This window comes from Sphaerodactylus townsendi, linkage group LG04 (assembly GCF_021028975.2).
Source record: "Sphaerodactylus townsendi isolate TG3544 linkage group LG04, MPM_Stown_v2.3, whole genome shotgun sequence".
Taxonomy (NCBI): domain Eukaryota; kingdom Metazoa; phylum Chordata; class Lepidosauria; order Squamata; family Sphaerodactylidae; genus Sphaerodactylus; species Sphaerodactylus townsendi.
Genome location: NC_059428.1, coordinates 1377633 through 1446046, shown reverse-complemented (window position 1 = coordinate 1446046; position 68414 = coordinate 1377633). Strand labels below are relative to the sequence as shown.

Below are 68414 nucleotides of genomic sequence, written 5' to 3'. Positions count from 1 at the left end.
TTTTGCTCCTAAAGGGTGTTGCGGGTTTTCCAACCACAGATGCAGGTGAAACATCGGGAGAAAATGCTACTGGAACACGGCCAAACAACCCAGAAAACCCACAACAGCCGGCTGATTCTGGCCGGGAAAGCCTTTGACAATTTCTCTGCATTTTATCCATTCATTTAATTTATACCCCGCTCTTGCTCCCCGCAAGGGACCTCGGGGTGGCTGACAATATTTTATTTATTTATTTATTTATTTTATAATTTAGGTTTTTATACCGCCCTATCCCCAAGGGGCTCTGGGCGGTGTACAACATAAAACCTCAGTACAGTTTTCAATATAATTGCTAAAACCTTTAAAAAAAAAACAGCAGTAACAACAGTGAGAGGCGTCCAACAAAACCCCATATTTAAAATCCTCTTGGGGGGGGTGGTGGGGGGGGGGGGGGGGGGGGGGGGGGGTGTGGGGGGTGGGGGGGTTGGGGGGTGGGGGGGGTGGGGGGGGGGGGGGGGGGGGGGGGGGGGTTGTGGGGGGGGGGGGGGGTGGGGGGGGGGGGGGGTGGGGGGGGGGGGGGGTGGGGGGGGGGGGGGGTGGGGGGGGGGGGGGGTGGGGGGGGGGGGGGGTGGGGGGGGGGGGGGGTGGGGGGGGGGGGGGGTGGGGGGGGGGGGGGGTGGGGGGGGGGGGGGGTGGGGGGGGGGGGGGGTGGGGGGGGGGGGGGGTGGGGGGGGGGGGGGGTGGGGGGGGGGGGGGGTGGGGGGGGGGGGGGGTGGGGGGGGGGGGGGGTGGGGGGGGGGGGGGGTGGGGGGGGGGGGGGGTGGGGGGGGGGGGGGGTGGGGGGGGGGGGGGGTGGGGGGGGGGGGGGGTGGGGGGGGGGGGGGGTGGGGGGGGGGGGGGGTGGGGGGGGGGGGGGGTGGGGGGGGGGGGGGGTGGGGGGGGGGGGGGGTGGGGGGGGGGGGGGGTGGGGGGGGGGGGGGGTGGGGGGGGGGGGGGGTGGGGGGGGGGGGGGGTGGGGGGGGGGGGGGGTGGGGGGGGGGGGGGGTGGGGGGGGGGGGGGGTGGGGGGGGGGGGGGGTGGGGGGGGGGGGGGGTGGGGGGGGGGGGGGGTGGGGGGGGGGGGGGGTGGGGGGGGGGGGGGGTGGGGGGGGGGGGGGGTGGGGGGGGGGGGGGGTGGGGGGGGGGGGGGGTGGGGGGGGGGGGGGGTGGGGGGGGGGGGGGGTGGGGGGGGGGGGGGGTGGGGGGGGGGGGGGGTGGGGGGGGGGGGGGGTGGGGGGGGGGGGGGGTGGGGGGGGGGGGGGGTGGGGGGGGGGGGGGGTGGGGGGGGGGGGGGGTGGGGGGGGGGGGGGGTGGGGGGGGGGGGGGGTGGGGGGGGGGGGGGGTGGGGGGGGGGGGGGGTGGGGGGGGGGGGGGGTGGGGGGGGGGGGGGGTGGGGGGGGGGGGGGGTGGGGGGGGGGGGGGGTGGGGGGGGGGGGGGGTGGGGGGGGGGGGGGGTGGGGGGGGGGGGGGGTGGGGGGGGGGGGGGGTGGGGGGGGGGGGGGGTGGGGGGGGGGGGGGGTGGGGGGGGGGGGGGGTGGGGGGGGGGGGGGGTGGGGGGGGGGGGGGGTGGGGGGGGGGGGGGGTGGGGGGGGGGGGGGGTGGGGGGGGGGGGGGGTGGGGGGGGGGGGGGGTGGGGGGGGGGGGGGGTGGGGGGGGGGGGGGGTGGGGGGGGGGGGGGGTGGGGGGGGGGGGGGGTGGGGGGGGGGGGGGGTGGGGGGGGGGGGGGGTGGGGGGGGGGGGGGGTGGGGGGGGGGGGGGGTGGGGGGGGGGGGGGGTGGGGGGGGGGGGGGGTGGGGGGGGGGGGGGGTGGGGGGGGGGGGGGGTGGGGGGGGGGGGGGGTGGGGGGGGGGGGGGGTGGGGGGGGGGGGGGGTGGGGGGGGGGGGGGGTGGGGGGGGGGGGGGGTGGGGGGGGGGGGGGGTGGGGGGGGGGGGGGGTGGGGGGGGGGGGGGGTGGGGGGGGGGGGGGGTGGGGGGGGGGGGGGGTGGGGGGGGGGGGGGGTGGGGGGGGGGGGGGGTGGGGGGGGGGGGGGGTGGGGGGGGGGGGGGGTGGGGGGGGGGGGGGGTGGGGGGGGGGGGGGGTGGGGGGGGGGGGGGGTGGGGGGGGGGGGGGGTGGGGGGGGGGGGGGGTGGGGGGGGGGGGGGGTGGGGGGGGGGGGGGGTGGGGGGGGGGGGGGGTGGGGGGGGGGGGGGGTGGGGGGGGGGGGGGGTGGGGGGGGGGGGGGGTGGGGGGGGGGGGGGGTGGGGGGGGGGGGGGGTGGGGGGGGGGGGGGGTGGGGGGGGGGGGGGGTGGGGGGGGGGGGGGGTGGGGGGGGGGGGGGGTGGGGGGGGGGGGGGGTGGGGGGGGGGGGGGGTGGGGGGGGGGGGGGGTGGGGGGGGGGGGGGGTGGGGGGGGGGGGGGGTGGGGGGGGGGGGGGGTGGGGGGGGGGGGGGGTGGGGGGGGGGGGGGGTGGGGGGGGGGGGGGGTGGGGGGGGGGGGGGGTGGGGGGGGGGGGGGGTGGGGGGGGGGGGGGGTGGGGGGGGGGGGGGGTGGGGGGGGGGGGGGGTGGGGGGGGGGGGGGGTGGGGGGGGGGGGGGGTGGGGGGGGGGGGGGGTGGGGGGGGGGGGGGGTGGGGGGGGGGGGGGGTGGGGGGGGGGGGGGGTGGGGGGGGGGGGGGGTGGGGGGGGGGGGGGGTGGGGGGGGGGGGGGGTGGGGGGGGGGGGGGGTGGGGGGGGGGGGGGGTGGGGGGGGGGGGGGGTGGGGGGGGGGGGGGGTGGGGGGGGGGGGGGGTGGGGGGGGGGGGGGGTGGGGGGGGGGGGGGGTGGGGGGGGGGGGGGGTGGGGGGGGGGGGGGGTGGGGGGGGGGGGGGGTGGGGGGGGGGGGGGGTGGGGGGGGGGGGGGGTGGGGGGGGGGGGGGGTGGGGGGGGGGGGGGGTGGGGGGGGGGGGGGGTGGGGGGGGGGGGGGGTGGGGGGGGGGGGGGGTGGGGGGGGGGGGGGGTGGGGGGGGGGGGGGGTGGGGGGGGGGGGGGGTGGGGGGGGGGGGGGGTGGGGGGGGGGGGGGGTGGGGGGGGGGGGGGGTGGGGGGGGGGGGGGGTGGGGGGGGGGGGGGGTGGGGGGGGGGGGGGGTGGGGGGGGGGGGGGGTGGGGGGGGGGGGGGGTGGGGGGGGGGGGGGGTGGGGGGGGGGGGGGGTGGGGGGGGGGGGGGGTGGGGGGGGGGGGGGGTGGGGGGGGGGGGGGGTGGGGGGGGGGGGGGGTGGGGGGGGGGGGGGGTGGGGGGGGGGGGGGGTGGGGGGGGGGGGGGGTGGGGGGGGGGGGGGGTGGGGGGGGGGGGGGGTGGGGGGGGGGGGGGGTGGGGGGGGGGGGGGGTGGGGGGGGGGGGGGGTGGGGGGGGGGGGGGGTGGGGGGGGGGGGGGGTGGGGGGGGGGGGGGGTGGGGGGGGGGGGGGGTGGGGGGGGGGGGGGGTGGGGGGGGGGGGGGGTGGGGGGGGGGGGGGGTGGGGGGGGGGGGGGGTGGGGGGGGGGGGGGGTGGGGGGGGGGGGGGGTGGGGGGGGGGGGGGGTGGGGGGGGGGGGGGGTGGGGGGGGGGGGGGGTGGGGGGGGGGGGGGGTGGGGGGGGGGGGGGGTGGGGGGGGGGGGGGGTGGGGGGGGGGGGGGGTGGGGGGGGGGGGGGGTGGGGGGGGGGGGGGGTGGGGGGGGGGGGGGGTGGGGGGGGGGGGGGGTGGGGGGGGGGGGGGGTGGGGGGGGGGGGGGGTGGGGGGGGGGGGGGGTGGGGGGGGGGGGGGGTGGGGGGGGGGGGGGGTGGGGGGGGGGGGGGGTGGGGGGGGGGGGGGGTGGGGGGGGGGGGGGGTGGGGGGGGGGGGGGGTGGGGGGGGGGGGGGGTGGGGGGGGGGGGGGGTGGGGGGGGGGGGGGGTGGGGGGGGGGGGGGGTGGGGGGGGGGGGGGGTGGGGGGGGGGGGGGGTGGGGGGGGGGGGGGGTGGGGGGGGGGGGGGGTGGGGGGGGGGGGGGGTGGGGGGGGGGGGGGGTGGGGGGGGGGGGGGGTGGGGGGGGGGGGGGGTGGGGGGGGGGGGGGGTGGGGGGGGGGGGGGGTGGGGGGGGGGGGGGGTGGGGGGGGGGGGGGGTGGGGGGGGGGGGGGGTGGGGGGGGGGGGGGGTGGGGGGGGGGGGGGGTGGGGGGGGGGGGGGGTGGGGGGGGGGGGGGGTGGGGGGGGGGGGGGGTGGGGGGGGGGGGGGGTGGGGGGGGGGGGGGGTGGGGGGGGGGGGGGGTGGGGGGGGGGGGGGGTGGGGGGGGGGGGGGGTGGGGGGGGGGGGGGGTGGGGGGGGGGGGGGGTGGGGGGGGGGGGGGGTGGGGGGGGGGGGGGGTGGGGGGGGGGGGGGGTGGGGGGGGGGGGGGGTGGGGGGGGGGGGGGGTGGGGGGGGGGGGGGGTGGGGGGGGGGGGGGGTGGGGGGGGGGGGGGGTGGGGGGGGGGGGGGGTGGGGGGGGGGGGGGGTGGGGGGGGGGGGGGGTGGGGGGGGGGGGGGGTGGGGGGGGGGGGGGGTGGGGGGGGGGGGGGGTGGGGGGGGGGGGGGGTGGGGGGGGGGGGGGGTGGGGGGGGGGGGGGGTGGGGGGGGGGGGGGGTGGGGGGGGGGGGGGGTGGGGGGGGGGGGGGGTGGGGGGGGGGGGGGGTGGGGGGGGGGGGGGGTGGGGGGGGGGGGGGGTGGGGGGGGGGGGGGGTGGGGGGGGGGGGGGGTGGGGGGGGGGGGGGGTGGGGGGGGGGGGGGGTGGGGGGGGGGGGGGGTGGGGGGGGGGGGGGGTGGGGGGGGGGGGGGGTGGGGGGGGGGGGGGGTGGGGGGGGGGGGGGGTGGGGGGGGGGGGGGGTGGGGGGGGGGGGGGGTGGGGGGGGGGGGGGGTGGGGGGGGGGGGGGGTGGGGGGGGGGGGGGGTGGGGGGGGGGGGGGGTGGGGGGGGGGGGGGGTGGGGGGGGGGGGGGGTGGGGGGGGGGGGGGGTGGGGGGGGGGGGGGGTGGGGGGGGGGGGGGGTGGGGGGGGGGGGGGGTGGGGGGGGGGGGGGGTGGGGGGGGGGGGGGGTGGGGGGGGGGGGGGGTGGGGGGGGGGGGGGGTGGGGGGGGGGGGGGGTGGGGGGGGGGGGGGGTGGGGGGGGGGGGGGGTGGGGGGGGGGGGGGGTGGGGGGGGGGGGGGGTGGGGGGGGGGGGGGGTGGGGGGGGGGGGGGGTGGGGGGGGGGGGGGGTGGGGGGGGGGGGGGGTGGGGGGGGGGGGGGGTGGGGGGGGGGGGGGGTGGGGGGGGGGGGGGGTGGGGGGGGGGGGGGGTGGGGGGGGGGGGGGGTGGGGGGGGGGGGGGGTGGGGGGGGGGGGGGGTGGGGGGGGGGGGGGGTGGGGGGGGGGGGGGGTGGGGGGGGGGGGGGGTGGGGGGGGGGGGGGGTGGGGGGGGGGGGGGGTGGGGGGGGGGGGGGGTGGGGGGGGGGGGGGGTGGGGGGGGGGGGGGGTGGGGGGGGGGGGGGGTGGGGGGGGGGGGGGGTGGGGGGGGGGGGGGGTGGGGGGGGGGGGGGGTGGGGGGGGGGGGGGGTGGGGGGGGGGGGGGGTGGGGGGGGGGGGGGGTGGGGGGGGGGGGGGGTGGGGGGGGGGGGGGGTGGGGGGGGGGGGGGGTGGGGGGGGGGGGGGGTGGGGGGGGGGGGGGGTGGGGGGGGGGGGGGGTGGGGGGGGGGGGGGGTGGGGGGGGGGGGGGGTGGGGGGGGGGGGGGGTGGGGGGGGGGGGGGGTGGGGGGGGGGGGGGGTGGGGGGGGGGGGGGGTGGGGGGGGGGGGGGGTGGGGGGGGGGGGGGGTGGGGGGGGGGGGGGGTGGGGGGGGGGGGGGGTGGGGGGGGGGGGGGGTGGGGGGGGGGGGGGGTGGGGGGGGGGGGGGGTGGGGGGGGGGGGGGGTGGGGGGGGGGGGGGGTGGGGGGGGGGGGGGGTGGGGGGGGGGGGGGGTGGGGGGGGGGGGGGGTGGGGGGGGGGGGGGGTGGGGGGGGGGGGGGGTGGGGGGGGGGGGGGGTGGGGGGGGGGGGGGGTGGGGGGGGGGGGGGGTGGGGGGGGGGGGGGGTGGGGGGGGGGGGGGGTGGGGGGGGGGGGGGGTGGGGGGGGGGGGGGGTGGGGGGGGGGGGGGGTGGGGGGGGGGGGGGGTGGGGGGGGGGGGGGGTGGGGGGGGGGGGGGGTGGGGGGGGGGGGGGGTGGGGGGGGGGGGGGGTGGGGGGGGGGGGGGGTGGGGGGGGGGGGGGGTGGGGGGGGGGGGGGGTGGGGGGGGGGGGGGGTGGGGGGGGGGGGGGGTGGGGGGGGGGGGGGGTGGGGGGGGGGGGGGGTGGGGGGGGGGGGGGGTGGGGGGGGGGGGGGGTGGGGGGGGGGGGGGGTGGGGGGGGGGGGGGGTGGGGGGGGGGGGGGGTGGGGGGGGGGGGGGGTGGGGGGGGGGGGGGGTGGGGGGGGGGGGGGGTGGGGGGGGGGGGGGGTGGGGGGGGGGGGGGGTGGGGGGGGGGGGGGGTGGGGGGGGGGGGGGGTGGGGGGGGGGGGGGGTGGGGGGGGGGGGGGGTGGGGGGGGGGGGGGGTGGGGGGGGGGGGGGGTGGGGGGGGGGGGGGGTGGGGGGGGGGGGGGGTGGGGGGGGGGGGGGGTGGGGGGGGGGGGGGGTGGGGGGGGGGGGGGGTGGGGGGGGGGGGGGGTGGGGGGGGGGGGGGGTGGGGGGGGGGGGGGGTGGGGGGGGGGGGGGGTGGGGGGGGGGGGGGGTGGGGGGGGGGGGGGGTGGGGGGGGGGGGGGGTGGGGGGGGGGGGGGGTGGGGGGGGGGGGGGGTGGGGGGGGGGGGGGGTGGGGGGGGGGGGGGGTGGGGGGGGGGGGGGGTGGGGGGGGGGGGGGGTGGGGGGGGGGGGGGGTGGGGGGGGGGGGGGGTGGGGGGGGGGGGGGGTGGGGGGGGGGGGGGGTGGGGGGGGGGGGGGGTGGGGGGGGGGGGGGGTGGGGGGGGGGGGGGGTGGGGGGGGGGGGGGGTGGGGGGGGGGGGGGGTGGGGGGGGGGGGGGGTGGGGGGGGGGGGGGGTGGGGGGGGGGGGGGGTGGGGGGGGGGGGGGGTGGGGGGGGGGGGGGGTGGGGGGGGGGGGGGGTGGGGGGGGGGGGGGGTGGGGGGGGGGGGGGGTGGGGGGGGGGGGGGGTGGGGGGGGGGGGGGGTGGGGGGGGGGGGGGGTGGGGGGGGGGGGGGGTGGGGGGGGGGGGGGGTGGGGGGGGGGGGGGGTGGGGGGGGGGGGGGGTGGGGGGGGGGGGGGGTGGGGGGGGGGGGGGGTGGGGGGGGGGGGGGGTGGGGGGGGGGGGGGGTGGGGGGGGGGGGGGGTGGGGGGGGGGGGGGGTGGGGGGGGGGGGGGGTGGGGGGGGGGGGGGGTGGGGGGGGGGGGGGGTGGGGGGGGGGGGGGGTGGGGGGGGGGGGGGGTGGGGGGGGGGGGGGGTGGGGGGGGGGGGGGGTGGGGGGGGGGGGGGGTGGGGGGGGGGGGGGGTGGGGGGGGGGGGGGGTGGGGGGGGGGGGGGGTGGGGGGGGGGGGGGGTGGGGGGGGGGGGGGGTGGGGGGGGGGGGGGGTGGGGGGGGGGGGGGGTGGGGGGGGGGGGGGGTGGGGGGGGGGGGGGGTGGGGGGGGGGGGGGGTGGGGGGGGGGGGGGGTGGGGGGGGGGGGGGGTGGGGGGGGGGGGGGGTGGGGGGGGGGGGGGGTGGGGGGGGGGGGGGGTGGGGGGGGGGGGGGGTGGGGGGGGGGGGGGGTGGGGGGGGGGGGGGGTGGGGGGGGGGGGGGGTGGGGGGGGGGGGGGGTGGGGGGGGGGGGGGGTGGGGGGGGGGGGGGGTGGGGGGGGGGGGGGGTGGGGGGGGGGGGGGGTGGGGGGGGGGGGGGGTGGGGGGGGGGGGGGGTGGGGGGGGGGGGGGGTGGGGGGGGGGGGGGGTGGGGGGGGGGGGGGGTGGGGGGGGGGGGGGGTGGGGGGGGGGGGGGGTGGGGGGGGGGGGGGGTGGGGGGGGGGGGGGGTGGGGGGGGGGGGGGGTGGGGGGGGGGGGGGGTGGGGGGGGGGGGGGGTGGGGGGGGGGGGGGGTGGGGGGGGGGGGGGGTGGGGGGGGGGGGGGGTGGGGGGGGGGGGGGGTGGGGGGGGGGGGGGGTGGGGGGGGGGGGGGGTGGGGGGGGGGGGGGGTGGGGGGGGGGGGGGGTGGGGGGGGGGGGGGGTGGGGGGGGGGGGGGGTGGGGGGGGGGGGGGGTGGGGGGGGGGGGGGGTGGGGGGGGGGGGGGGTGGGGGGGGGGGGGGGTGGGGGGGGGGGGGGGTGGGGGGGGGGGGGGGTGGGGGGGGGGGGGGGTGGGGGGGGGGGGGGGTGGGGGGGGGGGGGGGTGGGGGGGGGGGGGGGTGGGGGGGGGGGGGGGTGGGGGGGGGGGGGGGTGGGGGGGGGGGGGGGTGGGGGGGGGGGGGGGTGGGGGGGGGGGGGGGTGGGGGGGGGGGGGGGTGGGGGGGGGGGGGGGTGGGGGGGGGGGGGGGTGGGGGGGGGGGGGGGTGGGGGGGGGGGGGGGTGGGGGGGGGGGGGGGTGGGGGGGGGGGGGGGTGGGGGGGGGGGGGGGTGGGGGGGGGGGGGGGTGGGGGGGGGGGGGGGTGGGGGGGGGGGGGGGTGGGGGGGGGGGGGGGTGGGGGGGGGGGGGGGTGGGGGGGGGGGGGGGTGGGGGGGGGGGGGGGTGGGGGGGGGGGGGGGTGGGGGGGGGGGGGGGTGGGGGGGGGGGGGGGTGGGGGGGGGGGGGGGTGGGGGGGGGGGGGGGTGGGGGGGGGGGGGGGTGGGGGGGGGGGGGGGTGGGGGGGGGGGGGGGTGGGGGGGGGGGGGGGTGGGGGGGGGGGGGGGTGGGGGGGGGGGGGGGTGGGGGGGGGGGGGGGTGGGGGGGGGGGGGGGTGGGGGGGGGGGGGGGTGGGGGGGGGGGGGGGTGGGGGGGGGGGGGGGTGGGGGGGGGGGGGGGTGGGGGGGGGGGGGGGTGGGGGGGGGGGGGGGTGGGGGGGGGGGGGGGTGGGGGGGGGGGGGGGTGGGGGGGGGGGGGGGTGGGGGGGGGGGGGGGTGGGGGGGGGGGGGGGTGGGGGGGGGGGGGGGTGGGGGGGGGGGGGGGTGGGGGGGGGGGGGGGTGGGGGGGGGGGGGGGTGGGGGGGGGGGGGGGTGGGGGGGGGGGGGGGTGGGGGGGGGGGGGGGTGGGGGGGGGGGGGGGTGGGGGGGGGGGGGGGTGGGGGGGGGGGGGGGTGGGGGGGGGGGGGGGTGGGGGGGGGGGGGGGTGGGGGGGGGGGGGGGTGGGGGGGGGGGGGGGTGGGGGGGGGGGGGGGTGGGGGGGGGGGGGGGTGGGGGGGGGGGGGGGTGGGGGGGGGGGGGGGTGGGGGGGGGGGGGGGTGGGGGGGGGGGGGGGTGGGGGGGGGGGGGGGTGGGGGGGGGGGGGGGTGGGGGGGGGGGGGGGTGGGGGGGGGGGGGGGTGGGGGGGGGGGGGGGTGGGGGGGGGGGGGGGTGGGGGGGGGGGGGGGTGGGGGGGGGGGGGGGTGGGGGGGGGGGGGGGTGGGGGGGGGGGGGGGTGGGGGGGGGGGGGGGTGGGGGGGGGGGGGGGTGGGGGGGGGGGGGGGTGGGGGGGGGGGGGGGTGGGGGGGGGGGGGGGTGGGGGGGGGGGGGGGTGGGGGGGGGGGGGGGTGGGGGGGGGGGGGGGTGGGGGGGGGGGGGGGTGGGGGGGGGGGGGGGTGGGGGGGGGGGGGGGTGGGGGGGGGGGGGGGTGGGGGGGGGGGGGGGTGGGGGGGGGGGGGGGTGGGGGGGGGGGGGGGTGGGGGGGGGGGGGGGTGGGGGGGGGGGGGGGTGGGGGGGGGGGGGGGTGGGGGGGGGGGGGGGTGGGGGGGGGGGGGGGTGGGGGGGGGGGGGGGTGGGGGGGGGGGGGGGTGGGGGGGGGGGGGGGTGGGGGGGGGGGGGGGTGGGGGGGGGGGGGGGTGGGGGGGGGGGGGGGTGGGGGGGGGGGGGGGTGGGGGGGGGGGGGGGTGGGGGGGGGGGGGGGTGGGGGGGGGGGGGGGTGGGGGGGGGGGGGGGTGGGGGGGGGGGGGGGTGGGGGGGGGGGGGGGTGGGGGGGGGGGGGGGTGGGGGGGGGGGGGGGTGGGGGGGGGGGGGGGTGGGGGGGGGGGGGGGTGGGGGGGGGGGGGGGTGGGGGGGGGGGGGGGTGGGGGGGGGGGGGGGTGGGGGGGGGGGGGGGTGGGGGGGGGGGGGGGTGGGGGGGGGGGGGGGTGGGGGGGGGGGGGGGTGGGGGGGGGGGGGGGTGGGGGGGGGGGGGGGTGGGGGGGGGGGGGGGTGGGGGGGGGGGGGGGTGGGGGGGGGGGGGGGTGGGGGGGGGGGGGGGTGGGGGGGGGGGGGGGTGGGGGGGGGGGGGGGTGGGGGGGGGGGGGGGTGGGGGGGGACCTTTGGCACTCCAGATGCTATGGACTACAATTCCCATCAGCCCCTCCCAACATGGCCAATTGGCCATGTTCATATGACTACAATTCCCATCAGCCCCTCCCAGTATGGCCAATTGGCAATGCTGGCAGGGGCTGATGGGAATTGTAGTCCATAGCATCTGGAGTGCCAAAGGTTCGCCACCACTGCGGGCCTGGACCATTGGAGCAGCAGTGGCGTAGGAGGTTAAGAGCTCGTGTATCTAATCTGGAGGAACCGGGTTTGATTCCCGGCTCTGCCACCTGAGCTGTGGAGGCTTATCTTAAAATTCAGATTAGCCTCAGCACTCCCAACACACCTCAGCTGGGGTGACCTTGGGCTAGTCACAGCTTCTCGGAGCTCTCTCAGCCCCCCCACCTACCTCCCGTGGTAATGGTTGTGAGGGGGGGGGAAGGGCAAGGAGATTGTCAGCCCCTCGGAGTCTCCTTAGGAGTGAAAGGGGCGACATAGATCCAAACCATCACTCTTCTTCTTCTTCTTCTTCTTCTTCTTCTTCTTCTTCTTCTCTTCTCTTCGCCTTCTCTTCTCTCTTCTCTTCTTCTTCTTCTTCTTCTTCTTCTTCTTCTTCTTCTTCTTCTTCTTCTTCTTCTTCTTCTTCTTCTTCTTCTTCTTCTTCTTCTTCTTCTTCTTCTTCTTCTTCTGGGTTTTTTTTGCTAACACAGACTAACACGGCTACCCTTTCCCTCTCTGGGGCTCCTGGCTGCCAGACTCCGTGGCTTCGGCACAGAGTCCCAAAACAGGAGCCTGCCAGAACCAGGGGGCCGGAGAGGGTCATTTGTCACCTTTGGCGCATCACTTCCTCACAGTGACTCAACGCGCTAACAAATGAGAGGAAAAGGGCTGGGGAATAACTTTTGCCGCGCGTAATGTGGAGCCAGCGTCTTTTGGGGAAGGGAAACCACAGCTGGCTTCCTCCCCACCTTCCCAGGAAGAGCGTGTGCAGACGGTCCCCTCTTCTGGGGAGGGGAGGTGAACATACACGGCCAGGCGTCAAAACCGCACGAAACCTTAAGCAGCGAAGCCAAGAGCTGCGTTGGTCTGCAGTACAGCAATTAGATTTGACGCTTGTCGCACCTTAGAGAGCAAACAGATTTTTTTGTGTGTGGGGGGGGAGGTTTGACTCTTTGGTGTTGACAAAGTGAGCTTTGGCTCTCGAAAGCTCATACCCCCCCCCCCCCAACCGCCCAGTGGTGGGATCCAAAAGTTTTAGTAACAGGTTCCCACGGTGGTGGGATTCAAACAGTGGCGTAGCGCCAATGGGGCTGGGCGGGGCACGACGGGGGCGTGGCCGGGCATTCCGGGGGCGGGGCATTAATAATTTCCCTGGCACTGTAAAAAACTCTTACTGTAAAAAAAAAGTTCCTAATTTCGAGCTGGCATCTTTCTGTCCATAATTTAAACTCATTATAGCAAGTCCTATCGTCTGCTGCCAACAGAAACAACTACTTCTCCTCTAATTGACTGCCTGTCAAATACTTAATGCTTTCAAATACTTAATTTTGTTTCTAGAAATCAAAAGAAGGAGACTTTCCTTCAACCAGGAACTTCACCATATTTCTAACACATGTTTTTAAAACAGCCCAACAGGGAGAATTATCCTGTTTTCTACCTTCGCCAACCAGCCACATAGGAAACAACAGGACTTGATGATTTTTGGACCTAATGGAATTTCTAACGGAAAAGCAGACCCAGTTAGTAACCCCCTCTCGGCACACGCAAATAATTAGTAACCCACTCTCGGGAACTGGTGAGAACCTGCTGGATCCTACCTCTGGAAGGGTCGATAAATCTCCTTCCTCTTCAAAGTCAGTTTTGAACAAAAAAGTTGCTTGAAAAATAGAGAGCTGCAAACTCATTCCAAGTTCTGCCCCACAGAACCCACAGATAGAGGTTACAGAAACACATCTGGTTCACCAGATAAGCCTCTGCCAGAGAACAAGGTAAGCCACGTTGGGTCCTCAGTAGGGATAAAGGCAGGTTAGTAAGTAAGTAAATAAATAAATCCACTCCGCCACTGGCAGCATCAGCTGATCCTCTCCGACTGCTTGCAAACACAAGCTTAAAAATGGAACGGACTCCCACGAACTGTAGCGCCTTTCGGCAACTTGCTTTTGCTAGAATTTAGCCATGAAGAATATTTTTGAATTTAAGGGGAAGCCAGATCTTTTTTTTTTGAAAAAAAAATCAAAATCTTGACTCTTGTATTGGGATACTTAACGGCTGCCTGCAAATTCTCTGGCAAGAGTGAAGGTTTGTGTTTTCATAAGAACATAAGAACTAGCCTGCTGGATCAGACCAGAGTCCATCTAGTCCAGCTCTCTGCTACTCGCAGTGGCCCACCAGGTGCCTTTGGGAGCTCACGTGCAGGAGGTGAAAGCAATGGCCTGCTACTGCTGCTGCTGCTCCTGAGCACCTGGTCTGCTAAGGCATTTGCAACCTCAGATCAAGGAGTATCAAGATTGGTAGCCAGAGATCGACTTCTCCTCCATAAATCTGTCCAAGGCCCTTTTAAAGCTATCCAGGTGAGTGGCCAGCACCACCTCCAGTGGCAGCATATTCCAAACACCAGTCACACGTTGCATGAAGAAGTGTTTCCCTTTGTTAGTCCTAATCCCCCCCCCCCAGCATTTTCAATGAATGCCCCCTGGTTCTAGTATTGTGAGAAAGAGAGAAAAATGTCTCTCTGTCCTCATTTTCTATCCCATGCATAATTTTATAGACTTCACTCCTATCCCCCCTCAGACGTCTCCTCTCCAAACTAAAGAGCCCCAAACGCTGCAGCCTCTCCTCATAGGGAAGGTGCTCCAATCCTTCAATCATCCTCATTGCCCTTCTCTGCACTTTTTCTTCCAGGTCATTTATGAATAAGTTAAAGAGCACTGGTCCCAAAGCGGATCCTTGGGGGACACCACTCCCTACATCTTTCCATTGTGAGAAGTTCCCATTTATACCCACTCCCATTTATACCCACCCTTTTTCATTTTTTAGAAACAAAGCAGGAACTGTAGGCCAGGCAGGGCTGCGGTTCTCCAAGTTGGGTTCGAGTTTAAAACGTTGAGAAATAGTTCAACCGGACTTCAGCATTAGCTGCAGGGCTATTAGGGAAAGGGAACGGAAAATAGGGTTCTCAGCTCTGACCTAGGGAATGTGGAGATTTGGAGGTGGCACCTGTGGAAGACCAAATTTGGGAAGGGGATTCACCCAGAAATCTATGGTATACTATAGAGTACGTGCTCTAATGCTGCCACTCTCTCCAAGGAGAACTTAGTGGTCTTGGGATCAGCTGAAATTCCTAGCAGGAAGTTTCCAACCCCAGTCGAAAATGTTGTCCGCTTAAGTTTCACGAGTCCCAAAAATATCCTTATACAACATTTCCTAAGGGATGGAATATCCAACAACAACCCCCCCCCAGCCAATGGGTATGCAGGACTCACAACATTCCATTCTGTCCCCGCCCACATTTCCCTAACCCAGGAGCCTCCCCGCCCCCCAACAGTACAGGCTGCTCTCCTGGGGGAAAGGAGGAGGAAGAGGGGGCGTCCCCTCCCTCACTTCTTGAACCCATTTTATTTTGATTTAAAATGGGCTTTAGTGCTAGTCTGTTAATAAAAGAGCAGAAATTTATGTCAACAGAAAGAGGGGTCTTTCTTTCGAATGTGGCGGATGTGTAAAGAAGCTAAGATCTTTTGGGATACGATACTTAAGGGATTACAAAAGATTCTGGCAATATTTTTTTTAAAAATGAGGCTTTTTCGTTGGGAATTTTGAAGGAGGACTTTCCCAAGCTATAGAGAGCCTGACAGTTGCAGGAAGAACTTTGCATGCACAAGAATGGAAAGACAATAAGATACCAACAAATGAGGACTGGATTCTGAAAGTTGCAGAATATTCAGAAATGGCAAAGTTGATGACGCTATTAAGAGACAATAGTTTGAACTCTTTTTTTTAAAGAAAACTGGAATATCTTTTGCAAACTTATTCAAATAGAGAAGTAGTGGCGAGTTTCGAAATCTAAAGAATACAGTAGGTTGCAACCATTAGCATACGTTTAAGAAATAACTATTGAATTGATATCTTAATTATATACGCAATAACCTAGAGATCACTGTTAATCAAAGAAGAGATAACTGGCAGCTAATATATGATGTGCAGTGGTTGTGTGTTCTTTATTTTTATTATTATTATTATCATCATCATCATCATCATCATCATCATCAACAACAACAACAATAATAATTTCAATTTAATAGACTGCCCTACCCCCGAAGGGCTCAGGGCGGTTCACAAAACAATCAAACACTTAAATACATCAAATAGCTTCAAATAAAACAATAAATAAATTAAACATTAAAACACTAGCAGCAGTAATTTTCCACAATTAAAATAAGTAGGTGATGTCCGGCATTAACCCCCCGGGAGGGGACTGGGCGATATTCAATCAGCAGATTTTTATTTATTTCTTTAAATTCATAACCCTCTCTCCTCTGCACAGATCAGGGCGGTGAACGACAAAGAAGATAAAAACAGTAAAATCAACTATAAAATGCAACAAATAAGGAAACAATAATAATTTGCATGTTTTGTTTGTTTTATGTGGGAGAAAATAATTTTTTTTTTTTAAGAGCAGGAATTTAGTTTGATCTTTCCATTCAGTAATCCGGAATTATGGAGTTTGGGTTGAGGCAGGTAGGTGCATGAAGATATGGATAATATACGTGGACGGGACGAAAGAAGCTCGAGTCGACGAAGAAATATGGGCGAAGAGGCTACAGAGAACGAACGTACTGATACAATAAAAAAATTAAATAATTTTTTTAAAAAAAGAGGCAGGTAAGGGCACAGGCTCAGATAGGCCCAGGAAACCTTCTCCACAGCCCCGTCGCTCTGCGGAACCAGGGATTTGATTTAGGATCCCTGCCTCCTCTTCCTCCCCCGCCCGGCGTCCTCCAATCTGCCGCTGTCACTCTGGCAGTTCTCCGGCGCCTGTTCACAATCTGCGCCATGTTGGCAGGACGGCTAATTACCGAGGCAGGCGGCAACTGACGACGATAATTAGATCTGCTAAAGGAAGCAGGCAGGTTTGTAAGAACCAGGGAAGGAAGGGGGGGGGGCAGCCCAGGCCGCCTCTGACGTTATTAGTCATTCCACAGAAAGATGTTCGAAGGGGGTGCTGCTAGGAAGAACCGGCGGGCCTGTTCCGGCATTCGTGCCGAGCTCTGTGGACTAGCCCGGTGGTGGCGAACCTATGGCACGGGTGCCAGAGGTGGCACTCAGAGCCCTCTCTGTGGGCACATGCAAACAGAGTGCCCCCCGCCCCACATCTAGGCTAGCCTGGGCAGCTGGGCTCGATTATTAGCATTAAACCTAAGACCTAGTTTTGGGGAAACAATGTAGGTAACCCTGTTAAGTGCTGTCAAACCCAACCGATTTTCATGCAAAGAACTCAAGCGCGATCCTTTACCTGGCAGTAAGCTCGGTTGCTGCCAATTTATTTATTTATTTATTTATATATACTTTAAATTTCTATCCCGCCCCGTCCCCAAAGGGCAATGGGGCTTGCTTCTGAGTAAACCCTCCTAGGGTCGTGATTCACCCGTTGGAAGAGTTGCATGGTTGCTTCAAAGCAAAGCCAACGACTACCACCAAGCTTACCCCCGAGTAACGCACGCCTCGGAGCCAACCGTTTTTTCTAAATGAAAACCTCTGTATTCAGGTTAAATTGCCGTGTTGGCACTTTGCGATAAATAAGTGGGTTTTGGGTTGCAGTTTGGGCACTCGGTCTCGAAAAGGTTTGCCATCACTGGACTAGCCCCATTGCTTTCACATCCTGCCTGTGAGCTCCCAAAGGCACCTGGTGGGCCACTGCGAGTAGCAGAGAGCTGGACTAGATGGACTCTGGTCTGATCCAGCTGGCTTGTTCTTATGTTCTTATGCGTGCTGCATTTCATTTCGAGTCTGGGGCGGATGCTTTTCAGGGCGTTTGATCAACGCACTCTGCACAGCTGCTCGGCAGAGCATATGGCAGGACCAAAGAGACTGCACAGCGAACGCAAAAACAGGTAAAACCCAGATATGGAAAACGGTGCAAAAACGGAGACATCTGACTCGTCTTGTTTTGAAGAACCTGGTTTTGAAGTATCGGACTATTTTCAGCGCATTTGATCAACATACTCCACCTGGCCAACCAGCAGAGCCGAAGAGATCGCACAGCGAACGCAAAAACAGGTAAAACCGAGATCATGGAATCATAGAATCCTACAGTTGCAAGAGACCCCAACGGTCATCCAGTCCAACCCCCTGCCATGTAGGAACACTCAATCAAAACACTCCTGACAGATGGTCATCCAGCCCCTTTTTAAAAAAACCTCCAAGGAAGGAGACTTCGCCACACTCTGAGGAAGTGAATTCCGCTTCAAACAGCCCTGACAGTCAGGAAGTTCTTCCTAATGTTTAAGTGGCATCACCTTGAACCCACGACTCCGTGTTGCAGTCTCTGGAGCAGCAGAAAACAAAACTTGCTCCCTCACCAACATGACATCCCATGGCGTAGGTAGGAGGTTAAGAGCTCGTGTATCTAATCTGGAGGAACCGGGTTTGATTCCCAGCTCTGCCGCCTGAGCTGTGGAGGCTGATCTGGGGGATTCAGATTAGCCTGTGCACTCCCACACACGCCAGCTGGGTGACCTTGGGCGAGTCACAGTCTCGGAGCTCTCTCAGCCCCACCTACCTCACAGGGTGTTTGTTGTGAGGGGGGAAGGGCAAGGAGATTGTAAGCTCCTTTGAGTCTCCTGCAGAAGAGAAAGGGGAAATATAAATCCAAACTCTTCCTCTTCTTCTTTCCACACTCCTGCATTCCTGCTGGGGCCAGTCACAGTTCTCTCAGAACTCTCTCAGCCCCACCTACTTCACAAGGGGTCTGTTGTGTGGAGAGGAAGAGAAAGGAGCTTGTAAGCCACCTGGAGTCTCCTTACAGGAGAGAAAGGTGGGGTATAAATGCAAAATCCTCCTCCTCCTCCTCCTCCTCCTCCCCCCCACTGCCGCCTCCTTCTTCTTCTTCTTCTTCTTCTTCTTCTTCTTCTTCTTCTTCTTCTTCTTCTTCTTCTTCTTCTTCTTCTTCTTCTTCTTCTTCTTCTTCTTCTTCTTCTTCTTCTTCTTCTTCTTCTTCATGTCACCTCTTCTCCTTCTCTTTACCAAAAGTAAACATCCACAGCTAAATTTCCCCTCTCTGCTTGGCCAAATTATCCATCTTCATCTCATCCACTTTTGTGTGGCACCTTCTTGGCCAGGACCGCGAACGCAACAGATTTTTAAAAAACAGATTTTTAAAAAACAGGTTGACCGTACGTGCACTTGGGCGTGGTAGGGAAGATGCTCTGGGTGGGACGTTTCCCCTGGACCTTTGGACACAGGAAACCTGGGACAGCGAACCCAGCCTGAGTGATTTGTATTCCTGCTGGGTGACGGTCGAGTTGGGCGGTGTGGTTTGGCTCACCTCTGGCAGAGGAAGGGCCGCCCGCCTCTCCTCTTGCCCTTCCTGCCTCCCGAGACTCCCTGGCGAAAGCAGATCAGCTCCCATTGAGCCGGGCTGCTAACACGTATCAATTAGGCGGTGATTTATAGGAGGGCCTGCGCATAATTGCATTGAGCTGCCAGCGGAGAAATCCGGCCGACAGCTGAGCCGCCCTGCGTGCCGACTCACAGGCGACACCGAAAGAGGCAGAAGAATCCCTGTGGGTGGGACGGCCCAGGAGCTGGGAGTTAGAACTCCTTTCGGACCAGAATCGGAGAATCCTAGAGCCGGAAGAGACCCCCAAGGGCCATCCAGTCCCACCCCCTGCAATACAGAAAAAAACCCACACAACAAATCACTTTCTGGGGGGGGGGGTGGGGAGAATCGCAACAAGGAGCCAACAACAGGTTAAGAACATAAGAACATAAGAACAAGCCAGCTGGATCAGACCAAAGTCCATCTAGTCCAGGTCTCTGCTACTCACAGTGGCCCACCAGGTGCCTTTGGGAGCTCACATGTAGGAGGTGAACGCAATGGCCTTCTGCGGCTGCTGCTCCCGATCACCAGGTTGCGGAAAACAACAACATCTGGACTCTCTATCAAACCCCAGGCAGAATAATAGAATCATGGAGTTGGAAGGGACCCCAAGGGCCTTCCAGTCCAACCCCCTGCAATGCAGGAACACAGAATCAAAGCACTCCCGACAGATGGCCATCCAGCCCCTCTTTAAAAACCTCCAAAGAAGGAGACTCCACCACACTCCGGGGTAGTGAATTCCACTGTCCAACAGCCCTGACAGTCGGGAAGTTCTTCCTGATGTTCAGGTGGAATCTCTTTTCCTTCCCCTTGAACCCATGACTCCTGGTCCTAGTCCCTGGAGCCGCAGGAAACAAGCTTGCTCCCTCACCAACATGACATCCCTTCAGATATGTAAACATGGCTCTCATGTCACCTCTCAAACTTCTCTTCACCAAACTAAACATCCCCAGCTCCCTAAGTCTCTCCTCGTAGGGCAGGGGTCTGTAACCTGTGGCTCTCCAGATGTTCATGAATGACAATTCCCATCAGCCCCTGCCAGCATGGCCAATTGAATCAGGGCAGGGGCTGATGGGAACTGTAGTCCATGAACATCTGGAGAGCCGCAGGTTGCAGCCCCCTGACATAGGGCATGGAGTCCAGACCTTTGACCATTTTGGCCACCCTCCTCTGGACCCGTTCCAGCTTGTCCAAATCCTTCTTGAATTGCGCTGCCCAGAACTGTACACAATAGTCCAGGTGAGGTCTAACCAGTGCAGAACGGAGAGGTACAATTACATCCCTCAATCTTGACCCCAGACTCCTATTGATACAGCCCAGAATCGCATTGGCTTTCTTGGCCGCCTTATCACACTGCTGGCTCACACTGCTGACCGACTATTCAGCCTTCAGGTTGATCCTAACACAGGAAGCAAGTCAAGGGTACGTCCAATGGACGTTATGGGTTGGCTCTTCCTTCCCTACACCATCCGCAGGAACAAGGCTGGAAGGGACAGCCGGAAGGGAGAGCTGGCATCTGAGCCTAATTCAGAAAGCTCCCCGATCGAATCTCTCCTATATTGGGAAGGAATCCTTGCTCTCAGAGAAGGGCATAATAATTCTGGCTTACCTTACCTGGTTCACCAGATAAGCCACAAAAACTCAAGTGGCAGAACGGGGGATCCAACCTGGTTCCCCAGATTAGAGTGCACCTGCTCTTAACCACTGCTCTGAACCACTATGACTGTGGCCCATGGACACTTGAGAATATCACAACCAGGTGAATTTGGGTTCCCCCCCATCCCCATCCCCATCCCCACCCCCCACGCCTCGCCCCAGGCTAACAATCTAGATCAGAGGCTTGGCACGCAGAATGTTCTGGGTTCAAAACCTCTGCCTGAGACCTGGAGAGGCATGGAGACGGGCTGTGGCTCAGTGGCAGAGCATGATGGGAATTGTAGTCCATGAACACCTGGAGAGCCGCAGGTTGCAGGTTGCTTAGTGTGCAGAATACCTCCAGTTAAAAACGCCAGGCAGTAAAGACTTTCGCCTGGAACTCTGGACAGCGGCTGCCGGTTGAAACAGGCAACACCAACTCGGGTGGTCTCAGGGTCTGACTCAATATAAGACAGCTTCCTGTCAGTCAATCTCCCTTGACCTGCTCGCGGAGACGCCAACTTCCTGCGAAGAAGGGTTTTCATTTGCGATTCCTTCCACGCAACCACGTGAGCCCCCCCACTTGTCATCTGAAGGGGTACAAGATACTGGGGCCCCTCTTCATTGGGAAGGACCCGGGTCCAAATTCCTGGGGCTGGAGAGACGCAAGCTCCCCCCGCCCCCGACACACACAGTTTTGTGTAACTGTTTGTGAAACCTCTTCGTCGGAGAGGACCTGTGTTCAAATCCTCTCACAGCTCACCGGGAGACTTCACAGTAGTCATGCATGCTCCACTTAATCAGCCCCACAAGGTCGTCATGCGGCTGAAACGAAGGAAGGAGTAAACACACCGGAAGACTGACGGGATAAGAGCGTGGTGGCGAACCTGTGGCACTCCAGATGTTATGGGCTACAATTCCCATCAGCCAGATGTTATGGGCTACAAATCCCATCAGCCAATTGGCCATGCTGGCAGGGGCTGATGGGAATTGTAGTCCATGGCCCCTTCCGCACCCGCAAAATAATGCGTTTTCAAACCACTGTCACAACTGTTTGCCAGTGGATTTTGCCATTCCACACGGCTTCAAAGAGCACTGAAAGCAGTTTGAAAGGGCATTATTCTGCATGTGCGGAATGAGCCCATAACATCTGGAGTGCCAAAGGTTCGCCACTACTGGGATAAGACAGGGATACACAGATCTTGTATTCAGTAAGGAAAATGTGAATGATTGTCGAAAGGGTTTCTCCCAAAGTAGAGCAGAGCAGAGAATGGCTATTCAGAATGCCCCCCTCGCCAACCCGTTGGCGAGTTTGTGGGGCTGAGCGTCCGCCCCCTCACCCGTCCCCCACCGGCTTTTTGCAAATGCCACCATCTCTGGACAGCCTCGTAGGAGGCCAGAGTGTCTTTGGGGGGCACAACGGGTCCTTTGTGAGCCGACAAGTAAACGCCACGTTACATGCAAAACGCATGAAAATTAAGCTCCAATGACCTTTTCCCTTCAAATTAAAAGCAGTTTTGCTGCGGAGGCAATTCCGAGTGGAGCGGTGCGTGAGCGTGTGGGTGTGTATACACGGAGGGGGGCTGGGGGCGGGGGGCTGAAGCCCTTTCTCCAAGCATCCTTCCTCCCAAGACCATCTGTTTGGCAGGCAGGCAGTAAGACTCTGATGGATGGATGGACCAACTTGGAAGAAGACACCTTTATGGGCATTCCTGTGTTGAAGAAGAAGAAGAAGAAGAAGAAGAAGAAGAAGAAGAAGAAGAAGAAGAAGAAGAAGAAGAAGAAGAAGAAGAAGAAGAAGAAGAAGAAGAAGAGGAGGAGGAGTTTGGATTTATATCCCCCCTTTCTCTCCTGCAGGAGACTCAAAGGGGCTGACAATCTCCTTGCCCTTCCCCCCTCACAACAAACACCCTGGAGGGTTAGGGTGGGGCTGAGAGAGTCTCGGAGAAGCTGTGACTAGCCCAAGGTCACCCAGCTGGCATGTGTGGGAGTGCACAGGCTAATCTGAATTCCCCAGATAAGCCTCCACAGCTCAGGCGGCAGAGCTGGGAATCAAACCCGGTTCCTCCAGATTAGATACATGAGCTGTTAACCTCCTACGCCACTGCTGTTCACTGTATCTCCACTATCTCATGTCAAGCGATCACCCACACAGGTCTGCACTCGTTGTGCAAAGAAGAACAGCTAAACACCTTGCTTTCAGAGACTACGTTGAAGTCTGGAAGGTACCTTGGCAGGGAAATGGGGAACGGATGGAGAAGGCGAGCCTCCACCGCCCGCCGTCCAAGCTTCACACACATCGAGGTTATAATGGAGAGAGCAGAAGTTCTCCTGGAACATTTAGGTTCTCACGGACCGATCGCTCTAGCCAGCCAGCCAAGCTACACCAAAAGTCCTTCCTACACCATCCCAGCCGACAGTTGATCGACCGAGAAGCCAACATTTTGTTATAACCCTCAGCAACGCAGCGGCTCGGATTTCCAGCACCAAACAGAAGCACCATACCGAAGTCAAAAGTTTCCGTACCAGAAGCACCCCAGCGCCTTCCTAGAATCACAACCAGAAAGCTGAGCTGAGCGTATCTATTTCGGTAATTGCCGTACAGCTCTCGCAAGCTCCAAGTCGCTATCTGGGATTTCTACACACACAACATATCTTGGGCTAAAGGAAGGTTAAACGAAGCTAGAATAGCTAGTAAAGGAATAAAGACACACCTTCATTTTGTACAATTCTATCAGATAAGGGAAGAATCAGGGGGAAGCCCAAACCAAGCACAAAAGGGGTAGGTGAAATATTCAGAGAAAATCAATAATAGTACAAGTATAAACAAAAGGTAAGTTAGAATAAGGGAGGAACTAAAATAGCTGCTGTCATTGACAATAGAGGATGGAGAACATATATTCAATGAATGGAGATGTATATTTGATAGATGTGTCCAGTTATAGATATCCATTATTTGGGATCCAGTTTTTTTTCAATTGTTCTCTTTCAATTCCATATTGAAAGGACTTCCCAAACGACTCAATGGGAAGTACTTTCTATATGGAATTGAAATTGAATTTGAAAAAAACTGGATGTACAAATATTGGATTCAATAACTGGACAATTATAAAATATACATGTATACATTCATTGAATATATGTTCTCCGTCCTCAGTGTGTGAGGCGCTGTTTTGTTCCTCTGTTATTTACATTACACACAATTTGGCTTGTTTTCATAAGTTAGAATAAGAACATAAGAGTGAAATAAAGGGAATTATACTAGGGGTAAAGGACTAGGGGGAAATAAAGGAGGAGATTAGTGATAAGAGATTAAATGTTATAAGAAATAGGCCAAAGAGTTGGTAAGGGTGGAGAGAAGGTATAGATGATAAGGGGGACAAGGTATGTTTGAAGAGGGGGTATATTTTTGGGGTAATTTCGAATGTCCACAGTGATTTATTGTCGAATTAGTAGGAGGCAATGTATAACGTGCAATGCGATGTGTGATTTGTGTGTGTTTGAATGTTTATTGTTAGAATGTCTAATATGTAATGTTCAATGCAATAATGTAATAATAAAACTTTTTGTTTTTTAAAACAAGAAGGTTAAAAAAGAAATATACACCATATCTGGGGAATCCAGAGGCCCAGAGACCTTCCCACTGAGAACTGAGAGTCAAGGTAAGAATAGGGGGAAGAAACAATTATGGGAGGGTGGGGTGGGGCGGAAGTCAATAGGGCCCCATCCCACGAGCCAGAACCCCAATAACTGCACACACAGCATGTGAGGAAAAAGATCTACAGCCAAGTCCCCCCCACCACAGAATAAAACCCGCGGTTCCACAATTCAGTGACTGTCACACAAGCAAACAGGGGGAAGTGGGGGGGGGGAATAAAGTGGGAGGGGAGGGAGGGGAGGGATATAAAGGATTAAGGATTGATAGTAAACTGAGCAGCAAAGTTAAGATAGATGCGGAATTTCATTTGGGAAATCCCTCTTTCTTTATGTATAGACAATTGCTCTCATCTGTAAATGTATGTAACACCCATACCTTCTTAGTCCCTTTTGGAAAATGGCAATAAAAACAATATTTAAAAAACAACACACACATGCCAACAGATCTCCCTCAAAAACCAGCATTTGAATTCACCCCCCCGCCTCGCGCCACCGTTCTGTGGCCGGCCACACGTGCAAACACAACCCCCCCCCCCCAAAAGCAACCTTAGAATGAAACCATCAGCAAGATTAAACAAAAAGGATGGATGGGATGGAAAAGGGGGGAGAGGGAAAGAGGAAAGATGTTTTCAGAGGTCCAGTGGAATAAATCCCAAAGCAGGGAGAGTTGGAGTTAAAGGGACGCCAGAGGACACTATGAAAAAAAATAACCAGACTGCTTACACTTGTGGGACAGCCGTCCATCTCCAGAGCCCATTCCCAGCGACCCGGCCTGCCTAGTGGAATCCTGGAAAGGGCTCCGTCCGCCCAGAGCCACGCTGAGCTCTCCAGCGCAGGAGGTGCCTCCTCCTCCCCATTTCCTCCAACCTCCAGCCGGATTCTCTGCCGTCTGCGAGGCAGTTTCCACCCAGAGAGCAGCTGCCTCCGCTCTGAGGCGCGCTTGGCAGACGGGCAAGGACAGGGCGCGTCCAAGGAAGGCACCCTCCTCTCCGCCTCCCTGGATGGGCATGCCTACACTGCCCCCCTCCCTCTGGGAGCCTGGTGCCCTCCACAGCTGGGAAAGGGGGCACATCTCCGCGTCTGCTGGGTTCGAGGTGCTGGCTCTCCAGCTCCGGCCTGGCTGGTACCCAGGGAACCCCCTTCAGGGTTCAAGGCATGAGTTGAAGAAGAAGAAGAAGAAGAAGAAGAAGAAGAAGAAGAAGAAGAAGAAGAAGAAGAAGAAGAAGAAGAAGAAGAAGAAGAAGAAGAAGAAGAAGAAGAAGAGGAGGAGGAGGAGGAGAGGAGAAGAAGAAGAGGAGGAAGAGGAGAAGAAGAGGAGGAGGAGGAGGAGAGGAGAAGAAGAAGAAGAGGAGGAGGAGGAGAAGAGGAGGAGGAGAGGAGGAGAAGAAGAGGAGGAGGAAGAGGAGAAGAAGAAGAAGAGGAGGAGGAGGAGAGGAGAAGAAGAGGAGGAGGAGAAGAAGAGGAGGAGGAGGAGGAGGAGGAGGAGGAGGAGAGGAGAAGAAGAAGAGGAGGAGAAGAGGAGGAGGAGGAGAGGAGAAAGAGGAGAAGAAGAAGAGGAGGAGGAGAAGAAGAAGAAGAAGAGGAGGAGGAGGAGAGGAGAAGAAGAGGAGGAGGAGGAGAAGAAGCAGAGGAGGAGGAGGAGAGGAGAAGAAGAGGAGGAGGAGGAGGAGGAGGAGGAGGAGGAGGAGGAGAAGAGGAGGAGGAGAAGAAGAGTTTGGATGTATACCCCGCCTTTCTGTCCTGTAAGGAGACTCAAGGTGGCTGACAAGCTCCTTTCCCTTCCTCTCCACACAACAGACACCTGGTGAGGCAGGTGGGGCTGAGAGAGTTCCGAGAGAACTGTGACTGGCCCAAGGTCACCCAGCAGGAATGAAGGAGTGCGGAAACACACCTGGTTCACCAGATAAGCCTCCGCCACTCAGGTGGGGGATCAAACCCAGTTCTCCAGCTTAGAATCCACCTGCTCTTAACCATGACGCCACGCTGGAGGGTGGCCTGGAGTGAGGAAAGGGTTGAAGACCCCTATGATGCCCACCCCTTCAAGCCACTCCGGCATCAGAGGAATCCCAGCAGGCACGTCTGGAACTGGGGGGGGGGGGGGTGCAGAGGGCAGGATTTTGCAAACTAGCTCCAGGTCTTGTGATCTCGGCCAACGGTGCAAATACATTCCTCAAAAGGCAACAAACAATGCAGAATTATTTGAACCTGGAAGCACTTTAGATCTTCCCTGAGCCCAAGTTCTCTTCATCAGATCTGGCTCTTGGAAACTCCTGCTTTCAACGGCCCCTTCCGCACACGCAGAATAATGCACTTTCAATCCATTTCTACAACTGTTTGCAAGTGGATTTTGCTGGCATCTTGATGCCACCCGCAGATGCAGGCGAAAAGTCAGGAGAAAAGAAAATGCTACTGGAACACGGCCACACAACCCGGAAAACCCACAACACCCTATCTGAGCATGAACCGGGTCAAGAAGGGGAAATGCTGCGTCACCACACGTTTCAAAGGAATCTACCTTCGTACCATTCAATTACTACCTGGATTCTAATTGTGGGCTTTTCTCTGAGTTGGATTGTGGGCACTGACTTAGAATTTCTTTAAAGGAATTCCTGCACCAGAGAGTTGACAATGATTTAACTAAGCAGAGCCTCCCCATCCAGAGGCAGTCTACCTTGTGCTGGTTCCAGGTATTTTGCTGCAACGGAATCGCTCCTGGCCCCATGCTGCTCCCGAGTCCTGGCCTGGCCTCTACAACGTCACCATGGGGGCCTGGGTGGGACGAGGGGGGTCGGCAGTCCCAGTAGACGGCAGAGGTATAGAAAGGGGGGAAAGCACCCCCACCCTGGAACGCCCCACCACGCCCCCGGAACGCCCTTGCCACGCCCTGGAATGCCCTGCCACGCCCTCACAGGGGAGTGAGCCCGGTGCATCCTCCCCCTGTCCCCTTGGAGCTACGCCTCTGGTACATGATGCTGGTGACCTCTTCCAGGAGACACCAGTGCAGGGACCTCCTTGTGGCCAGAGCATCTCTTTGGATACAGGACACAACAAAAGAGGCTGATGTTGGTTCTCCATCCCTCGGTTCCTGAGCATGGAGCCCACCACGGGTGAAGGGGCTTGGGGGAGCCACGGCTCAGCAGCCGAGCATCTTCTGGGCATGCAGAAAGTCCCCAGTTCAATCCTCAGCCCCTCCACTTAAAGGACCAGACAGTAGATAATCTGAAAGACCTCTCTAGCTCAGTGGCAGCTCCTCTGCTTGGCATCCAAAAGGATCCCAGTTCAAACCCCGTCATCTCCAGCTAAAAGGATCAGGCAGCAGGTGATGGGAGAGATGAATGGTGGTCTGATTCATATAATCCTACAGTTGGAACAGACCCCCAAGGGCCATCCAGTCCAACCCCCTGCCGTGCAGGAACACACAATCAAAGCACTCCTGACAGATGGCCATCCAGCCTCTGTTTAAAAACCTCCAATGAAGGAGGCTCCACCACACTCCGAGGCGGCGCATCCCACTGTCGAACAGCCCTGACGGTCAGGAAGTTCTTCCTGATGTTTAGGTGGAACCTCTTTTCCTTCCCCTTGAACCCATGGCTCCTGGTCTTAGGCTCTGGAGAAGCAGGAAACAAGCTGGCTCCCTCACCAACATGGCATCCCTTCAAATATCTATCATGTCACCTCTTAACCTTCCCTTCTCCAGACGAAACATCCCCAGCTCCCTAAGTCTCTCCTTGTAGGGCATGGATTCCAGACCTTTGACCATTTTGGTTGCCCTCCTCTGGATCCGTTCCCACTTGTCAATATCCTCCTTGAATTGCAATGCCCAGGCGTAGGAGGTTAAGAGCTCGTGTATGTAATCTGGAGGAACCGGGTTTGATTCCCCGCTCTGCCGCCTGAGCTGTGGAGGCTTATCTGGGGAATTCAGATTAGCCTGTACACTCCCACACACGCCAGCTGGGTGACCTTGGGCTAGTCACAGCTTCTCGGAGCTCTCTCAGCCCCACCTACCTCACAGGGTGTTTGTTCTGAGGGGGGAAAGGCAAGGAGATTGTCAGCCCCTTTGAGTCTCCTGCAGGAGAGAAAGGGGGAATATAAATCCAAACTCCTCCACCTCCTCTTCTTCTTCTTCTTCAAACTGTACACAATATTCCAGGTGAGGTCTAACCAATGCAGAATCTTCCTGTGCCTATAAGAAGGGGCCACAGCTCCGTTGGCGGAACATCTGTTGGGGTTCCAGAAGGTCCCAGGTCAATCCCCACCGTCACCAGTTAGAAGGACCAGGATGGAAGGGAAGGGAAAGTCCTCAACCTGAGATCCCGACTCAAAGACACCACAGCTCTCTGTTTGCAAAGGCTCAGCAAGCCTGTTAAGAACAGGACTTTCGGGAGGTTAGAAATTCATAGGGTCACCGTGAGTTGGAAGCAACCAACTCACATATCCCACCCCACTGCTGCTCTGAGCTGCCCACAGTTTACCCTCACAACTGCCTTGCGAGGTAGGTTTTCGGCAGAGAGAGGCCCAAGATCACTCCATGGGCATTGTGGCCATCAGTGGCTTCTAACAAAATGGTTGGGACCTTAACCAGATCTGTAGGGCCGGTAAGACAGAGATTACCGGGCTTTTGGTTAAGGCAGCCCGTGAGTCTGATCTATCTCGCTGGCCTCCCAGCCTTCTCAGTTTTTGGCATCCCCTCTTCTCCATCCCGATAGTTAATCATTAGGGGTGCCCCAAGACATTGGGATGAGGGGTTTTAGGAGCAGCAGTGGCGTAGTGGTTAAGAGCAGGTGCATTCTAACCTGGAGGAACCGGGTTTGATTCCCCGCTCTGCCGCCTGAGCTGTGGAGGCTTATCTGGGGAATCCAACACATGCCAGCTGGGTGACCTTGGGCTAGTCACAACTTCTCAGAGCTCTCTCAGCCCCACCTACCTCACAGGGTGTTTGTTGTGAGGGGGGGAGGGCAAGGAGATTGTAAGCCCCTTTGAGTCTCCTGCAGGAGAGAAAGGGGGGATATAAATCCAAACTCTTCTTCTTCTATGATATCTGTCTGCCATCTTGCTTTACTGCATTTTATTACAATTGGTTAAAGTTTTAAGCTAATTTATTATAATTTATATTAAATGTTTTTATTAGAATGTGTGTAAGCAGTGGTGGGATCCAAAAATTTTAGTAACAGGTTCCCATGGTAGTGGGGTTCAAACAGTGGCGTAACGCCAATGGGGCTGGGCGGGGCACGACGGGGACGTGGCCGGGCATTCCGGGGGCGGGGCATTAATCATTTCTCTGTTACTGAAAAAAACTCTTACTGTAAACAAAAAAGTTCCTAATTCCCAGCTGGTCTCTTTCTGTCCATAATTCAAACTCATTATAGCAAGTCCTATAGTCTGCTGCCAACAGAAACAACTACCTCTCCTCTAATTGACTGCCTGTCAAATACTTAATACTTTCAAATACTTAATTTTGTTTCTAGAAATCAAAAGAAGGAGACTTTCCTTCAACAAGGAACTTGACCATATTTCTAAAACATGTTTTCAAAACAGGCCAACGGGGAGAATGATCCCGTTTTCTACCTTCGCTAACCAGCCACATAGGAAACAACAGGACTTTATGATTTTTGGACCTAGTGGAATTTCTAATGGAAAAGCAGACCCAATTAGTAGCCCCCTCTCGGCACACACAAATAATTAGTCACCCACTCTCGGGAACTGGTGAGAACCTGCTGGATCCCACCTCTGGATCCCTTTGGCCGGGAACCCTGGGAAACTCAAACCGCCCAACTTGTGATCTCTAGCCGAGACTCTACATGTCACTTTTCAGAGGCCTCCGAACCCCTTCGCTCCGTGAGCCCAAGTACGTCAGTATCACTTGGGTGAGACTCCTGACAGCCACTAGCTAAGGCCGGGTCCGTTTACAAACAGAGGCCGCCTGGAACTCCTCTAAGACTGGATGAGTTATCTGCCCTACACACATGACACACACACACACACACACACACGACACAACCACACAACCACACACTTTTCCTGCTTGCTCAGCTGAAACCGGCAGGCACGGCACCACACTGCCTCCTAGTGTGAGACCAGCCTCAAAGAGATAGACGGCGAAACACTTTCCAAGCCCGGCGTAGGAAAAACAGCCGGAGCTGCAGCCGTGGGTCCAGATTGATGATGATGAAGGAGACAAAGATGAAGACGAAGACAAAGAGAGGAGGAGAAGACAGGAGGAGAAAAAGAAAAAGGAGAAGGAGGAGAAGGAGAAGAAAGAGGAGGAGAAAAAGAAAAAGGAGGAGGAGGAGGAGGAGGAGACAGGAGGAGAAAAGAAAAAGGAGAAGGAGAAGAAGCAGGAGAAGAAAGAGAAGGAGGAGGAGGAGGAGGAGACAGGAGGAGAAAAAGGAGAAGGGGAAGGAGGAGATGAAAGAGGAGGAGGAGGAGAAAAAGAAGGAGGAGGAGGAGGAGAGGAGAGGAGAGAGGAGAAGAAAGAGAAGGAGGAGGAGGAGAAAGAGGAGGAGAAGACAGGAGGAGAAAATAAAAAGGAGAAGGAGAAGAAGCAGGAGAAGAAAGAGAAGGAGGAGGAGAAGACAGGAGGAGAAAAAGGAGAAGGAGGAGAAGAAGCAGGAGAAGAAAGAGAAGGAGGAGGAGAAGACAGGAGGAGAAAAAGGAGAAGGAGGAGAAGAAGAAGGAGAAGAAAGAGAAGGAGGAGGAAAAAGAGGAGAAAGAGGAGAAAGGAGCAAAAAGAGGAGGAGAAGACAGAGGAATCATAGAGTTGGAAGAGACTAAATGGGCCATCAAGTCTAACCCCTTGCCAAGCAGGAACACACAATCAAAGCACTCCCGAGGAGGAGGAGGAGGAGGAGGAGGAGGAGGGGTGGTGGTGGTGGTTGGATTTATACTCCACTTTTCTCTTCTGTAAGGAGTCTGAAATCTACTTACAAACTCCTTCTCTTCTTTTCCCCAAAACAGACACCTTGTGGGGCAGATGTAGCTGATTGAGTCCTGCAAGAACTGCGACTAGCCCAAGGTCACCCAGCAGGCAAAGGAGCGGGGAATCGAACCTGGTTTTCCAGACTAGAGTCCACCTGCTCTCAACCTTGACACCACGCTGGGTCTCTCGAGCATTCAAGGGCCAGCACCTGACAGTTCGGTTGGGCTCTGACCCAACTGATGAGAACATCTGGGGTGTTTCCACTAGGAAGGTCCGTCTAAATCTGAGCTGGAGCAGCCAAGACGTTCTCTGTGAGCGAACCAGGAGTGAGTCCAGGGCAGGGCTTCCCAACATGGGGTCCGTGAGCACGACAGCACCTGCTAATGTAACCCCCATGCTCAGAATGGGTTGACCCAGTAAGGGGTGGAGACTCAAAGCAGCAGGAGACTGCAGAGCTCATGTAGTTTGGAGGAGACGAGGCTACCAGACTCGGACCTTGGTTTGTAGAAGCCCTGAACACCTTGCTAAGGTAACTGCAATGTTGTTGGGAACTAGTGGGAAGGTAGTTGTTTATTTTTGCTATGTTGTAAATGTTGGAGTTTATTGTTTCAGGGTTTCTTTTTGTGGTTGTAATGGGTGAGAGTTCTCCTGGAAACCTTCATCATGTTGAATCCTGTTCACCAAGCCCTGGGAGTCTTCAGGAGCCAACCCCCTTGCAAAGAAGAATTGGACTTGGCAGTATCAGTAGACTGTAACTAGAAGGACTTGAAAATGCAACCTGAACAGGACCTTGAAGTGTGATGTTAAATGTTGATGTTATATGTTAAGAAAGTAAACCATTTTGTTTTAAAATTTGTTGTTGCAAACTCATTCCAAGTTCTGCCCCACAGAACCCACAGATAGAGGTTACACTAACACCTTTTTAAAACACTCGTGGGGGTCCATTCCAAGGAAAGGCTCTGGTGGGCGTGGCAGATCTGATTGGCTGTACAGATCATAGTAACAGTGCTTTATCAACACTTCTGCATTGACATTGGTTTGGTTTTCTTACTTTTTTCCCCAGTGTATTTTTAAAAATTATTCTTTTCGTCTTCTATATTTGGGCTTCCTTTGTATGTGTGTTTGTGTGCGTGCCTCTCCCTCCTGTGGTGGCCATTTTGTGCTTGGCTCCGCCTCCTGCCGCGGCCATTTTGCGGTTGCACCCATTACCCTACATCCGAATTCTGGCACGCTCAAAAAGATTGGGAACTCCTGTTCTAGAGACGCGGCCATGAAACGCTTACCGATTCCTCCGAGCTTGTCTCTATGGCTACAAGATTTTGATCCCAGATTACTCGGCAACAACTTTAAATAGCCGATTATTTTTAAAACAGACCACTCAATTGCTATCCATTTTTCACAGACTATCCAAAAAGGCAGGGTTTCACTTAACATAAGCCAGGGGTATCAACCTTAGGCCCCAGATGTTTGTGAACTACAATTCCCATCAGCCCTTGCCAGCAAGGCCAATTGGCCACACTGGCAGGGCCTGATGGGAATTATAGTCCATTAACATCTGTAGGACCAGAATAACCTTGTGACGAAGAGTTCTTCCTGATGTTTAGGTGGAATCTCTTTTCCTGCACCTTGAACCCTTGACTCCTGGTCCTAGTCTCTGGAGCAGCAGAAAACAAGCTTGCTCCCTCACCAACATGACATCCCTTCAAATATCTAAATATGGTTACCTCTTAACCCTCTTTGCAGCAAACTAAACATCCTGAGCATCCTAAATCATTCCTCGTAGACGTAGGGCATGGATTCCAGACCTTTGACCATTTTGGCTGCCCTCCTCTGGACCCGTTCCAACTTGTCAATATCCTTCTGGAACTTGTCAATATCCTTCTTGAATTGAATATCCAGAACTGTACACAATATTCCAGGGGAGGTCTGACCAATGCAGAATAGAGAGGTACCATTACATCCCTCGATCGAGGCACTATACTCCCACTAATACAGCCCAGGATCGCATTTGCCTTCTTGGCCGCTGTATCACATTTCTGACTCATTTTCAGTTTGTGGTCTACTAAGACGCCCAGATCCCTTTCGCACGTAGTGTTGTCTAGCCAGGTGTCACCCATCCTATATCTGTGCGTTTCATTTTTTTCTGCCTAAGTGTAGAATCTCACATTTATCGCTGGTGAAATTCATTTTGTTTGTTTTGGCCCAGCTCTCTAATCTGACCAGGTCACTTTGAATCCTGCCCCTATCCTCCAGAGTAATAGCTACCCCTCCTATTTTGATTGACATGACCTCTATTCCATCATAGAGCACTGGGCCCCGGACAGCCCTGCGGCACCCCATTCGTCACTTCTTCCAGGATTATTTTTTCCCAGATTCTGGAAGGAATAAGCTGGTTCCAGGTGAATTCCATCTAGATTGGGAAGCTGAAGTCCCTGACCTCTGAACCCCACCCCAATATGCAGCCATAGGAAACCCATCTTTGACAGGTTCAATGTCAGATGGTGGGCCAAAGCCAACTGTTATAAGAACATAAGAACATAAGAACATAAGAACTAGCCTGCTGGATCAGACCAGAGTCCATCTAGTCCAGCACTCTGCTACTCGCAGTGGCCCACCAGGTGCCTTTGGGAGCTCACATGCAGGAGGTGAAAGCAAGGGCCTTCTGCTGCTGCTGCTCCTGAGCACCTGGTCTGCTAAGGCATTTGCAATCTGAGATCAAGGAGGATCAAGATTGGTAGCCATGTTCAGGGGGGGCCCAGGAATGCGCCAGCCCCGGTCCTAGAGATCTGGGTATGTGTGAGTGTAACCTCTATCTGTGGGTTCTGTGGGGCAGAACTTGGAATGAGTTTGTAACAACAATTTTTTTAAAAGTAGTTATGGACTACTTTCTTAACATATAACATCAACCATCAACATTTAACATCACACTTCAAGGTCCTGTTCAGGTTGCATTTTCAAGTCCATAAACCACAGGTGTCAAACTCGCGGCCCTCCAGATGTTATGGACTACACTTCCCATCATCCCCTGCCAGCATTATGCTGGCAGGGGATGATGGGAACTGTAGTCCATAACATCTGAAGGGCTGCGAGTTTGAAAAATATGAGCCGATGGAAGCAGGAGAGGTCAGCTCATACCTCCGTTGCTCATCCTGTTCCCTAGATACGACGCGGCCTCCAACTAAAATCTCTTTTGCCCAAAGTGCCTTTGCTCCTTTGCTTCTGCCTCGGCCTCTCTGGACTCCGTTCCACCCTGAACAGCTTGCCTGCCGGGTCCTCGAGGCATGCTCCGGTCGCCGTCCGGCTGCCCTTCCCCAGGGCCATAAAATAGCAGCGCACGGCAGGGAGCAAAACAAACAAACCAGCCGAGTGCCGCTGCCGTTGTTTGCATGCCGACCCTGCCCACTTCCTGGGGCTCCTCCGACTTTCCCCCCACAGGGTGGCCGTGCCTGGCGGTTGCTAGAATAGAACGGAATCCCTGGCAAACAAGGGGGTCGAACGCCCCCAACACCTGCGCCCGTTGTATCTAGGGCAGAAGGAGAGAATGCAGCCGGAGAGCCTGAAAAGGCAAAGGGAGGAGGAAGATGAAGAAGAAGAAGAAGAAGAAGAAGAAGAAGAAGAAGAAGAAGAAGAAGAAGAAGGAGAAGGAGAAGGAGAAGGAGAAGGAGAAGGAGAAGGAGAAGGAGAAGAAGGATAAGAGGAGGAGGAGGAGGAGTTTGGATTTATATCCCCCCTTTCTCTCCTGCAGGAGACTTTGGCTTTCATAGGCCCCTTTGCCCTTCCCCTCTCACAACAAACAATCTCTGTGAGGTGGGTGGGGCTGAGAGAGTTCCCGGTGAAGCTGTGATCTAGCCTAGCGTCACCCAGCTGGCGCGTGTGGGAGGAGTGCACAGGTTAATCTGAATTCCCCAGACAGGCCTCCACAGCTCAGGCGGCAGAGCTGGGAATCAAACCCGGTTCCTCCAGATTAGATACACGAGCTCTTAACCTCCTACGCCACTGCTGCTCCTTGGGGAGAATTAGGGGGGAAATTATACAGTACACATAAGTTTGATTGTAGAACTGGCTGCCGGGGCGGCGGGGGCGGCGGGGGCGGCGGGGGGGGGAACTCCCTGCCTGTCTTCAAGAAGCAGCTGCACAAACACTTGCCTGGGATGCTCTAGGACAGTGGTGGCGAACCTTTGGCACTCTCCAGATGGTTATAATTATAGCTCTGTCATCTCTCGCCAGCATGGCCAATTGTCCATGCTGGCAGGGGCTGATGGGAATTGTAGTCCATAACATCTGGAGTGCCAAAGGTTCGCCACCACGGCTCTAGGATAATCCTGCATTGAGCAGGGGGGGTGGACTAGATGGCCTCTGGGTCCCCTTCCAGCTTTAGGATTCTATGATTTGTCTTGTGGGTGGCCAAGGGCAGACCCGTTTCCTGTGCAAGCCCAAAAGGTTGTGGAGGCCCCAAATGTGGAAACGTCAGCTTTGCCCCGGAGTTGCCGCAACCCGTCAAAGGGCAGCTGGGGAATTTCTTGGAACAACCTTGAGTGAGGACTTCCAACTGTTTTTATCTGCAACTCGTGGGGCTAACCAGCGGGCCTGACTTGGGAACAACTGATGTAGGGCACCGGGAGGCTCGGAAGAGGGGCCGACGTTCTCTGTACTGGAGGTTGCGGTGCCTATTGTCAGAACTGACGGCTACCTTTTCGTTGCGTGCTTCTTGTGACCCTCTGATGGATTTCGTGTGTGTAACCCCCATGCTCAGAATGGGTTGACCCAGAAAGGGGCGGAGACTCAAAGCAGCAGGAGGCTGCAGAGCTCATGTAGTTTGGAGGAGACGAGGCTACCAGACTCGGACCTTGGTTTGTATAAGCCCTTAACACCTTGTGCAGCAGTGGCGTAGGAGGTTAAGAGCACGTGTACCTAATCTGGAGGAACCGGGTTTGATTCCCAGCTCTGCCACCTGAGCTGTGGAGGCTTCTCTGGGGAATTCAGATTAGCCTGGGCACTCCCACACATGCCAGCTGGGTGACCTTGGGCTAGTCACAGCTTCTCGAAGCTCTCTCAGTCCCACCTATTTCACAGGGTGTTGGTTGTGAGGGGGGAAGGGCAAGGAGATTGTCAGCCCCTTTGAGTCTCCTGCAGGAGAGAAAGGGGGGATATAAATCCAAACTCCTCTTCTTCTTCTCTTCTTCTTGTTAAGGTAGCTGCAATGTTGTTGGGAACTACTGGGAAGGTAGTTGTTTGTTTTTGCTATGTTGTAAATGTTGGAGTTTATTGTTTCAGGGCTTCTTTTTGTGGTTGCAATGGGTGAGAGTTCTCTTGGAAACCTTCATCACGTTGAATCCTGTTCACCAAGCCCTTGGAGTCTTCAGGAGCCAACCCACTTGCAAAGAAGAATTGGACTTGGCAGTATCAGCAGACTGTAACTAGAAGGACTTGAAAATGCAACCTGAACAGGACCTTGAAGTGTGATGTTAAATGTTGATGTTTGATGTTATATGTTAAGGAAAGTAAACCATTTTGTTTGTTTTTAAAATTTGTTGTTGCAAACTCATTCCAAGTTCTGCCCCACAGAACCCACAGATAGAGGTTACATGTGCAGCTGAGTTTATTCCATTGAGAGATCTGAGATCGCGACACTTTGCCACAAGGGCACTGAGACGAGGGCTGCCTTCGTCAGGGCCCGACAGCCCCGAAGAGGGGCAAGAAGGCCAAGAAGGCCCGGAGCCAGGTCGCCGTGCCCCGCCTCCTGCTCAGCCTTCCTTAGTCCCACTCTCTGGGCAGAGATCGCAGAGCAAGGGCATGGCGGAAGCATCTTCCCTCAAGAGGGGCAGACAGAGGGACGTCCCTGGCATTCTCGTCACTGACCCAAGGTCCTCACCCACTGGCACCTTCCCGTGAAAGGGACACCTCTCTGTGAAACTCACACCCGTTAGCCAAAGTCCCCTCCGGAGAGGAGCCAGGCGCCTGGCTCACCTCTGCCCCACAAAGTTGTCGGGCCTTCGGCACGTCTTCCCCATCCCAGACGCGCGGCCCCACTGGCATTCGTCACAGCAGCACGCTAGCTTTTCGAAGGGGCCAAGGACTGGCAGGTCATGGGATTCCACACACACACACACACACACACACACACACACACACACACACACACACACACACACACACACACACACACACACACACACACACACACACACACACACACACACACACACACACACCCTTGTCAAACAAGAAGCTGCTGCATTGTGTGTGCCGAGAGGGGGTTGCTAATGGGTGATTTTGCCACGGGATTTTTGCCTTAGTTACGCCCCTCCTCTCAGCAGTAGCGCGCAGAACTTGAAGCAGTCTAGCAGGAGGTGCACTGGCGTGCAACGCAGCCCGCGCCATGCGCGGTACTGCTTTCCACCTGTTGATTCACGCAGATGCTGCGTCCTTGCTGGCACAGCCCCGCTTTGTGGAATGCTTCGCCTCTAAAAATGTTCGGCTATGCCTCAAGCAGTTCTGCCGGGCCTCTGACCCACTGGCGCTACGCCACTGTTTGAATCCCACCACCATGGGAACCTGTTACTAAAATTTTTGGATCCCACCACTGGCCATAGCTTAGTTCTGGATGACTCTGAATCCAAAGTCGTCTCCTTCTTCCTGATAGAATCGTGGAATCCTACAGTTGGAAGAGACCCCAAGGGCCACCACTGAGAAGGTCCCTACTGGCTCAAACCACTGAAGGTCTATCTAGTCCAGCCACGTGCCTCACACAGAGGCTGACCAGTTTCTCTGGAGATCCAACAACTGAGCTTAGAGGCCAAGTCCCTCAGAGGAACCTCAGAAGAGCCCCGCTGGATCAGAGTCCATCTAGTCCAGCCTCCTGTCTCACACAGTGGCCAGCCAGTTCCATTAGAGACCCAGCAACAAGGCACAGAGGTTGAGGATTTCCCTGATAAGAACCTCAGAAGAGCCCTGCTGGATCAGACCAGTGAAGGTCCATCTGGTCCAGCCTCTTGCCCCACACAGCGGCCAACCAACTACCTTTAAGAAGCCCACAAACAGGATATCTGGGCCAACATCCTCCCAGGAGTGTCCCCCAGGACTGAGACAGAGGTGGCCAGTGTAGATGTCCATCATAACTAGCTGCCACTGATAGCCCCGCCCTCCATAAATTCATCCGCTCTTCCTGTAATGCCTTCATTTTTTTTCCATTCCACATTTAATTTATATCCCGCCCTCCCCCGAAGGGCTCAGGGCAGCTAACAACAACAGCGAACAAACAATATAGCATAGGATAAGCAGCAACAACCACAAATCAAAATATAACAAAATCAACAGCATAACAATATATCACAGCGATACACAATAAACAACAAACAAGATGGATATCGATAAAAACGGATATAATAATAAAATACCATTCAATTTAGATTTCACTAGGGCGATTTGACACATCAGAGTTGATGTCTGCCACCGCATCCAGTGGCAGCGAGTCCCACAGTTAAACTACGTGCTGTGTGAAGGAGTTACTTCCTCATGGCTGTCCTGACTCTTCCACCATTCAGTTCCAGTGATTATTCCAATGGTAAACAATGGGGGGAGGGGGCATGTGGCGAGCATGTGTGTGTGGGGGTCTTCTGAGTGCTCCTCGCATCTGCAAATTCTCCTCTGCAAATCCTTTAGGACAGTGGTGGCGAACCTATGGCACGGGTGCCAGAGGTGGCACTCAGAGCCCTCTCTGTGGGCACGAGCAAACAGAGTCCCCCCCTCACATCTAGGCTGGCCTGGGCCGCTGGGCTCGATTATTAGCATTAAACCTAAGACCTAGTTTTGGGGGAGCAGTGTAGGTAACCCTGTTAAGCGCTGTTAAACTCCACTGATTTTCACGCGAAGAACTAAAGCACGATCCTTTACCTGGGAATGAGCTCGGCTGCTGGCAATGGGGCTTGCTTCTGAGCAAACCCTCCTAGGGTCGTGATTCACCCGTTGGAAGAGTTGCACGGTTGCTTCAAAGCAAAGCCACCGACTACCCTCAAGCTTACTCCCGAGTAACACATGCCTCGGAGCCAACCGTTTTTTCTAAACTAAAACCTCAGTATTCAGGTTAAGTTGCCGTGTTGGCCCTTTGTGATAAATACGTGGGTTTTGGGCAGCAGTTTGGGCACTCGGTCTTGAAAAGGTTCACCATCACTGCTTTAGGATTTGTTTCTGATCTCAGAGCCGAGGTGCGGGGAAAACAGCAACTTCAGTTGGATTCCTCAGGCCGGGGCTTCGGCAAGGAAAGGGTGCCTCCTCTCTTCCTCCTTTCACTCGTCTTTCCTGGCATTAACATTTCAAGGCTAATAACTCTGCCTCATAATGCGTGTTCTCTCCCTCAGGCGCTCGTATATTTCATTTAACTCGATTCCTGTTCGGATGCTGCACCGTGCGTTCCTTACAACATTGCCAGCCGTTCCCAAAAGCTTTCAGGTCAGGCGGCCTCGCTGAGGAGCCCCACTTGGTGGACGCTGTGGGGTGACTTTCAAAGTGCAGCGCCTGGGTCAGAAGGGGGTCAATCGGCAACTCCCAGCCAGATGCCCCACGACTTCCGGAGATTTCAGTCCGGTCCCTTCCGCACAGGCAGAATAATGCACTTTCGATCCACTTTCACAACTGTTTGCAAGTGGATTCTGCTCTTCCGCACGGTAAAATCCAGCTGCAAAGTACATTGAAAGTGGATCAAAAGTGCATTATTCTGCATGTGCAGAAGGGGCCAGAGGTGGGATCCAACAGGTTCTCACAGGTTCCCGAGAGTAGGTGACTAATTATTTGTGTGTGCCAAGAGGGGGTCACTAATGGGTGATTCTGCCACGTGATTTTTGCCTTAGTTGCGCCCCTCCTCTCAGCAGTAGCGTGCAGAACTTGAAGCGTGCATTCGTTTCCCGCCCAAGGACCGGCACAGCGGCTGCGTCCTTGCCACAGCCCCGCCCAGGAATGTCCTGCCCCCAGAATGCCTGGCCACACCCCCGTCGTGCCCCACCCAGCCCCATTGGCGCTACGCCACAGTTTGAATCCCACCACCATGGGAACCTGTTACTAAAGTTTTTGGATCCCACCACTGCAAATACCCCCTCGATGTGAAGGACACCAGCCTTAATGGAGAATTTCCCCAGGCAATGCTCCAACTTTGCTTTCTCTTTTTGGGGTAAGGGCATATTAAAGGAGAGGAGGAACCCAGAAACAGAAACATAGAGCTGGAAGGGATCCCATGAGTCATCTAATCCACCCCTCTGCTCTATGCCCAGAGGAAGTCACAAATTCTCCAGGATTCCTGCCTTGGGGGGAAAATTCCTTCCTGAGTCCAAAGTGGCGAATGACATTATCCTGGGCATGCAAGGAGCAGCAGTGGCGTAGGAGGTTAAGAGCTCGTGTATCTAATCTGGAGGAACCGGGTTTGATTCCCAGCTCTGCCGCCTGAGCTGTGGAGGCTCATCTGGGGAATTCAGATTAGCCTGTGCACTCCCACACATGCCAGCTGGGTGACCTTGGGCTAGTCACAGCTTCTCGGAGCTCTCTCAGCCCCACCTACCTCACAGGGTGTTTGTTGTGAGGGGGGAAGGGCAAGGAGATTGTCAGCCCCTTTGAGTCTCCTGCAGGAGAGAAAGGGGGGATATAAATCCAAACTCTTCTTCTTCTTCTACATGAGCCAAGCACCGACCCACCCCTTCCTGCCCCCCCCTCAAGATTTGCCTAAGTACACAGAGTCAGCATTGGCGTCAGATGGGCATCTAGCCAGTGCCAGATAAACCTAGTAGCAAAAGTAGAATACGCCTCACACTTTCAAGTGCCCCACGCTAAATATTTGCCAGCTACCTGGTGAAACTGGCATCTCTCTGCATTCTCGTGCTCTCGTTTGCGTGTCATGCTAAAGCGAGGAAAACGTCACTTTGAAAGTGTCGTTTTCTTACTTTGGGCATCTGAAATTGATACCGGCGTGTAGGTGATGCTATTACTGATGTATCAGACATTTGTTGTACTATTTGGCTGCACAGCAAATGAAAAAAAAAAGAATCACTTCACTAGGCAGGTAGATAGATGTGCATTTTTTAAGCTTTAGGGCCCATTTAAAACATATGCTACAGGTTCTACACTCGCTTAATGTGGGCCGGCATTCACAGCACTGGGGCAGATTAACAGAAGGACCACCTATTTCCATAAAAACGCACCTGGTTACTAGGAGGACCCAGGGAAGGAGATCTCTATACATCTGGTAGGCACCCAGGTGGGAGATTCTCTGTGGTAACACCAACGCCCCTTCCACACATGCAGAATAATGCACATTCAATCCACTTTCACAATTGTTTGCAAGTGGGTTTGGCTATCCCGCACAGCTGCAAAGTGCATCGAGAGTGGGTTGAAAGTGCGTTATTCTGCATGTGCGGAAGGGGCGTGAGACTTTGGAATGCTCTTCCTACAGAAGAAGAAGAAGAAGAAGAAGAAGAAGAAGAAGAAGAAGAAGAAGAAGAAGAAGAAGAAGAAGAAGAAGAAGAAGAAGAAGAAGAAGAAGAGGAGGAGGAGGAGGAGGAGGAGGAGGAGGAGGAGTTTGGATTTATATCTCCCCTTTCTCTCCTGCAGGAGACTCAAAGGGGCTGACAATCTCCTTGCCCTTCCCCCCCTCACAGCAAACACTCTGTGAGGTAGGTGGGGCTGAGAGAGCTCTGAAGACCTGTGACTAGCCCAAGGTCACCCAGCTGGCGTGTGTGGGAGTGTACAGGCTAATCTGAATTCCCCCGATGAGCCTCCACAGCTCAGGCGGCAGAGCTGGGAGTCAAACCCGGTTCCTCCAGATTAGATACACGAGCTCTTAACCTCCTACGCCATTGCTGCTGCTCCAGAATGCCCGGAATGCCCCCTCCCTGCTCTCCTTCTGTGGTCAGGTGAAGACGTTTTTATTCGAAACAGCTTTTAACATCTAGATTTTGGCAAGCAGCATTTTAGGTTCCATGGGTGTATTTTAGTGATTTTTTAAAAAAAGGTTCGGTATGATTTTATTGCATTTTATTACCTTTTATTGCACCATATTTGGTTTTGTTTTTGCCAGTTGTATTGCTACGGTATTGTTGTATGGCACTGCAGTTTGGAAGCCACCCTCAATATGGCTACAGCCAGGTGGGATAGAAATACTTTGAATAAATAAATAAATACATGCATCCAGCCTCTGCTTAAGAACTTGTAAAGGAAAACCCACCAGCTCCCAGGGAAGTCTGTTTCACTGAGAAACCACTCAGACTGTCCGAACGTCCTTCCCAGCTAGGTTATTGTGGGGTTTCCAGGTTGCATGGCCGTGTTCCAGTAGCATTTTCTCCTGACGTTTCGCCTGCATCTGTGGTTGGCATCTTCAGGGGATCTGATGGTAGCAAAACAAGTGGAGTAATGATACCTTTGGAATGTCCAGGGTGGGAGAAAGAACCGTTTGCATTAGTTAAAAGTGTTAAGGGTGCAATTTGCACGGGTGATTTGCATTTAAGTGCAATCCACACATTTTAGCATATGTATGTAACGCTGAAGTTGCATAATAATTCCATAATTTAACACATGCAAATCACACTTGCGAATTGCACCCTATACACTTGTTAACCAATGCAAATGGTTCTTTCTCCCGCCCTGGACATTCCACAGGTCTATATACTCCACTTGCTTTGCTACCATCAGATCCTTCGAAGATGCCAGCGACAGAGGCAGGCAAAACGTCAGGAGAAAATGCTACTGGCACACGGCCATACAACCCAGAAAACCCACAATACCTCCGTGATTCTGGCCATGAAAGCCTTCGACAATACACTGAACATCCTTCCTAACATTTAACTGAAAAAATATTTTGATTTCATTTCAGCCCACTGGTTCTGTTCCAACCTTCAGGGGCAACCGAACAATAACTCTGCTCCATCTCAGACCTGGAGCCAAACCAGGTTTTGGGTTGTTGTTTTTTTTTGCAAAATCCCCTTTAAGAGGAGTGAAGGTGAGACTCTGCCTAATATAAAAAGCCTGCAAAATTCATCTGTGCAGTGTTCCTGTCTTAGATGGTAAATATTTCAGGAGTGAAGAACATGTGTAAAAGTGTACATAAATATGCAGCACGAAGGAGTACCTGGGGCAAAGTAGTCCTGTCGCAGCTTGGTGTAGTAAAGCAACAGTAGCCGAGCCAATTTCAACAGAAGAGAGATAAAAAACCCAATGTTTGCTTACACAATACTATTATAGTTTTCACATGACTCTCCTTCAAGGCAGCACGGCGCAGTGGCTAGAGGGTCACACTACTAGGATCTGGGTGGCTTGGATTCAAATTCCTGCTCTGCTAGGATCTGGGTGACCTTAAGAACATAAGAACATAAGAACAAGCCAGCTGGATTAGACCAGAGTCCATCTAGTCCAGCTCTCTGCTACTCGCAGTGGCCCACCAGGTGCCTTTGGGAGCTCACCTGCAGGAGGTGAAAGCAATGGCCTTCTGTTGCTGCTGCTCCCGAGCACCTGGTCTGCTAAGGCATTTGCAACCTCAGATCAAGGAGGATCAAGATTGGTAGCCATAGATCGACTTCTCCTCCATAAATCTGTCCAAGCCCCTTTTAAAGCTATCCAGGTTAGTGGCCATCACCACCTCCTGTGGCAGCATATTCCAAACACCAATCCCACGTTGCGTGAAGAAGTGTTTCCTTTTATTAGTCCTAATTCTTCCCCCCAGCATTTTCAATGGATGCCCTCTGGTTCTAGTATTGTGAGAAAGAGAGAGAAATTTATCTCTGTCAACATTTTCTACCCCATGCATAATTTTATAGACTTCAAAACCTTGGGCCACACTCAGTCGGACCTGCATCACAGGGTCGTCGTGAGAATAAAGCTGAAGAGGGGAGCGTGATGGAAACCGCTTTGAGTCCCGAGCAGGACAGAAACAAAGTAAAAATAAAGTCAACAAAATAAGCAGGAACCCCACCTTTGCATTTCCTCTAGTGAAGAACTCTGTGAATCTCACAAGCTTTCACACTCCCAGAAAGATAGTTCCCCCTGATAGTTTTAGATCCCAAAACAACCAGCCGAGTCCCTCAGTTCCAAGGACATCCACCCAGAAACAGCTACAGGGCATAATTTCCAAAAGTGCAGGAAGCAGAACTCAGATCTTGCCAGGAGGTGCCCGTTTTGGGGGGTTTGGAGGCACCAGCGCCACCCCTGCAAGGTGGTTCTGGCACTTTGGACATGTTGTGAAAAACAGAGAGATCTCCAGGGATGGCAGGGATCACCAATGGCAGGATGGGGAATGAAAAAGATGCTAGCACAAGCAGTGACGGGTCGCCACGGCCCCTTCTGCCGTTATCTGACAGCGCAAGGGGAAGTAACGGGGATGTTTGCGCCCATCTACCGCTGCTGGCCGGGTACAAACCAAATGACCCCCTGCTTGCCTTGATCTCAACCACCAACACACCATCCAGAATCTTTCCTGGTCAGTTAAATGGCCAGTCCCCTCCTGTATATGTAACCCCCCTGCTCAGAATGGGTTGACCCAGAAAGGGGCGGAGACTCAAAGCAGCAGAAGGCTGCAGAGCTCATGTAGTTTGGAGGAGACGAGGCTACCAGACTCGGACCTTGGTTTGGATAAGCCCTTAACACCTTGTTAAGGTAACTGCAATGTTGTTGGGAACTACTGGGAAGGGAGTTGTTTGTTTTTGCTATGTTGTAAATGTTGGAGTTTATCGTTTCAGGGTTTTTTGTGTTTGTAATGGGTGGGAGTTCTCCTGGAAACCTTCCTTATGTTGAATCCTGTTCACCAAGCCCTTGGAGTCTTCAGGAGCCAACCCACTTGCAAAGAAGAATTGGACTTGGCAGTATCAGAAGACTGTAACTAGAAGGACTTGAAAATGCAACCTGAACGGGACCTTGAAGTGTGATGTTAAATGTTGATGTTTGATGTTATATGTTAAGAAAGTAAACCATTTTGTTCTTAAAATTTGTTGTTGCAAACTCCTTCCAAGTTCTGCCCCACAGAACCCACAGATAGAGAAGAAGAAGAGTTTTGGATTTATATCCCCCCTTTCTCTCCTGCAGGAGACTCAAAGGGGCTGACAATCTCCTTGCCCTTCCCCGCCCTCCACAACAAACACCCTGTGAGATAGGTGGGGCTGAGAGAGCTCCAAGAAGCTGTGACTAGCCCAAGGTCACCCAGCTGGCGCGTGTGGGAGTGCACAGGCTAATCTGAATTCCCCAGAGAAGCCTCCACAGCTCAGGCGGCAGAGCTGGGAATCAAACCCAGTTCCTCCAGGTTAGATACACAAGCTCTTAACCTCCTACGCCACTGCTGCTCCTAGAGGTTACATATACACTCCATGTCTGGAGGCAGAAGGATTTGCGAGGGGGAGGGCTGCATTTTCCTTCCTCTGCCCCCCAAGCTTGCAGCATTTCATCCTTTGCGCCGAGCACGGGCAGAACTTGAGCCCAGTTTGGTCCCGGGCCTGCAACTTTTGGGGAGTCGAGAACGGGCCTCCGCTGCCTCCTTCTGCAGAAGAAGAGCCCTGCAATGCAGCCGAGAGTGAAGTTGCGCTGCCGGCGGGGAGGGCCGGCAGCTGCCTCCGGGACCCTGCGGGAAGGCGCCCACTTTGCAAAGGAGCCAGAAGTGAAGCAGGAGGAAGGACCTTTGAAAAGCGAGAGAACTGACACACGCAGGCAGGCAGGAGCCCAGAGAAAGAGGGCACTTTTGCACATCCTGAATTAATGTACTTTCAGTTGACTTTCTACTCACGTTAGTGATGCTTTGCTAATGGGCTTTGCCATTTCACACAGTCAAATCCGGCTGCATTATTGACGGTGCATTATTCAGCATGTGTGAAAGTGCAGAGAGAGAGAGAGAGAGTGAGTGAGAGAGAGAGAGAGAGAGAGAGAGATGGGAAAGAAAGATGCCCCAGAAGATCTATAAAGGACAGCCAGAACTGCACAGTGCAGAAGGGGGGAGAGAGAGAGAGAGATAAAGAGAGAGAAGTCCAGAAAGAGAGAAAGGGGAAAAAGAAACCGGGGAAATTGCACAGAAAGGGCGGCGTGGAGGTTAGTGGCAGCTGTCAAACAAAGTCACTGCGCGGTCCTGACAAGTGGACGGAGCAGGCCGTTCACATCTGGGAGGGACCCCACACACACACAAAACTCCACTCTCGAATGGCCAATATCCTGAATGCCATGCAGGTAAATATAGTGCAAAAGTGCAACAGTGCGGTACAAACATACAACTCTCAAAGACACACAACCGGCACCAATTGGCATATACATGTAGGGATTCTCCCCTATGACAGTAAGTCACTGAATGGCCCTCTTGAGAACACATTCCTGCAGTGCCTCTTTAATTCAATGAGGACCATCGCTCAACAAAGTACTTCCAATGCAACCCCCCAAAAAGTGGGGGAGAGAAGAAAGCATCCTACCTGTAGCGTGTCCGAGCAGGGGGGCGCATCCTCCGCCTTCAGGAAGACCTGCTGTCCCCGTCTGAAAAATTGAACGGCAGCAATGAATATGTGGTGCAGTATCAGGACCATGCTCGGCTCTCTGCCTCTCTGCCGGAGCCGGGAGTCTCTGCCAGCCCTCTCGCCTGCCTCTCGCCTGCCTGTGCCCTCCTCCTCCTCCTTCTTTCCCTTCTTCTCTGCCTCCCTCCCTCCCTCTCTCCCGATGCCGCTGTCAGACACCAACCGGGATTGTCAGCCGCACCTGCTCCGGAGGGTGGCCGGAGCGGGGGGGGACCCGGCCCTGCTGAAGCCCGCAGAGGGGCAGCCCTGGGCCCAAAGCCTTCGAGGGACTCCTGCAGACTTGGCCTCCTGGCAAACCCTGGGAACAGCCCGCAGTTGTGGCTGCCTGCTGCAGAGGGATTCTTGGGTGCAGAGCAGTGGGTGCAGAGGAGACGGCACCAGAGGTGGGATCCAGCGGGTTCTCACCAGTTCCCGAGAGTGGGTTACTCATTATTTGTGTGTGCCGAGAAAAGGTTACTAACTGGGTCTGCTTTTCCGTTAGAAATCCCATTAGGTCCAAAAATCATCAAGTCCTGTTGTTTCCTATGTGGCTGGTTAGCGAAGGTAGAAAACGGGATAATTCTCCCTGTTGGGCTGTTTTAAAAACATGTTTTAGAAATATGGTCAAGTTCCTTGTTTAAGGAAAGTCTCCTTCTTTTGATTTCTAGAAGCAAAATTAAGCATTTGAAAGTATTAAGTATTTGACAGGCAGTCAATGAGAGGAGAAGTAGTTGTTTCTGTGGGCAGGAGACAATAGGACTTGCTAGAATGAGTTTAAATTATGGACAGAAAGATACCAGCTGGAAATTGGGAACTTTTTTTTACAGTAAGAGTTTTTTTTACAGTAACAGAGAAATTATTAATGCCCCGCCCCCAGAATGCCTGGCCACGCCCCCGTCGTGCCCCACCCAGCCCCATTGGCGCTACGCCACTGTTTGAATCCCACCACCATGGGAACCTGTTACTAAAATTTTTGGATCCCACCACTGGATGGCACCCTGGGTGGAAGGTCGGCCCGGGCAGGAGCCCCCCAGCGCCTACATTGCAACGTGCAGATCTGGATCCCAACAAGAGTCTGAAATGTGGATCCCAAGGAGAGTTGGAAAAGAGCCACCGGAAAGATCCCAGAGTTGGAACCCTCCCTTGTGACAGATTCATACTGCTAGGAACAGGTTCAGAGGAGGAATGCGCGCCTTCTCCGATGCTACCGCAGCCAGGAAACAAAGCCAGGTTTTGTGGGACTCCCTGCCACAAGACAGGCGGGTCGCCAAATGTCGAGACAGAGGAGCTGTGTGACCAGACCTCCTTTTTCAAAATAACCAGAGGCCCACAAGAGCTGGAGAAGGCAGGAATTCAGAAGGGGCAGTCCTGCTCATCAAACCGTCGGTGCCCCTGCCGAAACTGTGAAATCACCCTGCCCAAATATGCAGGAATCTCCAACAGAATTAAGAAGTTTGGATTCATTACCACCCCCACCCCCACACACACACATTCTCCTGTAAGGAGCCTCAAAGCGACTTACAAACTTCTTTTCCTTTCCTCTCCGCACAACAGACAGCTTGTGAGGTCCATGGGACTAAGAGAGTTCAGAGAGAACTGTGACCGGCACGAGGTCACCCAGCAGGAATGTAGGAGCATGACTGGCACGAGGGCCACCCAGGAATGACTGGCACAAGGTCACCCAACAGAAACACATGTGGTTCACCAGATAAGCCTCTGCCACTCATGTGAAGGAGCGGGGAATCCAACCCGGTTCTCCAGATTAGAGTCCACTGGCTCTTAACCACTATGCCACACCGGCTTAAGTACAGGTGGTGATGAATCAGGGTCACTGACAGCATCCAAGTGCCAGCCTTCGACAGGGTCCAGTTGTGCCCCCCCCCCCGATGCTGCCCTTCCAGTTAGCATTCCTGGGCACACCCCACCCCACATACACTTTTGGGGGAAACTTCTAAAGTCTCACCACACCCATCAAAAGGACCAGCAAGTCCCCACCTGCATGGCCCTCTGGCTCCATGGATTCAGAAGCACCTGGGGCAGCCAACCAACCCTGCAACCTGCCCAACTGAAACCAAACACACACAGGTAACTGCCTAACCCTAACCCACCCTGCAACCCTACCTAACTGCCTAACCCTAACCCTAACCACCCCTGCAAGCCTGCCTAACTGCCTAACCCCAACCCTAACCAACCCTGCCTAACTGCCTAACCCTAACCAACCCTGCAACCCTGCCTAACTGCCTAACTGCCTAACCCTAACCCTAACCAACCCTGCAACCTGCCCAACTGAAACCAAACACACACAGGTAACTGCCTAACCCTAACCCTAACCAACCCTGCAACCCTGCCTAACTGCCTAACCCTAACCCTAACCAACCCTGCAACCTGCCCAACTGAAACCAAAAACACACAGGTAACTGCCTAACCCTAACCCTAACCAATCCTGCAGCCCTGCCTAACTGCCTAGCCCTAACCCTAACCAACCCTGCAACCTGCCCAACTGAAACCAAACACACACAGGTAACTGGCTAACCCTAACCCTAACCAACCCTGCAACCCTGCCTAACTGCCTAACCCTAACGCTAACCAACCCTGCAACCTGCCCAACTGAAACCAAACACACACAGGTAACTGCCTAACCCTAACCCTAACCAACCCTGCAACCTGCCTAACTGCCTAACCCTAACCCTAACCAACCCTGCAACCCTGCCTAACTGCCTAACCAACCCTGCAACCCTGCCTAACCCACCCTGCAACCCTGACTAACTGCCTAACCCTAACCCCAACCAACCCTGCAACCTGCCCAACTGAAACCAAACACACACAGGTAGCTGCCTTAAACTGAATCAGATCCCCAGGTGATTGGAACTGTGAATCACACAAATACACACATACACAGACTCAGTTGGTTCTCCGTGTGGCCAAGCTCATCACGAGGGGATAGCAACACTCCACGGGAGCTTGGTTAACTCCCCACCACTGGTGCGAGAGATGGCCAGAGGCCTACCTTGCAGGGCTGGAGAGAAGCCAGAGAAAATCTGGTTAAGAGTGAGCTTGTTTTCTGCTGCTCCAGAGACCAGGACCAGGAGTCATGGGTTCAAGGGGAAGGAAAAGAGATTCCACCTAAACATCAGAAAAAACTTCCTGACACTAAAAGGCTGTTTGACAGTGGAATTCACTGCTTCGGACAGTTGTGGAGTCTCCTTCTTTGGAGGTTTCTAAAGAGAGGCTGGATGGCCATCTGTCTGGAGTGCTTTGATTGTGTGTTCCTGCATGGCAGGGGGTTGGACTGGATGGCCCTTGGGGGTCTCTTCCGGCTCTATGATTCTAAGTGGCCCAACTCTTCAACTTATGGGGAACATTCCTGGTGGGCTGCTGCCACGAAAGCCACTTGATAGTCCAGGACATGTTTTATTTGTTTATCTGAAACCTTTATATGACCACTCTACAGGCAGATGCTTGAGACGACCTGCAATCCTAAACACATAAAATCATTCCAATCCAGCCTCTCTTGAAAAACCTCCAAAGAAGGAGACTCCACCACTCTCTGGTGGTGCATCCCACTGTCCAACAGCCCTGACAGTCAGGAAGTTCTTCCTAATGTTATGGGTGGACTCTCTTTTCCTGCACCTTGAACCCACGACTCCTGGTCCCAGTCTCTGGAGCAGCAGAAAACAAGCTTGCTCCTTCACCAACACGGCATCCCTTCAGATATCTGAACATGGCTGTCATGTCACCCCTTAACCCTCTCTTCTTCAAACTGAACATCCCCAGCTCCCTAAGCCTCTCCTCGTAGGGCATGGATTTCGACGAAGGAGACTCCACCACTCTCCGAGGCAGTGAATTCCACAGTCGAACAGCCCTGACAGTCAGGAAGTTCTTCCTAATGTTATGGGTGGACTCTCTTTTCCTGCACCTTGAACCCACGACTCCTGGTCCCAGTCTCTGGAGCAGCAGAAAACAAGCTTGCTCCCTCACCAACAGGTCATCCCTTCAGATATCTAAACATGGCTATCGGGTCACCTATTAACTTTCTGTTCACCAAACTAAACATGCCCAGCTCCCTAAGTCTCTCCTCGTAGGGCATGGACTCCAGACTTTTGCCATTTTAGTTGCCCTCATCTGGACCCGTTCCAGCTTGTCAATGTCCTTCTTGAATTGAATATCCAGAACTGGACACAATATTCCAGGCGAGGTGTAACCAATGCAGAACAAAGAGGTACAATTACATCCCTCGATCTTGACACCATACTATTGATACAGCCGAGAATCGCATTGGTTTTCTTGGCCACGGCATCATCGCTTTTGGTGGCGAACAATCCCAGATACAGGTGAAAAACCCTGGGACAGGTTGTTGCTTCCACAAATCTCTCAAGGGGTTTTTCCGCACTACAGAAGGGAGCTAAGATCGACTCGGTTCTCTTCAGTGGGGGGCGATTCCAGGCTGTCCGCACAGCAACTTACTTGGCCCCCTGGAACCGAATCATCTTGGTGCCTGTTTCGCTCCTCGATCGTGATTGGAGCTTGTGTTACCAAGGGAAACGGGAGCGTTCTTTTTTTTACAGTTTTTACAGTTTACAGTTACATGCCCGCCACGACTCTCCTGTTCTGCACATGCCACAAAAGCGGCTCCTGATTGGTTGAATGGATGAGGTGTCGTTTCGATGCATCCGCACTTCGAAGCTTCGAAGCGGTATCAACCTTGTTCCAGCAGAAAGGTGCAGTTCATAACTGTGACAGGGATGTCGCAGTTCTGAGGGGGGGGGGGAACTGAGACAAAACAACGTTGAGCTCAGTTGCAGTGCAGATACACTGAGGTGAACCTAGATAGAAACCAGTACAACTCTGTCAGTGCGGAAAGCCCCCAAGGTCAGGAATGAACTTATGGGTGACCCAAGATGCTTGGCAGGATAGAAACTCGAACATCAGTTCTAGTACATTCGCCAGGACCTCTTCCCAGTTAGGAACATGCAGCAGACCGAAGAGACCATTCTGCCCTCAACCTGCAAATCTATGCAGGCATATCTGAAGAGGAATTATCAGGTACGGTGCCAAGAGAGCGCAGCCTGGAATTAGCTGCTAAATGGGAAACCTCCAAAATACAAGCAGTTGATGGCTGGATACTGAAAAAATGACACGCAGCCAAACAAGGCAAATGAACAAGACTAATTAAGGCGAGAGAAGGAGGCCTGAGATATAATTTTCCAGTTTCAAACAAAAAGCCTCTCCGCAGGATCTTGGAAAGTCGACTCAAGATGCCTAATTGTCCATAAAATGCTTCCTGTCTGTATTTTGAGCCACACAATCCAAAAAACACAAGGTAGCCAGACTGCAAAATACCCATTTCCCAGCAGGGTTGCCAACTGACCAAAAAAAGCCATGCGAGTGCGTGCCTGTGTCTCTACAAGCTGCGACAGAAATCAGCCGATGAAACTCCATGGGCAGAAGCCCTAGTGTTTAATAACACTTGTGCAATACATTGCTGTTAAAGGCATTGGAGCCGAGGTGAGAAAAAAGATGGCGGCTTTAACGTTGTCGGGGGAGATTTCGCTCAAGTGTCCTATTAACTCCTGTTATGTTTTTAGCTTTCTCAAGAAGGACTGCGGGGGGGCGGGGGGCAGAGGTGGGATCCAGCAGGTTCTCACAGGTTCCCGAGAGTAGGTTACTCATTATTGGTGTGTGCCGAGAGGGGGTTACTAACGGGTGATTTTGCCACGTGATTTTTGCCTTAGTTATACCCCTCCTCTCAGCAGTAGCGCGCAGAACTTGAAGCAGTCTAGCAGGAGGTGCACCGGCGTGCGTGGCAGCCTGCGCCTGCGTGCATTCGTTTCCTGCCCAAGGACCGGCACAGCGGCTGCGTCCTTGCTACAGCCCCGCCCAGGAATGCCCTGCCCCCGGAATGCCTGGCCACGCCCCTGTCATGCCCTGCCCAGCCCCATTGGCGCTACGCCACAGTTTGAATCCCACCACCAGGGGAACCTGTTACTAAAAATTTTGGATCCCACCACTGGGGAGGGCGGGCGGTCCCAAGTCCTGTACTGGGAACAGCAAGAGATTTGGGGGGTGGAGTCGGGGGGAGCTAAATTTTGGGAGGGCTAGGGAGTCCAGTGAGGTATAATGCCATAAAGTCCACTCTCCGAAACCGCCATTTTCTTCAGGTAAGGTTGCCAGCTTTGGATTTAAAAATACCTGGAGATTTGGCAGATGGGGTCTTAGGAAGGTGGGGTTGGGGGGAGGGGTGGCATTTCAGCAGGGTGCAGTGCCCTAGGGGAGAAGGAGAAGGAGAAGAAGGAGAAGGCGTTTGGATTTACATCTCACCTTTCTCTCCTGTAAGGAGACTCAAGGTGGCTGACAGGCTCTTTCCCCTTCCTCTCCCCACAACAGACACCTCGTGAAGCAGGTAGGGCTGAAAGAGTTCTGAAAGAACTGTGACTGGCCCAAGGTCACCCAGAAGGAGTGTAGGAGTGCGGAAACACATCTGGTTATGTGGAGGAGTGGGGAATCAAACCAGGTTCTCCAAATTAGAATCCACCTGCTCTCGACCACTATACGATGCTGGCTCTCCCCTTCCGAAACAGCCATCTTCTCCAGGGGAAGTGATCTCTATTGCTTCCAAGTCCCCCACCCCCACCCCACCCCATATAATTTCCCCAACCTGGATCTCCTCAGACCCACCTGGTGGTTCCTCTACCTCTCAGTCTCTCAGTTCTTGCAATCAACCTGCCCAAAGGCAGATGTCTCTTTGCCATCCAGGTTCAAAACAGGTTTGAGGCTCTCACTGCTCCAATTTGGGATTTTGCTCAGTGTTTCTCAGTCTCCTGTGAATCACAAAATCACTAGTGTGTTGTGGGTTATCTGGGTTGTATGGCCATGTTCCAGTAGCATTTTCTCCTGACGTTTCGCCTCCATCAGTGGCTGGCATCTTCAGAGGATCTCATAGTACAGTGATGGCGAACCTATGGCACGGGTGCCAGAGGTGGCACTCAGAGCCCTCTCTGTGGGCACACGCAAACAGAGCCCCCCCCCCCATCTAGGCTGGCCTGGGCCGCTGAGCTCGATTATTAGCATTAAACCTAAGACCTAGTTTTGGGGAAGCAGTGTAGGTAACCCTGTTAAGCGCTGTTAAACCCCACTGATTTTCATGCGAAGAACTAAAGCACGATCCTTTACCTGGGAGTAAGCTCGGTTGCTGGCAACGGGGCTTGCTTCTGAATAAACCCTCCTAGGGTCGTGAGTCACCCGTTGGAACAGTTGCACGGTTGCTTCAAAGTAAAGCCACCAACTACCACCAAGCTTACTCCTGAGTAACGCACACCTCGGAGCCAACTGTTTTTTCTAAAGAAAAACCTCAGTATTCAGGTTAAATTGCCATGTTGGCACTTTGTGATAAATAAGTGGGTTTTTGAGTTGCAATTCGCCATCACTGTCATAATAGTAAAGCAAGTGGAGTATATATACCTGTGGAATGTCCAGGGTGAGAGAAAGAACCATTTGCATTGATCAACAAGTATAAAGGGTTCAATTTGCAAGTGTGATTTGCATGTGTTAAGTGGAGTCCGCCCATTTTAGCGTATGTAAGTAACACTGAAGTTGCATAATCAAATTAGATTGCAGGCAAAACGTCAGGAGAAAATGCTACCGGGACATGGCCATACAACCCGGATAACCCACAACACACTAGTGATTCCGGCTGTGGAAGCCTTCGACAATACATTGAACCCAAAATCATTGGGTTGAGACCAGCCATCAACAACCTACAGATCTTACATGCACGTTGAGCCTGTTTAGGTAGCCAACAGACCCCAAAATCTAAGCCCCTCCCCATCCCTGCAAACATCTGGTAACACACCCACTACCAGGCTCAGACTGAGACTGTGGCCACCCTGAAGACCACACAGCAATTCCATTCTCAAAGCACATAGAGACCGTTTACACATGCGTGGACACCTTCGCTTCGACTGCACACTCTCCTCAGGTTTAATTCACAGGTATGCACGGATTTCCCCCTCTTCAGCACGCATCCTGCAGACAGATCCGAGAATCACTGTGGTTTCTGAAAGCTGAGTGTGACTTTTCCCCTTCCTTCACTGGGAAAGCAAAGGAGATCCCTGTGCATTAACCTCGGATTTTCTCACTCTTCCCCGTCTTCCCCTGTCCACACCACAGTAGTTCCTGCCACTCTACCGGCCCCCACATCAGGATGATCAGAAAGTTTGGGGAAGTGCCCCCCCCCCCCGCCTTCTTTATAAAGCCAACATGGTGTAGTGCAGTGGTTCTCAACCTTCCTGACGCCGCGACCCTTTAATACAGTTCCTCATGTTGTGGTGACTCCCAACCCTAACATTCATCCATTTTACAGAAGAAGAAGAAGAAGAAGAAGAAGAAGAAGAAGAAGAAGAAGAAGAAGAAGAAGAAGAAGAAGAAGAAGAAGAGGGGGGGGGGGGGGGGCAGGGGCAGGGGCAGGGGCGGGGGGGGGGGGGGGGGGGGGGGGAGGGGGGGGGGGGGGGGGGGGGGGGGGGGGGGAGGGGGGGGGGGGGGGGGGGGGGGGGGGGGTGGGGGTGGGGGGGGGTTGGGGGTGGCGGGGGGTTGGGGGGGGGGGGTGGGGGGGGGGGGGGGGGGGGGGGGGGGGGGGGGGGGGGGGGGGGGGGGGGGGGGGGGGGGGGTGGGGGGGGGGGGGGGGTTGGGGGGGGGGGGGGGTGGGGGGGGGGGGGGTTTGGGGGGGGGGGGGGTGGGGGGGGGGGGGGGTGGGGGGGGGGGGGGGTGGGGGGGGGGGGGGGTGGGGGGGGGGGGGGGTGGGGGGGGGGGGGGGTGGGGGGGGGGGGGGGTGGGGGGGGGGGGGGGTGGGGGGGGGGGGGGGTGGGGGGGGGGGGGGGTGGGGGGGGGGGGGGGTGGGGGGGGGGGGGGGTGGGGGGGGGGGGGGGTGGGGGGGGGGGGGGGTGGGGGGGGGGGGGGGTGGGGGGGGGGGGGGGTGGGGGGGGGGGGGGGTGGGGGGGGGGGGGGGTGGGGGGGGGGGGGGGTGGGGGGGGGGGGGGGTGGGGGGGGGGGGGGGTGGGGGGGGGGGGGGGTGGGGGGGGGGGGGGGTGGGGGGGGGGGGGGGTGGGGGGGGGGGGGGGTGGGGGGGGGGGGGGGTGGGGGGGGGGGGGGGTGGGGGGGGGGGGGGGTGGGGGGGGGGGGGGGTGGGGGGGGGGGGGGGTGGGGGGGGGGGGGGGTGGGGGGGGGGGGGGGTGGGGGGGGGGGGGGGTGGGGGGGGGGGGGGGTGGGGGGGGGGGGGGGTGGGGGGGGGGGGGGGTGGGGGGGGGGGGGGGTGGGGGGGGGGGGGGGTGGGGGGGGGGGGGGGTGGGGGGGGGGGGGGGTGGGGGGGGGGGGGGGTGGGGGGGGGGGGGGGTGGGGGGGGGGGGGGGTGGGGGGGGGGGGGGGTGGGGGGGGGGGGGGGTGGGGGGGGGGGGGGGTGGGGGGGGGGGGGGGTGGGGGGGGGGGGGGGTGGGGGGGGGGGGGGGTGGGGGGGGGGGGGGGTGGGGGGGGGGGGGGGTGGGGGGGGGGGGGGGTGGGGGGGGGGGGGGGTGGGGGGGGGGGGGGGTGGGGGGGGGGGGGGGTGGGGGGGGGGGGGGGTGGGGGGGGGGGGGGGTGGGGGGGGGGGGGGGTGGGGGGGGGGGGGGGTGGGGGGGGGGGGGGGTGGGGGGGGGGGGGGGTGGGGGGGGGGGGGGGTGGGGGGGGGGGGGGGTGGGGGGGGGGGGGGGTGGGGGGGGGGGGGGGTGGGGGGGGGGGGGGGTGGGGGGGGGGGGGGGTGGGGGGGGGGGGGGGTGGGGGGGGGGGGGGGTGGGGGGGGGGGGGGGTGGGGGGGGGGGGGGGTGGGGGGGGGGGGGGGTGGGGGGGGGGGGGGGTGGGGGGGGGGGGGGGTGGGGGGGGGGGGGGGTGGGGGGGGGGGGGGGTGGGGGGGGGGGGGGGTGGGGGGGGGGGGGGGTGGGGGGGGGGGGGGGTGGGGGGGGGGGGGGGTGGGGGGGGGGGGGGGTGGGGGGGGGGGGGGGTGGGGGGGGGGGGGGGTGGGGGGGGGGGGGGGTGGGGGGGGGGGGGGGTGGGGGGGGGGGGGGGTGGGGGGGGGGGGGGGTGGGGGGGGGGGGGGGTGGGGGGGGGGGGGGGTGGGGGGGGGGGGGGGTGGGGGGGGGGGGGGGTGGGGGGGGGGGGGGGTGGGGGGGGGGGGGGGTGGGGGGGGGGGGGGGTGGGGGGGGGGGGGGGTGGGGGGGGGGGGGGGTGGGGGGGGGGGGGGGTGGGGGGGGGGGGGGGTGGGGGGGGGGGGGGGTGGGGGGGGGGGGGGGTGGGGGGGGGGGGGGGTGGGGGGGGGGGGGGGTGGGGGGGGGGGGGGGTGGGGGGGGGGGGGGGTGGGGGGGGGGGGGGGTGGGGGGGGGGGGGGGTGGGGGGGGGGGGGGGTGGGGGGGGGGGGGGGTGGGGGGGGGGGGGGGTGGGGGGGGGGGGGGGTGGGGGGGGGGGGGGGTGGGGGGGGGGGGGGGTGGGGGGGGGGGGGGGTGGGGGGGGGGGGGGGTGGGGGGGGGGGGGGGTGGGGGGGGGGGGGGGTGGGGGGGGGGGGGGGTGGGGGGGGGGGGGGGTGGGGGGGGGGGGGGGTGGGGGGGGGGGGGGGTGGGGGGGGGGGGGGGTGGGGGGGGGGGGGGGTGGGGGGGGGGGGGGGTGGGGGGGGGGGGGGGTGGGGGGGGGGGGGGGTGGGGGGGGGGGGGGGTGGGGGGGGGGGGGGGTGGGGGGGGGGGGGGGTGGGGGGGGGGGGGGGTGGGGGGGGGGGGGGGTGGGGGGGGGGGGGGGTGGGGGGGGGGGGGGGTGGGGGGGGGGGGGGGTGGGGGGGGGGGGGGGTGGGGGGGGGGGGGGGTGGGGGGGGGGGGGGGTGGGGGGGGGGGGGGGTGGGGGGGGGGGGGGGTGGGGGGGGGGGGGGGTGGGGGGGGGGGGGGGTGGGGGGGGGGGGGGGTGGGGGGGGGGGGGGGTGGGGGGGGGGGGGGGTGGGGGGGGGGGGGGGTGGGGGGGGGGGGGGGTGGGGGGGGGGGGGGGTGGGGGGGGGGGGGGGTGGGGGGGGGGGGGGGTGGGGGGGGGGGGGGGTGGGGGGGGGGGGGGGTGGGGGGGGGGGGGGGTGGGGGGGGGGGGGGGTGGGGGGGGGGGGGGGTGGGGGGGGGGGGGGGTGGGGGGGGGGGGGGGTGGGGGGGGGGGGGGGTGGGGGGGGGGGGGGGTGGGGGGGGGGGGGGGTGGGGGGGGGGGGGGGTGGGGGGGGGGGGGGGTGGGGGGGGGGGGGGGTGGGGGGGGGGGGGGGTGGGGGGGGGGGGGGGTGGGGGGGGGGGGGGGTGGGGGGGGGGGGGGGTGGGGGGGGGGGGGGGTGGGGGGGGGGGGGGGTGGGGGGGGGGGGGGGTGGGGGGGGGGGGGGGTGGGGGGGGGGGGGGGTGGGGGGGGGGGGGGGTGGGGGGGGGGGGGGGTGGGGGGGGGGGGGGGTGGGGGGGGGGGGGGGTGGGGGGGGGGGGGGGTGGGGGGGGGGGGGGGTGGGGGGGGGGGGGGGTGGGGGGGGGGGGGGGTGGGGGGGGGGGGGGGTGGGGGGGGGGGGGGGTGGGGGGGGGGGGGGGTGGGGGGGGGGGGGGGTGGGGGGGGGGGGGGGTGGGGGGGGGGGGGGGTGGGGGGGGGGGGGGGTGGGGGGGGGGGGGGGTGGGGGGGGGGGGGGGTGGGGGGGGGGGGGGGTGGGGGGGGGGGGGGGTGGGGGGGGGGGGGGGTGGGGGGGGGGGGGGGTGGGGGGGGGGGGGGGTGGGGGGGGGGGGGGGTGGGGGGGGGGGGGGGTGGGGGGGGGGGGGGGTGGGGGGGGGGGGGGGTGGGGGGGGGGGGGGGTGGGGGGGGGGGGGGGTGGGGGGGGGGGGGGGTGGGGGGGGGGGGGGGTGGGGGGGGGGGGGGGTGGGGGGGGGGGGGGGTGGGGGGGGGGGGGGGTGGGGGGGGGGGGGGGTGGGGGGGGGGGGGGGTGGGGGGGGGGGGGGGTGGGGGGGGGGGGGGGTGGGGGGGGGGGGGGGTGGGGGGGGGGGGGGGTGGGGGGGGGGGGGGGTGGGGGGGGGGGGGGGTGGGGGGGGGGGGGGGTGGGGGGGGGGGGGGGTGGGGGGGGGGGGGGGTGGGGGGGGGGGGGGGTGGGGGGGGGGGGGGGTGGGGGGGGGGGGGGGTGGGGGGGGGGGGGGGTGGGGGGGGGGGGGGGTGGGGGGGGGGGGGGGTGGGGGGGGGGGGGGGTGGGGGGGGGGGGGGGTGGGGGGGGGGGGGGGTGGGGGGGGGGGGGGGTGGGGGGGGGGGGGGGTGGGGGGGGGGGGGGGTGGGGGGGGGGGGGGGTGGGGGGGGGGGGGGGTGGGGGGGGGGGGGGGTGGGGGGGGGGGGGGGTGGGGGGGGGGGGGGGTGGGGGGGGGGGGGGGTGGGGGGGGGGGGGGGTGGGGGGGGGGGGGGGTGGGGGGGGGGGGGGGTGGGGGGGGGGGGGGGTGGGGGGGGGGGGGGGTGGGGGGGGGGGGGGGTGGGGGGGGGGGGGGGTGGGGGGGGGGGGGGGTGGGGGGGGGGGGGGGTGGGGGGGGGGGGGGGTGGGGGGGGGGGGGGGTGGGGGGGGGGGGGGGTGGGGGGGGGGGGGGGTGGGGGGGGGGGGGGGTGGGGGGGGGGGGGGGTGGGGGGGGGGGGGGGTGGGGGGGGGGGGGGGTGGGGGGGGGGGGGGGTGGGGGGGGGGGGGGGTGGGGGGGGGGGGGGGTGGGGGGGGGGGGGGGTGGGGGGGGGGGGGGGTGGGGGGGGGGGGGGGTGGGGGGGGGGGGGGGTGGGGGGGGGGGGGGGTGGGGGGGGGGGGGGGTGGGGGGGGGGGGGGGTGGGGGGGGGGGGGGGTGGGGGGGGGGGGGGGTGGGGGGGGGGGGGGGTGGGGGGGGGGGGGGGTGGGGGGGGGGGGGGGTGGGGGGGGGGGGGGGTGGGGGGGGGGGGGGGTGGGGGGGGGGGGGGGTGGGGGGGGGGGGGGGTGGGGGGGGGGGGGGGTGGGGGGGGGGGGGGGTGGGGGGGGGGGGGGGTGGGGGGGGGGGGGGGTGGGGGGGGGGGGGGGTGGGGGGGGGGGGGGGTGGGGGGGGGGGGGGGTGGGGGGGGGGGGGGGTGGGGGGGGGGGGGGGTGGGGGGGGGGGGGGGTGGGGGGGGGGGGGGGTGGGGGGGGGGGGGGGTGGGGGGGGGGGGGGGTGGGGGGGGGGGGGGGTGGGGGGGGGGGGGGGTGGGGGGGGGGGGGGGTGGGGGGGGGGGGGGGTGGGGGGGGGGGGGGGTGGGGGGGGGGGGGGGTGGGGGGGGGGGGGGGTGGGGGGGGGGGGGGGTGGGGGGGGGGGGGGGTGGGGGGGGGGGGGGGTGGGGGGGGGGGGGGGTGGGGGGGGGGGGGGGTGGGGGGGGGGGGGGGTGGGGGGGGGGGGGGGTGGGGGGGGGGGGGGGTGGGGGGGGGGGGGGGTGGGGGGGGGGGGGGGTGGGGGGGGGGGGGGGTGGGGGGGGGGGGGGGTGGGGGGGGGGGGGGGTGGGGGGGGGGGGGGGTGGGGGGGGGGGGGGGTGGGGGGGGGGGGGGGTGGGGGGGGGGGGGGGTGGGGGGGGGGGGGGGTGGGGGGGGGGGGGGGTGGGGGGGGGGGGGGGTGGGGGGGGGGGGGGGTGGGGGGGGGGGGGGGTGGGGGGGGGGGGGGGTGGGGGGGGGGGGGGGTGGGGGGGGGGGGGGGTGGGGGGGGGGGGGGGTGGGGGGGGGGGGGGGTGGGGGGGGGGGGGGGTGGGGGGGGGGGGGGGTGGGGGGGGGGGGGGGTGGGGGGGGGGGGGGGTGGGGGGGGGGGGGGGTGGGGGGGGGGGGGGGTGGGGGGGGGGGGGGGTGGGGGGGGGGGGGGGTGGGGGGGGGGGGGGGTGGGGGGGGGGGGGGGTGGGGGGGGGGGGGGGTGGGGGGGGGGGGGGGTGGGGGGGGGGGGGGGTGGGGGGGGGGGGGGGTGGGGGGGGGGGGGGGTGGGGGGGGGGGGGGGTGGGGGGGGGGGGGGGTGGGGGGGGGGGGGGGTGGGGGGGGGGGGGGGTGGGGGGGGGGGGGGGTGGGGGGGGGGGGGGGTGGGGGGGGGGGGGGGTGGGGGGGGGGGGGGGTGGGGGGGGGGGGGGGTGGGGGGGGGGGGGGGTGGGGGGGGGGGGGGGTGGGGGGGGGGGGGGGTGGGGGGGGGGGGGGGTGGGGGGGGGGGGGGGTGGGGGGGGGGGGGGGTGGGGGGGGGGGGGGGTGGGGGGGGGGGGGGGTGGGGGGGGGGGGGGGTGGGGGGGGGGGGGGGTGGGGGGGGGGGGGGGTGGGGGGGGGGGGGGGTGGGGGGGGGGGGGGGTGGGGGGGGGGGGGGGTGGGGGGGGGGGGGGGTGGGGGGGGGGGGGGGTGGGGGGGGGGGGGGGTGGGGGGGGGGGGGGGTGGGGGGGGGGGGGGGTGGGGGGGGGGGGGGGTGGGGGGGGGGGGGGGTGGGGGGGGGGGGGGGTGGGGGGGGGGGGGGGTGGGGGGGGGGGGGGGTGGGGGGGGGGGGGGGTGGGGGGGGGGGGGGGTGGGGGGGGGGGGGGGTGGGGGGGGGGGGGGGTGGGGGGGGGGGGGGGTGGGGGGGGGGGGGGGTGGGGGGGGGGGGGGGTGGGGGGGGGGGGGGGTGGGGGGGGGGGGGGGTGGGGGGGGGGGGGGGTGGGGGGGGGGGGGGGTGGGGGGGGGGGGGGGTGGGGGGGGGGGGGGGTGGGGGGGGGGGGGGGTGGGGGGGGGGGGGGGTGGGGGGGGGGGGGGGTGGGGGGGGGGGGGGGTGGGGGGGGGGGGGGGTGGGGGGGGGGGGGGGTGGGGGGGGGGGGGGGTGGGGGGGGGGGGGGGTGGGGGGGGGGGGGGGTGGGGGGGGGGGGGGGTGGGGGGGGGGGGGGGTGGGGGGGGGGGGGGGTGGGGGGGGGGGGGGGTGGGGGGGGGGGGGGGTGGGGGGGGGGGGGGGTGGGGGGGGGGGGGGGTGGGGGGGGGGGGGGGTGGGGGGGGGGGGGGGTGGGGGGGGGGGGGGGTGGGGGGGGGGGGGGGTGGGGGGGGGGGGGGGTGGGGGGGGGGGGGGGTGGGGGGGGGGGGGGGTGGGGGGGGGGGGGGGTGGGGGGGGGGGGGGGTGGGGGGGGGGGGGGGTGGGGGGGGGGGGGGGTGGGGGGGGGGGGGGGTGGGGGGGGGGGGGGGTGGGGGGGGGGGGGGGTGGGGGGGGGGGGGGGTGGGGGGGGGGGGGGGTGGGGGGGGGGGGGGGTGGGGGGGGGGGGGGGTGGGGGGGGGGGGGGGTGGGGGGGGGGGGGGGTGGGGGGGGGGGGGGGTGGGGGGGGGGGGGGGTGGGGGGGGGGGGGGGTGGGGGGGGGGGGGGGTGGGGGGGGGGGGGGGTGGGGGGGGGGGGGGGTGGGGGGGGGGGGGGGTGGGGGGGGGGGGGGGTGGGGGGGGGGGGGGGTGGGGGGGGGGGGGGGTGGGGGGGGGGGGGGGTGGGGGGGGGGGGGGGTGGGGGGGGGGGGGGGTGGGGGGGGGGGGGGGTGGGGGGGGGGGGGGGTGGGGGGGGGGGGGGGTGGGGGGGGGGGGGGGTGGGGGGGGGGGGGGGTGGGGGGGGGGGGGGGTGGGGGGGGGGGGGGGTGGGGGGGGGGGGGGGTGGGGGGGGGGGGGGGTGGGGGGGGGGGGGGGTGGGGGGGGGGGGGGGTGGGGGGGGGGGGGGGTGGGGGGGGGGGGGGGTGGGGGGGGGGGGGGGTGGGGGGGGGGGGGGGTGGGGGGGGGGGGGGGTGGGGGGGGGGGGGGGTGGGGGGGGGGGGGGGTGGGGGGGGGGGGGGGTGGGGGGGGGGGGGGGTGGGGGGGGGGGGGGGTGGGGGGGGGGGGGGGTGGGGGGGGGGGGGGGTGGGGGGGGGGGGGGGTGGGGGGGGGGGGGGGTGGGGGGGGGGGGGGGTGGGGGGGGGGGGGGGTGGGGGGGGGGGGGGGTGGGGGGGGGGGGGGGTGGGGGGGGGGGGGGGTGGGGGGGGGGGGGGGTGGGGGGGGGGGGGGGTGGGGGGGGGGGGGGGTGGGGGGGGGGGGGGGTGGGGGGGGGGGGGGGTGGGGGGGGGGGGGGGTGGGGGGGGGGGGGGGTGGGGGGGGGGGGGGGTGGGGGGGGGGGGGGGTGGGGGGGGGGGGGGGTGGGGGGGGGGGGGGGTGGGGGGGGGGGGGGGTGGGGGGGGGGGGGGGTGGGGGGGGGGGGGGGTGGGGGGGGGGGGGGGTGGGGGGGGGGGGGGGTGGGGGGGGGGGGGGGTGGGGGGGGGGGGGGGTGGGGGGGGGGGGGGGTGGGGGGGGGGGGGGGTGGGGGGGGGGGGGGGTGGGGGGGGGGGGGGGTGGGGGGGGGGGGGGGTGGGGGGGGGGGGGGGTGGGGGGGGGGGGGGGTGGGGGGGGGGGGGGGTGGGGGGGGGGGGGGGTGGGGGGGGGGGGGGGTGGGGGGGGGGGGGGGTGGGGGGGGGGGGGGGTGGGGGGGGGGGGGGGTGGGGGGGGGGGGGGGTGGGGGGGGGGGGGGGTGGGGGGGGGGGGGGGTGGGGGGGGGGGGGGGTGGGGGGGGGGGGGGGTGGGGGGGGGGGGGGGTGGGGGGGGGGGGGGGTGGGGGGGGGGGGGGGTGGGGGGGGGGGGGGGTGGGGGGGGGGGGGGGTGGGGGGGGGGGGGGGTGGGGGGGGGGGGGGGTGGGGGGGGGGGGGGGTGGGGGGGGGGGGGGGTGGGGGGGGGGGGGGGTGGGGGGGGGGGGGGGTGGGGGGGGGGGGGGGTGGGGGGGGGGGGGGGTGGGGGGGGGGGGGGGTGGGGGGGGGGGGGGGTGGGGGGGGGGGGGGGTGGGGGGGGGGGGGGGTGGGGGGGGGGGGGGGTGGGGGGGGGGGGGGGTGGGGGGGGGGGGGGGTGGGGGGGGGGGGGGGTGGGGGGGGGGGGGGGTGGGGGGGGGGGGGGGTGGGGGGGGGGGGGGGTGGGGGGGGGGGGGGGTGGGGGGGGGGGGGGGTGGGGGGGGGGGGGGGTGGGGGGGGGGGGGGGTGGGGGGGGGGGGGGGTGGGGGGGGGGGGGGGTGGGGGGGGGGGGGGGTGGGGGGGGGGGGGGGTGGGGGGGGGGGGGGGTGGGGGGGGGGGGGGGTGGGGGGGGGGGGGGGTGGGGGGGGGGGGGGGTGGGGGGGGGGGGGGGTGGGGGGGGGGGGGGGTGGGGGGGGGGGGGGGTGGGGGGGGGGGGGGGTGGGGGGGGGGGGGGGTGGGGGGGGGGGGGGGTGGGGGGGGGGGGGGGTGGGGGGGGGGGGGGGTGGGGGGGGGGGGGGGTGGGGGGGGGGGGGGGTGGGGGGGGGGGGGGGTGGGGGGGGGGGGGGGTGGGGGGGGGGGGGGGTGGGGGGGGGGGGGGGTGGGGGGGGGGGGGGGTGGGGGGGGGGGGGGGTGGGGGGGGGGGGGGGTGGGGGGGGGGGGGGGTGGGGGGGGGGGGGGGTGGGGGGGGGGGGGGGTGGGGGGGGGGGGGGGTGGGGGGGGGGGGGGGTGGGGGGGGGGGGGGGTGGGGGGGGGGGGGGGTGGGGGGGGGGGGGGGTGGGGGGGGGGGGGGGTGGGGGGGGGGGGGGGTGGGGGGGGGGGGGGGTGGGGGGGGGGGGGGGTGGGGGGGGGGGGGGGTGGGGGGGGGGGGGGGTGGGGGGGGGGGGGGGTGGGGGGGGGGGGGGGTGGGGGGGGGGGGGGGTGGGGGGGGGGGGGGGTGGGGGGGGGGGGGGGTGGGGGGGGGGGGGGGTGGGGGGGGGGGGGGGTGGGGGGGGGGGGGGGTGGGGGGGGGGGGGGGTGGGGGGGGGGGGGGGTGGGGGGGGGGGGGGGTGGGGGGGGGGGGGGGTGGGGGGGGGGGGGGGTGGGGGGGGGGGGGGGTGGGGGGGGGGGGGGGTGGGGGGGGGGGGGGGTGGGGGGGGGGGGGGGTGGGGGGGGGGGGGGGTGGGGGGGGGGGGGGGTGGGGGGGGGGGGGGGTGGGGGGGGGGGGGGGTGGGGGGGGGGGGGGGTGGGGGGGGGGGGGGGTGGGGGGGGGGGGGGGTGGGGGGGGGGGGGGGTGGGGGGGGGGGGGGGTGGGGGGGGGGGGGGGTGGGGGGGGGGGGGGGTGGGGGGGGGGGGGGGTGGGGGGGGGGGGGGGTGGGGGGGGGGGGGGGTGGGGGGGGGGGGGGGTGGGGGGGGGGGGGGGTGGGGGGGGGGGGGGGTGGGGGGGGGGGGGGGTGGGGGGGGGGGGGGGTGGGGGGGGGGGGGGGTGGGGGGGGGGGGGGGTGGGGGGGGGGGGGGGTGGGGGGGGGGGGGGGTGGGGGGGGGGGGGGGTGGGGGGGGGGGGGGGTGGGGGGGGGGGGGGGTGGGGGGGGGGGGGGGTGGGGGGGGGGGGGGGTGGGGGGGGGGGGGGGTGGGGGGGGGGGGGGGTGGGGGGGGGGGGGGGTGGGGGGGGGGGGGGGTGGGGGGGGGGGGGGGTGGGGGGGGGGGGGGGTGGGGGGGGGGGGGGGTGGGGGGGGGGGGGGGTGGGGGGGGGGGGGGGTGGGGGGGGGGGGGGGTGGGGGGGGGGGGGGGTGGGGGGGGGGGGGGGTGGGGGGGGGGGGGGGTGGGGGGGGGGGGGGGTGGGGGGGGGGGGGGGTGGGGGGGGGGGGGGGTGGGGGGGGGGGGGGGTGGGGGGGGGGGGGGGTGGGGGGGGGGGGGGGTGGGGGGGGGGGGGGGTGGGGGGGGGGGGGGGTGGGGGGGGGGGGGGGTGGGGGGGGGGGGGGGTGGGGGGGGGGGGGGGTGGGGGGGGGGGGGGGTGGGGGGGGGGGGGGGTGGGGGGGGGGGGGGGTGGGGGGGGGGGGGGGTGGGGGGGGGGGGGGGTGGGGGGGGGGGGGGGTGGGGGGGGGGGGGGGTGGGGGGGGGGGGGGGTGGGGGGGGGGGGGGGTGGGGGGGGGGGGGGGTGGGGGGGGGGGGGGGTGGGGGGGGGGGGGGGTGGGGGGGGGGGGGGGTGGGGGGGGGGGGGGGTGGGGGGGGGGGGGGGTGGGGGGGGGGGGGGGTGGGGGGGGGGGGGGGTGGGGGGGGGGGGGGGTGGGGGGGGGGGGGGGTGGGGGGGGGGGGGGGTGGGGGGGGGGGGGGGTGGGGGGGGGGGGGGGTGGGGGGGGGGGGGGGTGGGGGGGGGGGGGGGTGGGGGGGGGGGGGGGTGGGGGGGGGGGGGGGTGGGGGGGGGGGGGGGTGGGGGGGGGGGGGGGTGGGGGGGGGGGGGGGTGGGGGGGGGGGGGGGTGGGGGGGGGGGGGGGTGGGGGGGGGGGGGGGTGGGGGGGGGGGGGGGTGGGGGGGGGGGGGGGTGGGGGGGGGGGGGGGTGGGGGGGGGGGGGGGTGGGGGGGGGGGGGGGTGGGGGGGGGGGGGGGTGGGGGGGGGGGGGGGTGGGGGGGGGGGGGGGTGGGGGGGGGGGGGGGTGGGGGGGGGGGGGGGTGGGGGGGGGGGGGGGTGGGGGGGGGGGGGGGTGGGGGGGGGGGGGGGTGGGGGGGGGGGGGGGTGGGGGGGGGGGGGGGTGGGGGGGGGGGGGGGTGGGGGGGGGGGGGGGTGGGGGGGGGGGGGGGTGGGGGGGGGGGGGGGTGGGGGGGGGGGGGGGTGGGGGGGGGGGGGGGTGGGGGGGGGGGGGGGTGGGGGGGGGGGGGGGTGGGGGGGGGGGGGGGTGGGGGGGGGGGGGGGTGGGGGGGGGGGGGGGTGGGGGGGGGGGGGGGTGGGGGGGGGGGGGGGTGGGGGGGGGGGGGGGTGGGGGGGGGGGGGGGTGGGGGGGGGGGGGGGTGGGGGGGGGGGGGGGTGGGGGGGGGGGGGGGTGGGGGGGGGGGGGGGTGGGGGGGGGGGGGGGTGGGGGGGGGGGGGGGTGGGGGGGGGGGGGGGTGGGGGGGGGGGGGGGTGGGGGGGGGGGGGGGTGGGGGGGGGGGGGGGTGGGGGGGGGGGGGGGTGGGGGGGGGGGGGGGTGGGGGGGGGGGGGGGTGGGGGGGGGGGGGGGTGGGGGGGGGGGGGGGTGGGGGGGGGGGGGGGTGGGGGGGGGGGGGGGTGGGGGGGGGGGGGGGTGGGGGGGGGGGGGGGTGGGGGGGGGGGGGGGTGGGGGGGGGGGGGGGTGGGGGGGGGGGGGGGTGGGGGGGGGGGGGGGTGGGGGGGGGGGGGGGTGGGGGGGGGGGGGGGTGGGGGGGGGGGGGGGTGGGGGGGGGGGGGGGTGGGGGGGGGGGGGGGTGGGGGGGGGGGGGGGTGGGGGGGGGGGGGGGTGGGGGGGGGGGGGGGTGGGGGGGGGGGGGGGTGGGGGGGGGGGGGGGTGGGGGGGGGGGGGGGTGGGGGGGGGGGGGGGTGGGGGGGGGGGGGGGTGGGGGGGGGGGGGGGTGGGGGGGGGGGGGGGTGGGGGGGGGGGGGGGTGGGGGGGGGGGGGGGTGGGGGGGGGGGGGGGTGGGGGGGGGGGGGGGTGGGGGGGGGGGGGGGTGGGGGGGGGGGGGGGTGGGGGGGGGGGGGGGTGGGGGGGGGGGGGGGTGGGGGGGGGGGGGGGTGGGGGGGGGGGGGGGTGGGGGGGGGGGGGGGTGGGGGGGGGGGGGGGTGGGGGGGGGGGGGGGTGGGGGGGGGGGGGGGTGGGGGGGGGGGGGGGTGGGGGGGGGGGGGGGTGGGGGGGGGGGGGGGTGGGGGGGGGGGGGGGTGGGGGGGGGGGGGGGTGGGGGGGGGGGGGGGTGGGGGGGGGGGGGGGTGGGGGGGGGGGGGGGTGGGGGGGGGGGGGGGTGGGGGGGGGGGGGGGTGGGGGGGGGGGGGGGTGGGGGGGGGGGGGGGTGGGGGGGGGGGGGGGTGGGGGGGGGGGGGGGTGGGGGGGGGGGGGGGTGGGGGGGGGGGGGGGTGGGGGGGGGGGGGGGTGGGGGGGGGGGGGGGTGGGGGGGGGGGGGGGTGGGGGGGGGGGGGGGTGGGGGGGGGGGGGGGTGGGGGGGGGGGGGGGTGGGGGGGGGGGGGGGTGGGGGGGGGGGGGGGTGGGGGGGGGGGGGGGTGGGGGGGGGGGGGGGTGGGGGGGGGGGGGGGTGGGGGGGGGGGGGGGTGGGGGGGGGGGGGGGTGGGGGGGGGGGGGGGTGGGGGGGGGGGGGGGTGGGGGGGGGGGGGGGTGGGGGGGGGGGGGGGTGGGGGGGGGGGGGGGTGGGGGGGGGGGGGGGTGGGGGGGGGGGGGGGTGGGGGGGGGGGGGGGTGGGGGGGGGGGGGGGTGGGGGGGGGGGGGGGTGGGGGGGGGGGGGGGTGGGGGGGGGGGGGGGTGGGGGGGGGGGGGGGTGGGGGGGGGGGGGGGTGGGGGGGGGGGGGGGTGGGGGGGGGGGGGGGTGGGGGGGGGGGGGGGTGGGGGGGGGGGGGGGTGGGGGGGGGGGGGGGTGGGGGGGGGGGGGGGTGGGGGGGGGGGGGGGTGGGGGGGGGGGGGGGTGGGGGGGGGGGGGGGTGGGGGGGGGGGGGGGTGGGGGGGGGGGGGGGTGGGGGGGGGGGGGGGTGGGGGGGGGGGGGGGTGGGGGGGGGGGGGGGTGGGGGGGGGGGGGGGTGGGGGGGGGGGGGGGTGGGGGGGGGGGGGGGTGGGGGGGGGGGGGGGTGGGGGGGGGGGGGGGTGGGGGGGGGGGGGGGTGGGGGGGGGGGGGGGTGGGGGGGGGGGGGGGTGGGGGGGGGGGGGGGTGGGGGGGGGGGGGGGTGGGGGGGGGGGGGGGTGGGGGGGGGGGGGGGTGGGGGGGGGGGGGGGTGGGGGGGGGGGGGGGTGGGGGGGGGGGGGGGTGGGGGGGGGGGGGGGTGGGGGGGGGGGGGGGTGGGGGGGGGGGGGGGTGGGGGGGGGGGGGGGTGGGGGGGGGGGGGGGTGGGGGGGGGGGGGGGTGGGGGGGGGGGGGGGTGGGGGGGGGGGGGGGTGGGGGGGGGGGGGGGTGGGGGGGGGGGGGGGTGGGGGGGGGGGGGGGTGGGGGGGGGGGGGGGTGGGGGGGGGGGGGGGTGGGGGGGGGGGGGGGTGGGGGGGGGGGGGGGTGGGGGGGGGGGGGGGTGGGGGGGGGGGGGGGTGGGGGGGGGGGGGGGTGGGGGGGGGGGGGGGTGGGGGGGGGGGGGGGTGGGGGGGGGGGGGGGTGGGGGGGGGGGGGGGTGGGGGGGGGGGGGGGTGGGGGGGGGGGGGGGTGGGGGGGGGGGGGGGTGGGGGGGGGGGGGGGTGGGGGGGGGGGGGGGTGGGGGGGGGGGGGGGTGGGGGGGGGGGGGGGTGGGGGGGGGGGGGGGTGGGGGGGGGGGGGGGTGGGGGGGGGGGGGGGTGGGGGGGGGGGGGGGTGGGGGGGGGGGGGGGTGGGGGGGGGGGGGGGTGGGGGGGGGGGGGGGTGGGGGGGGGGGGGGGTGGGGGGGGGGGGGGGTGGGGGGGGGGGGGGGTGGGGGGGGGGGGGGGTGGGGGGGGGGGGGGGTGGGGGGGGGGGGGGGTGGGGGGGGGGGGGGGTGGGGGGGGGGGGGGGTGGGGGGGGGGGGGGGTGGGGGGGGGGGGGGGTGGGGGGGGGGGGGGGTGGGGGGGGGGGGGGGTGGGGGGGGGGGGGGGTGGGGGGGGGGGGGGGTGGGGGGGGGGGGGGGTGGGGGGGGGGGGGGGTGGGGGGGGGGGGGGGTGGGGGGGGGGGGGGGTGGGGGGGGGGGGGGGTGGGGGGGGGGGGGGGTGGGGGGGGGGGGGGGTGGGGGGGGGGGGGGGTGGGGGGGGGGGGGGGTGGGGGGGGGGGGGGGTGGGGGGGGGGGGGGGTGGGGGGGGGGGGGGGTGGGGGGGG

The 68414-nt window shown here is 65.4% G+C and overlaps 1 protein-coding gene across 1 annotated transcript; it reads right to left on the bottom strand.

Annotated features, from left to right (window-relative positions):
- Nucleotides 1–21328: 21328 nt before the first annotated feature.
- Nucleotides 21329–45725, bottom strand: LOC125430737 (uncharacterized protein DDB_G0271670-like). Its single transcript, XM_048492905.1, has 5 exons — nucleotides 45615–45725; nucleotides 44521–44799; nucleotides 33773–33897; nucleotides 24422–24816; nucleotides 21329–21474 (listed from the first exon to the last, which is right to left on the bottom strand). Exons 1-5 carry the CDS (start codon nucleotides 45723–45725, stop codon nucleotides 21329–21331), a joined length of 1056 nt encoding a protein of 351 aa, XP_048348862.1.
- Between the last annotated feature and the right edge of the window lie 22689 nt (nucleotides 45726–68414).

What these genes read in the sequence shown, in the direction of transcription:
- LOC125430737 (XM_048492905.1), bottom strand. Translation starts at nt 45,725, where the DNA reads ATGGTCCTGATACTGCACCACATATTCATTGCTGCCGTTCAATTTTTC. An exon ending in CCTGCTCGGACACGCTACAG is followed by an intron (nt 44,800 to 45,614) that starts GTAGGATGCTTT and finishes TCCTTTGCAAAG; the next exon opens with TGGGCGCCTTCCCGCAGGGT. An exon ending in TCTTCTTCATCTTCCTCCTC is followed by an intron (nt 24,817 to 33,772) that starts CCTTTGCCTTTT and finishes CCTCTTTCTCCT; the next exon opens with CTCCTCCTCCTCCTCTTCTC.